This window comes from Rutidosis leptorrhynchoides, chromosome 1 (assembly GCF_046630445.1).
Source record: "Rutidosis leptorrhynchoides isolate AG116_Rl617_1_P2 chromosome 1, CSIRO_AGI_Rlap_v1, whole genome shotgun sequence".
NCBI lineage: Eukaryota > Viridiplantae > Streptophyta > Magnoliopsida > Asterales > Asteraceae > Rutidosis > Rutidosis leptorrhynchoides.
Window position 1 is genome coordinate 621,531,071 of NC_092333.1, and position 72,089 is coordinate 621,603,159.

A 72,089-nucleotide genomic window follows, 5' to 3' on the forward strand; every position below is an offset into this window, starting at 1 on the left:
CTCCTTCATCCACCAAATTGCCCTTTTCAACTTGAAGCGCTTACCGGCGAACCTGTTCGAGAAACCATTTTCTCTTCCCTTTTTCCGAGTATTTCATCACGATTACATACTATCCCATATTTTGAATCTTATTCATTCGCTCGCTTCAACCGTCAGTTATCCCGTAGTACTAGAAGAAGTTAACGAATTACGCGCTCGTGTGACGACTTTGAAGAACCTGGTGCGAAGGTTACGAACACCAGCAGCAGCACCAGCAGCATAATCAGTACCACCATCATCGACGCCGACAATACCCTTATCACCCCCAACCACAACCACGTCGTAAACCTCAACATCACAAACTGTATCTCGGATATCAACATCACATACCTCAAAAACCTCATCTGAACTTAGTATGATCTTCGTTCTATATATCATTCTACATCGATTATCATCGCTTTACAATTATGTAATCTCTAATGCTTTAGAAATTATGTAATCTAGTATTAACGATAAATCAAATGAGTTTAATATCTTATTGACTCATTAAATCCATGATTACATCTGAAGAAAATATATATGCAAGTATATTTTCATAAAGATTGTAATTAAAATTTCCTTCGTACCAAACTATTAATGATGAAAATATTTTTAACGGGTAGGTAGTACCCGAGGAATATTTAGAATTCACATTAATAAGTTACATTGTACATTCTTCGAATATGATTCAACGGTTATCTATTATCCTATTTACACTCACCGATATACGTATCCGTTCACCACAGAATAACCATTTCTGTTCAATATTCATATTTAGATTTTGACCTATCATAATCCAACGAGTGGCATAACGAAGAGTTCGTGGACAAAAATAAAAAGTGTTAGAAACAAACGAATTAATTAATTAATTGAAATTGTGATAGGATTTCACGCTAACTGTCCCAGCTAACTGTTCCCAGCTAACTGATTAACATTTAATTTATCGCAATTTACCTTCTCGCAATTTTAATTTCTGCACTGTACATACTGTCGGGACACATGTACAACAATACGTCGGATTAATTCTGAGACAACACGTTGTATAATGGGTCATGATATATATTTATTTATTTTACGCACTTTAAATAACGGGACACGTATACAAGGTTTTGACTTATCATATCGACCCATCTATATATATATATTTCGGAACAACCGTAGACACTCTATATGTGAAGGTGGGAGTTGGCTATACAGGGTCGGAGTTGATTCCAAAATATATATATACTTTGAGTTGTGATCGACACTGAGACCGGTACACGGGTCACGATACGTATTAATTATGTATATTAAATTATATATGTATATATTGAACTGTTGAACTATTGGACCATTGGACAATCGGACTAAAGACTGCTAACTATGGACAAGTAAATGAATTAAAATATTGATTATAACATATGAAACTAAACTAATCTTCAAGTTTGCCACTTGATTTTTATCTTAAATCTCATTCATATCTTGACGATTACAATTCGCATTCACAACTTTTCATGATTCTTGAAAACACCTCGATTGGAAAGATGAACCAACCGCACTTCATCTACGGAAGAAAAGATTTATGCACCTGAAAAACTCTCGAATCCAAATTCATAGTTTAACACATATCGTGTTGAATCCTTAGCAAAAACAACCCTACAATTACTTTTCAGGAAGCTAATTTTGTCACAGCTCCACTTCGACTTCTCAGTGAGACTACTCCTATTATAATCTCGATATTTATACCTTGTTCTTTCACCGTCGTTACCGGAGAACCTTTTATATTTCACAACATCATCAGCAGACTTACCAGCAACTCGTTATCACTTTGGCAAAATTCGCAATCAGTATTTTGAAAATCTCGTAGAAATTCTCCTAGTTATACCAAAAACGTCTATCCCTAAGAATTATATATTTCGAATGTGAAGTTTCTGAAAAACATCCTGGACTATGAAGTAGTTCTTGAAATGCTGACGAAGCAGCAAAAACCGTAAACGACCTTAATAGTCAAAAGTTTACGATGAAGTACAGTATGTTGGAAAAGCCCAGAAAAAGAGAAGTGTTGAAACAGAAAAACGGATTGAGCAAAGTATGAAGGAGGCCGTGGACAAATCATGAAAACTAAACCCGACTTCAAAGAATCCAAACGATTCAGTACCTGCTGAAGCCGTTAGTAAGAACCCTACTCCTTATTCTAAACCTTTTCGGATGATATTCTTCATCAACATTTTATCTTAGGGATTATAAGATATTTTCATATCTTCCGTTATGCATATTCTTCAAATTTCTGAAGATATTATTCCCATCTGAAATCATTTATCACTTCGTAACATCTGCGTTACAATATAAAAGAAACTGCATTAGTTTCTAAATTCTGAAACCTTCGAGTTTAAAATAGGAATGTTTTGAAGTAGTGCTGGGAACTGATGCATGAATTAGTATAATATAATGACACTTGATCAACGTCATTATATTACAGTAAGTCATGTTGAGTTTCTAATGAAACATGATGATTTTCAGTACCATTATCATATGCCATGTTACACGGCTCTTACATTCTATTCAATTTCTAAATATATCAAGAAAATATTTCTTGATGATTCGGTCTTTTCTAGGGTATTCTGGTAATTTAACAAATCAAGATCGTGCCATTATGATTTCATTCTTAAAACATTAACAATGTTCATTCCAAAGTCCATAAGTGTGAATTCTGAACCATTACAAGAGCTGCTTAATCGCAAGAAGAGGAAACGAAAGAATGAAGCTCCAAAATAGAAATTGAAGTATAAATCGCAGCAAATAGAAGAGAGTATTAACTGCGGATGACAATGATTATAGAAGAAAGAAGCAGGGACATCGGGGTATAAAGGAAGATATAAAACCCAATAACGATCTTGAAACTACAAACCGTGCATATCAATACGTATTGCAACGTAAAGACACAGGAGAATTAAAAACATTATAATTCCAAGGAAATAATAAAAGTGAATAGATTCTTCTGGCGGCAGATGCAAGAGAAGAATGAAAGATATGAAAGTTAGAAGTATAATAAGAATCAGGATTGGATGGAGCATATTAAGGAATGAGTAGAGGAAGAAAGAACAGAATGTGTGGAGAATAAGGAAATGAAGGGGTGAATTTATAGTGAAATATTCGACAGAGCAATCGAAACAAATTATTTCATTTAATCAAAGAAGATTTTGATTTCCTAAATCGCCGAAGAACCAAATCTTATTACGTAAGATTTTCTTTAAATCCCTTAAATTCCAGAAATTCACATTGACTAAGTCAAAAGTTAAATATTTATCTCAATCTCGTGTGGCAGCTTCATTCGTACGCTTCACATAATCGAATTGTTTTACCATTATTACTAAATGGGGATAAAACTCTAGTTATCAAATCATACTCGTCATAAAAACATTTTATTGTTAGTCATGACGATCTCGATCAAATTTCGGGGACGAAATTTCTTTAACGGGTGGATACTGTAACAACCCGGAAATTTTCGACTAAATTTAAACCTTAAACTCTATATGTCTCTGACACGATAAGCAAAACCTGTAATGTTGAGTCTAGAAAATTTGAAATCTATATTCGGATAATCAGTTACCCTTTGACCAAGCCTGACGACTCACGAACAATTTGTTGTAAATAAATAGGTAATTAAATATATATGATTTATATGTATAGGTATTATTAATACTAATATTATTATATTGGTATTATTTTAACCAATATTATTATTATTAATAATATGATTGTTTTAAATAAAATAATTGCTATTATAGTTATCATTAAAAAATAATATTATTATTACTATTATAAATTATTATTATCAATATTAGAAATATTATTATCTTTTAATGAATAAGAGTAATTATAATTATAATATAAATACAAATACATAATTACAGATAATTCATAAATATAGATAGAGATAGATAAATATGGATATTATAGATATATACACATACTAAGACTAATAATATAGAAACAGATATATGTTACTAGAATCTGCACGATTTTATTATTTAACTGTATTAGATTTTGTTTTTGTCTCTTAAATTGATTCCATCTGTTTTTTTTATCAGTACAATCCAAACTATAAAGTGAATTAATACAGCTAGCCATCCACTTCTCCTGTTATTTTCCCCTGTATTTGATTTAACACCATATCGATCTTAAATCCTTATTTAACCCCATCAATCCCAGCTATATTCGATCCAATCTAATTCACTCAAGAACTCAACACCACACTCATCTCATTCGGCACACCAACATCGAACCACCACCTTGTTTTCCCATAAACCCGTCACCTAACCATAGTGATTCATATCCACCTTGAGACCACCCAAAATCACCGAGGACCTTCACCTTTGGTAACCATCTCCATCAAGATTATCATAACCACCACCTACATCACCTTCCAATCGTCATCACTCAACCACCATAAACTCACCAACTCTATCACCACCTCTATCACTCTCTCTTATACCATAGATCACCACCTTCACCCTACATCACAAACCCACTTTGATCAAAACTATTACCATCGACTCGAATTTTTTGAAGCATACAACCATTGAACACCATAATGAATCTATTTCCAACACACATATTATCATCCTTCTCGTTGCTGTAGAGTATCCGAAAGCCACCATTCCTAATCATTGCTGCCGTTGTATTTTTTTTTCTTTTATTTCGAATGAGATCATCAAACTCACAATAGCCACTAACCTTCTCATACTCCTTCTCTTTCTCTCATTATATTTTGATTACACCCGTCATCACCATCCATTCAAGAATCACCACCGAAACAGTCCAAACACCACCACCACTACTGTTATTACTTGTATCCGTTTCTGTCGAGAAGAAACCTACAACCTGTTACTTGAACTGCAAATTTTCGATGCTATTATTGGTGTACTTCTGCTCGATCATCACAAACCCAAACGACACCACTTTTGAACACAACCATAAACCCCTCCACGAAAACTTGCTGCATCTTGTTACCGTTCCTGTTGAGAATCAAAACACAAATTTTGTTAAGATAAGTGATTGAGTTGAAGATATTAATCGTGAACGAATGAGGGTGATTTTATGTGACTAGCAACATAAAAATATGTTGGTAATAATTAAAGAACGTATGAAAATGTTGAACTAAACCCTACTTGATGAACTAATAATGGAAACCAGCTGTATATTGTCGGCCATCATTTTATTTAAGCCATAGAATACCGAAATCTTTAATTAAGGCAAAATGGGCTGTCTATGATGTATGATTGGGCCGAGGTTCCATTTAGGATTGTGATTAGGCTTGCTAATTGAAGAAGGAAAGATAGAAACAGAAATAAAGACGAAATAAAAGATATTGGGGTATAATATAATTCGGAAATGTAGGAATGGCTAAGTGGGTGGAGTCTTTGTTGGGTTTCGAGAGGTCTCAAGTTCGAGACTAGTTGTGGGCGCTTATTTTTTAAAAACCCAATCCTTTAGAGGTAGAATTCAGTTTATTATCATTATTATTATTATTATCATTATTATTATTATTATTATCATTAAAATTATCATCACTATTACTATCAATATTACTACTAATATTATTATCATTATAAGTATTATTATTTTTAGAATCATAATTATTATCATTATTAAGTATTAATATTATTATTATAAAATAATACAACCTTTTATTTATTATTAATAATATTATTTTATCAAATGATTTTTAGTTACATAACATTATAGTTAAAACATATAACATATCTATATTAACATTTTATAATAAATACTAATTATCTAGTTAAAATATATAAAATAGAAATATTTAAATTACTTATTTATAAAATATACAATTTAACAAAAATATTACTAATTACTAATAATATGTAAATTTAGTTGTTTGATTACAAATCTATGTGTTAATATATATAAATGTTATAGGTTCGTGAATCCGAGGCCAACCTTATACTTGACCAATGGTGTTATATGTATTTTTACTACAAAATACAGTATGGTGAGTATATAGTCCCTTTTTGAACTCTAAATATTTTTGGGCTGAGAATACATGCGCTGTTTTTATAAATGATTTACGTTATGTACACAAGTGACGAAAATATATATTCTACGTTGAGTTGTACCACTGGCATATTTCCCTGTAGCTTGGTAACTACAATTTACATGGGTATTGTAAACGCGAATCCTGTTGATAGATCTATCGGGCCTGACAACCCCAACCGGACTGGACGACCTTCTGTAACACCCCAGCTTAACATGACCACAATATTGTCCGCTTTGCCCGCAGGCGCACGGCTTTTTCTTGGCGACCACACACGAGAAGCACTTTCCCAGGAGGTCACCCATCCTGGTAGTGCTCTCACCCGAGCACGCTTAACCACAACGTACTCGCACTTCTACTCAGCCTGTGATCCCAAAACGCGTTGTGTCATTTAAGCGTGAGTATTACCTTATAATCCCATGATCACTCATGTTCGTGGGCGATGTGGGATTTGCCTAGGGTGTTACATTCACCCCCCTTAGGGACTCATCGTCCTCGATGAGGTTTGCCCCACCACCCCCAACGGCACATGAGTGGCTCTGATACCATTCTGTCACACTCCAGCTTAACATGACCACAATATTGTCCGCTTTGCCCGCAGGCGCACGGCTTTTTCTTGGCGACCACACACGAGAAGCACTTTCCCAGGAGGTCACCCATCCTGGTAGTGCTCTCGCCCGAGCACGCTTAACCACAACGTACTCGCACTTCTACTCAGCCTGTGATCCCAAAACGCGTTGTGTCATTTAAGCGTGAGTATTACCTTATAATCCCATGATCACTCATGTTCGTAGGCGATGTGGGATTTGCCTAGGGTGTTACATTGGCCAGAAATTCCCGGGTCGTCACAGTACCTACCCGTTAAAGAAATTTCATCCCGAAATTTGAGTGAGGTGGTCATGGCTAACATTAAAAATGTTTTCATGACGAATATGAGTTTGATAAGTAGAGTTTTATCATCATTGGCTAATATGGATAAAATGATTCGATTATGTGAAGCGTACGAGTGAAGCTGTTACAAAAGATTAAATAGAGATTTAACTTTTGACGTAGTCATGGTTGAATTTTTAGATAATAAGGTTCGTCTTAACTTTTGACGTTGTCTCGATTGAATTCCGGAATTTAAGGGATTTGAAAAAAATCTTTGAAATCCGAATAAGATATGATTTCTTCGGGATTAAGGAAATTAAGATCCTCTTTGCTTAAATGCGATATTCTGTTCGATTTCTCTGTTGGATAGTTCACTATAAATGATCTTCTTTCGTCCCATTACTTTCACAACTCTCATCTTATATACATCAATTCATGTTTTCAAAACATTTGTCAAATTATCAGAAGTCATCGGAAAAGATAAAATTATCAAGAAAATATGTTCTTGATTTATGTAGAGATTTGGTAGAATGTAAGAGTCGTGTAAAATAGCACATGATGACGTTAAGATCTGTGAATCATCACGTTCCATTAGAAACTCAGCATGACTTACTGTAATATAATCACGTTGGCCTGACGTCATTATATTATACTAATTCATGCTTCAATTTCCAACACTTCTCTAGGAAATCATTCATAATTTAAACTCGATTGTTACAGAATATAGAAACCAAAACAGTTTTTTTAATGATGTAATATAGATAGCACGAAGAGATAAATAATTTCGGACAAGGATATTTATGAAGGTATCTTCAGAAATATCGAAGATATTTATAACTAAAGATACGATGATATCTTAGAATTTAAAATATCTAAAATCAAAGGATGTTGCGAAACTTTTCCGCAAGGATTTAGAATAAATAAGGAGCAAGATATTCGCTAAAGATTTCGTTAGGTACTGAGTCGTCTGTTGGTAATATTGTAGAATATAAAAGGTTTCTCGGTAACAATAAAAGAGCATGCATATATATATATCAGGGTTATAATAAGGTTGTTTCAGACGAAAAGTCGAATTTGACTTGCTGAAGCTGTGACAAAACTGGCTAATTTGGAGTGGGCTTGCAAAGTGATTTTCGGTAGTAACATCGCCAAAGAAGCTAACGCAGATACATGTTAAACCTTTACTCGGGTTCCAAGAGTTTTTCAGGTGCATAATTATATGCATAAATCTTTCCTTCCGTAGATGAAGTGCGGTTGATTTATCTTCTCGATTGAGGTGTTTTCAAGAATCATGAAAGATATGAATACAGATTGGAATTGTCAAGATATAAATGAGGTTTAAGATGAAATCAAGTGGCAAACTTGAAGAATTATTTAGTTTCATATGTTATAATCAATATTTTAATTCATTTTAATTGTCCAATATTATTAGTCCACAGTCGATAGTCCACAGTTACAGTTCAACAATTCATATATAGTTTAATATATAATATTCGAATTAATTAATATGTACCATGACCCGTATACGTCTCAGACATGATCACAACTCAAACTATATATATTATTGTAGAATCAACCTCAACCCTGTATAGCTAACTCCCGCATTACTACATATAGAGTGTCTATGGTTATTCCAAATAATATATATAGATGCATCGATATCATATGTCAAAACCTTGTATACGTGTCCCGATATTTAAAGTGCGTAAAATAAATAACAGAAATTAAATGACGATAAATAAAGTGCGTAAAGTAAATAACAGAAATTAAATGATTATCGAATCTTTTTGATCAGGTTTCAAACTGTTAATGAGTGAAATAATTAAATATATTTATTCTAAAAGTTTGGGATTTTTAGGAACACTTTTATACGACAACTGTTTAGCAATGGACATGAAACAGTCATCCGGGATAAACTGTCGGTAGAGATTACTAATTGATGCATGTTTAAATTTCAATGAGAATTAATTATCATTATATTGCCAGTTGTTTAACATAACCACTTGTGATATTATTTTTAAATTATTATTATTATGATATAAGATATATAGCTATAGATGACAGATAGATAGATGAATATATATATGCAATTTTGATCAAACCCACTTCAAGCCATTTACATTTTTGCTTTGGTTTCACATTCGATCAAACTATCACCTAGCTTCATCATCATACCACGATCAAAATTGACAACCACATCGATCACCTTGTGAACAACAACATCACCTTCTCCCTCTTTTCAGTTTCTATTCGACTAAAATCGAAAGCAAACACCATCGCTACTACATGTCATGTGCTCTGCCCAAAATAACCAACCTTCACCATCATATACATGTTGCTTCGGTCTTGATATTTAAACCGAAACCACACCTTCACCCCACTATGAATAAAACGTCACCATTTGTTCCTATATCTATTGATACTGTTTTTGCCATTCCAAAACCTCACCATGAACCACCTTTAAGTAACCCTTCTTATTTTTTAAGGTATTATTATTTTTGTTATTCTTATCATTTTTAGTATCATTATTATTAATATTATTTTTATCATTTTATTATTATTATCAATATTATTATTATTATTATTATTATTATTATTATTATTATTATTATTATTATTATTATTATTATTATTATTAAATATCATTAATTTCAATGTTAGTATTAAAATTATTATTTTTATTATCAATTATAATATTTTTATCAGTATTATTACAAATTTTATCATTTTTAATATTATTACCATTATTTTAGTATCATTAGAATATTTATTTTATCCAACAAATGATATTTATATAGATATATATTTTTACATATAACGTAATTGTATTGATATTTTATAATAAATATTAAGTATTTATTTATAATATATAAATTTATTCGATTACAATTACGTGTGTTAATATAAGTACGAATGATATAGGTTCGTGAATCCGAGGCCAACCCTGCATTGTTCAATATCGTCATAAGTATTTTTACTACAAAATACAGTATTGTGAGTTTCATTTGCTCCCTTTTTAATTGCTTTTGCAATATATATTTTTGGGCTGAGAATACATGCGCTGCTTTTATAAATGTTTACAAAATAGACACAAGTACTTAAAAATATATTCTACGTTGAGTTGTACCACTGGCATACTTCCCTGTAGCTTGGTAACTACTATTTACATAGGTATTGTAAATGCGAATCCTGTTGATAGATCTATCGGGCCTGACAACCCCAACCGGACTGGATGACCAGTATTCAACGGTTGCACAGTACTTCGTTTTGGTGACTACACTTGGTACGGTGTAGTGAGATTTCATAATAAAGGGAATATGCGACGTTGATTAAATGTTAAGTATGGTTACCAAGTGCTCAACCACTTAGAATGCTTTACATACACTTGCGAGTGTATTATGTTTATGATTATGAAATCTTGTGGTCTATTGAAACTATTGATAACTGTTGTTACGATAAACCTATGAACTCACCAACCTTTTGGTTGACACTTTTAAGCATGTTTATTCTCAGGTACGAATTAAGTCTTCCGCTGTGCATTTGCTCATTTTAAGGACATTACTTGGAGTCGATCATCGCAATGGGACCAAATGTTGATGACTTCGTCCAGCTGGATAAGGACGGGTCCTCACATGAGACGACCCGTCCTTATCCCCCTGGACGAAATCTTCAACATTTGGTTCCATTGCGATAATCGACTCCAAGTAGTATCCTTAATATGAGCTAATGCACAGCGGAAGACTTAATTCGTACCTGAGAATAACATTCTTTAAAATGTCAACATAAAGTTGGTGAGATATATAGGTTTGATGCTAGCAGCGTTATAACTATGTACCACAAGATTTCATGTTTATACATAATACACTCCTCGTGTATGGAAAAGTCGTTGAGCACTTGGTAACCATACTTAACATTTAAATCACAGCAGCATATTCTTAAATAAATCCTACACCGTACCAAGTGTAGTAACGAAATGAAGTACTGTGCAACCGTTTAAAACTGGTCGTCCAGCCCAGTTGGGGTTGTCAGGCCCGATAGATCTATCAACATGATTCGCGTTTATGCTCCTCACGTAAATATTAGCTACCAAGTATAAAGAGATATGCCATGGTACAACTCAACGTAGAATTTATTTTTGATCACTTGTGTCCATAACGTAAATCATTTATAAAAACAGCGCATGTATTCTCAGCCCAAAAATATTTAGAGTTTAAAAGGGACTATATACTCACCATACTGTATTTTGTAGTAAAAATACATATAACATCATTGAACAATTGTAGGGTTGGCCTCGGATTCACGAACCTATATCATTGGTGTACATATTAATATACTTAATTGAAATCGAACAGGTTTATATAAATTATTAGTAGTTCACTTGTTATATTATATATTATCTAGATAAATTTATCATAAATATCCGTACACTAGCAAGTGTATAAAAGCATTCTATAAGTTGTAGGCACCCGGTAACAAGCCTTAACGTTCATGTTTTACCCTCTGAAGTACACCAGATCAGGTGTGTTTAAAATAACCTCGAAGTACTAAAGTATCCCATAGTCAGGATGGGGTTTGTCAGACCCAATAGATCTATCTTTAGGATTCGCGCCTACCGTACATAGACAAGTAGTTTAATGTTACCAAGCTAAGGGTATATTTCTGGTTTAAACCCACATAGAATTAGTTTTAGTACTTGTGCCTATTTCGTAAAACATTTATAAATCAGCGCATGTATTCTCAGCCAAAAAATATATATAAAAAGGGAGCAAATGAAACTCACCTTAAATAGCAGTTGAAGTATTCCACGCAAGAAAGGAAAGTAAAGCAAGTAAGTGACCGAGATATCAACTAGAAGTAGTTCTTTAAGAGAGAAATGAGAGATTAAGGTGTAAGTTTGAAATGAGAAATGTATGTGGTATTTATAGTTGAAAATGTTAGGTAAAAAAAATTAAAATAAAATAAGTAAATCTTAAAAGTTAAAATAAGAAAAATTATTTTGTATTTTTATTAAAAGTAAATCTTAAAAGTTAAAATAAGAAAAAGTAGTTTGTATTTTTATTAAAAGTAAAATCTTAAAAGTTAAAATAAGAAAAAGTAGTTTGTATTTTTATTAAAAGTAAAATCTTAAAAGTTAAAATAAAAAAAGTATTTTGTATTTTTATTAAAAGTAAATCTTAAAAGTTAAAATAAGAAAAAGTAGTTTGTATTTTTATTAAAAGTAAATCTTAAAAGTTAAAATAATAAAAAGTAGTTTGTATTTTTATTAAAAGTAAATCTTAAAAGTTAAAATAAGAAAAAGTAGTTTGTATTTTTATTAAAAGTAAATCTTAAAATAAAAGTAGTTTGTATTTTTATTAAAAGTAAATCTTAAAAGAAAAAGTAGTTTGTATTTTTGTATTTATTTATTAAAAGTAGATATAGTTTTGATTTTTTTTTTGTATAAAATTCTAAAAAAAAAATTTGTTTAATATATTTCTAAGAACATTTAACATTTTATTTTTATATTTGTTTAATTATTAAATACGAATTTTATATAAAAATTATTATTATATTTAGTTTTTATAAAAATTAAAATTTATGATTATTAATTTATAGTTTTTATTAGTTTTATAAATGTTATAATATTATGTATTATTTAGTTAATTATATATTCTATTAACTAAATAACAAAAGTAATATAAATATTATATATATATTCATTGATGTAATTATGTTATATTATATATCATAATCTTATTTATAATATTTATAATTATATTATTTATTTTAAGCGTACGTTTATTCGGTCAACGTTAAATTTATTCGTATATAACAACTCTAGGTATTTTAGTAAAATCGGAAGTCGAAAAGTGAGGGTTGTTATAGTACCTACCCGTTAAAAGAAATTTCGTCCCGAAATTTAGTTTTTGCCATCAATCAGCGTTGTTCGTACCTAAACGAGGATATTTACGTTTTATCTGGTCTTCACGTTCCCAGGTAGGTTCGGGGCCTTTCGTGAATTCCAACGGATAGAATATTGTTCTGTTTCATGCATTTAAATAATACGAACCCTAATTTCTTACAGTTCTTCTATAAAGTGCATTTTATCATTAATGCGGAGGTTATCTAAAGGATTAATAAGAGTGTCATTTGACTTGGTTATCCTCAAAAGGGATGATGGTGTTATACGAGCATTTTAGTAAACTGAACACATGAAATGTGTTATGAATAGTATTGAGCTTATTTAAAACTTTGAGTGTTTATGTCACAATATTAGGGTAGACAAAACAGAGAGTAGTTCATGAAAATTATAGTCATGAAGTTTGATAAAGATCATCATTGTTTACAACAAGAATATTGTAATGATGAATATAAGTTGAAAAAATAAAGTTTTATCACTACTGAATAATATGGATAAAACGATTTGATTATAGGAAGTGTATAAACGAAGCTATTGTAAAAGAGTGAATGAGAAATTAAATGTTCGCCTTAACTTTTGACGTAGTCACGATTGATTTTTGAAATTCAAGGGATTAAAGGAAATCTTCGTAATCCATAAGATTTGATTCTCCGGTAATTAAGGAATTTGAAATTTTCTTTGATTAAATGAGGTGAATTGCTTCAATTGCTGTGTTTGGAATTTTGCTATAAATTAGCTTCTTCCGTTTCATTATCTTCACCACTTCTATACTTTCTTCCTCAATTCATACTTCCAAAGATTGTGAGAATGCTCCATCCAGTTCTTATCCTGGATATTTTTCTGACTATCATTTCAGTCATTCTTCTTTTTCATTTACCACTAGAGGAATTTGTTTTCTTCTACTATTACCTTGAGGTTATAGTGTTTTTAATTCTCCCATGTCTTTACGTTGCAATACATATTGATATACACGGTTTGTAATTTCGGTATCGTTATCGGGCTACATATTTTCCCTTATATGTCGGAGCTCTTTGCCTTTTTATTCTCCTCTCGACTCTAAGTAAAGCGAGTAATGGTCCAGAATTTGTAGGTATGAAGTTTCGAATGGACCTACTGTTCTAAGCGTAATATCACGATATTTCACATTAATAAGTTACACTGTACATTCTTTGAATCTGATTCAACGGTCCTTTGCTATCCTACTTACAATCACCGATATACGTATCCGTTCACCACAGAATAACCATTTCCATTCAAATTTCATATTTGAATTTTGACCTATCATAATCCAACAAGTGGCATAATGAAGAAACATCGGACAAATTAAAATTTGTTAGAAACAAATGAATTAACTAATTGAAATATTGTTAAGATTCCACGCTAACTGTTCCGAGCTAACTGTTCCCAGCTGACTGATTAACATTTAATTTATCGCAATTTACATTCTCGCAATTTTATTTATTGTTATTTAATTTCCGCACTTTACATACCGTCGGGACACATGTACAACAATACGTCGGATTAATTCTGAGACAACACGTTGTATAATGGGTTATGATATATATTTATTTATTTTACACATTTTAAATAACGAGACACGTATGCAAGGTTTCGACTTATCATATTGACCCATCTATATATATATTTCGGAACAACCATAGACACTCTGTATGTGAAGGTGGGAGTTGGCTATACAGGGTCGAAGTTGATTCCAAAATATATATATACTTTGAGTTGTGATCGACACTGAGACCGGTACACGGGTAACGATACGTATTAATTAATTCGAATATTATATATTTAATTTATATATGAAATTATTGGACCATTGGACAATCGGACTATTGGACTGCTAACTTTGGACAATTAAATGAATTAAACTATTGATTATAACATATGAAACTAAACTAATCTTCAAGTTTGCCACTTGATTCTATCTTAAACCTCATTCGTATCTTGACGATTACAATTCACATTCACAACTTTTCATGATTCTTAAAAACACCTCGATCGAAAAGATGAACCAACCAAACTTCATCTACAGAAGAAAAGATTTATACACCTGAAAAACTTTTGAATCCAAATTCATAGTTTAACACATATCGTGTTGAATCCTTTGCCATTTATTAGCAAAAACAACCCTGCAATTTCTTTTCAGGAAGCTAATTTTGTCACAGCTCCACTTTGACTTATTATTAGGATTATAATTTAAAAATATAATTATTAATGTTACGATTTTAGGAATTATACTAACACTATTATCAAATAGTAATATTATTTAGGATTATTATTATTATTTATCAATTCTATTGAATAGAAATACAGTATTATTAATATTATTAAAAATAACACGATTGGTTTCATTAATATAGTTTATGATATTAACAATACTAGTACTACTATTAAATAGTATTGTTCTTAATATTATCAGTAGTATTATTATAAATATTACTAACACTGTCATTATTATTAAAATTGCCATTTTAAATATTATTATCATTATTATGAATATGATTAAATATTATTATTATAAAAATAATACAATTTTTATAAATATTAGTATTCTTATTATATTAGAACTATTATTAGTAACATAAGCACATTAATAATAATAGTATCATCATTTTTATAATTATAAATATTAATTTGGTATAATTAAAAATTACTGTCTAGATAAACAAATAATATGTATATATTTGTTCGATTTCAAAAATGTGTGTTAATATAAATACAACTGATATAGGTTTGTGAATCCGAGGCCAACCTTACACTTATTCAATGATGTTATATGTATTTTTACTACAAAATACAGTATGGTGAGTATATAGTCCCTTTTTAAACTCTAAATATTTTTGGGCTGAGAATACATGCGCTGTTTTTATAAATGATTTACGTTATGGATACAAGTGATCAAAAATAAAATCTACGTTGAGTTGTACCATGGCATATTTCTTTATACTTGGTAGCTAATATTTACGTGAGGAGCGTAAACGCGAATCCTGTTGATAGATCTATCGGGCCTGACAACCCCAACCGGGCTGGACGACCAGTTTTAAACGGTTGCACAGTACTTCGTTTCGTTACTACACTTGGTACAGTGTAGGGTTTATTTAAGAGTATGCTGTTTAAAAGGGACTATATACTCACCATACTGTATTTTGTAGTAAAAATACATATAACATCATTGAACACGTATAAGGTTGGCCTCGGATTCACGAACCTATATCAATTGTATATCTCGTAGAAATTCTCCCGTAATACCTACAAAGTCTATCCCTAAGAGTTACATATTTCGAATGTGAAGTTTCTGAAAAACACCCTGGACTATGAAGTAGTTCTTGAAATGCTGATGAAGCAGCAAAAACTATAAACGACTTTAACAGTCAAAAGTTTGACGATAAAAGCATAGTGTGTTGGTAAAGCTCAGAAAAGAGAAGGATTGGAACTGGAAAACGGATTGAGCAAAGAATGAAGGAGACCGTGAACAACCCATGAAAACTGAACCTGTCTTCAAAGGATCCAAATGATTCCGTACCTGTTGAAATCATTAGCAAACACCTTACTCCTCATTCTAAACCTTCGCAGACAAATCTTCCTCGTTATCCATCAATGATAGAAGATTTACGATATCATCGTGCCTTTCATTATAAATATTCTCAATATTTCTGAAGATATTTTCATAAGTATTCTTATCTGAGAATATTTATCTCTCCGTAATATCTGCGTTACAATATCAAAGAAACTGTATTAGTTTCTAAATTCTGAAACCTCTGAGTCTAAAATATGAATGTTTTGAAGTAGTGTTGGGAACTGATGCATGAATTAGTATAATATAATGAAACTTGATCAACTTCATTATATTACAGTAAGACATGTTAAGTTTCTAATGGAATGTGATGATTTACAGTACCATCATCATGTGCCATGTCACACGGCTCTTACATTCTATCCAATTCCGAAACGTATCAGGAACATATCATCTTGATAGTTCTATCTTTTCCAGGATATCCTGGTAAATTGACAAATCAAAATCGTGCTATTACCATTTCTTTCTCAGAACATTAGCTATGTTCATTCCAAATCCCATACCTGCGAATTCCGGACCATTACAAGAGACGCTTAAACGCAAGAAGAGGAAACGAAAGAATGAAGCTTCGAAATAGAAAATTTGGGGTATAGATCGCAGCAAATAGGAGAAAGCATTAACTGTGGATGACAATGATTATATAAGACAGAAGTAGGAACATCGAAGTATAAGGGAAGATATAAAATTCAATAACCACCCAGAAATCTCAAACTATGTATATCAATACAAATAGCAATATAGAGACACGGGAGAATTAGAAACGCTATAAACACAAGAGTATAGTAGAAGTAAATAGATTCTTCTGGTGGTAGATGAAAAAGAAGGATAACAGATGTGAAAATTAAGAATATATATTAAGGATTAGAATAGGATGGAGCATATTGGCAAATATCTTTAAGTAAGAATTAAGGAGAAAGAGTAGAAGATGTGGGATATGGAAATAAGGGAACGAAGGGGGTAGTTTTATAAGTGAAATATCCGACAAAGAAATCACAACAGATTTGCCGCATTAAATCAAAGAAGATCCTGATCGCCGACGAACCAAATCTTATTACGTAAGATTTTCTTTAAATTCCTTAAATTCCGAAAATCAAACCTAACCACGTCATCGGTTAAAATGATTCCATATTAGCTCATTTCATTCTATTGATGATAGCTTCACTTGTACGCATCATATGATAAAATCGTTTTATCAATATTACTCAATAATGATAAAACTTATATATTGCCTCATATTCGTCATAAAAACATTCATATTGTTATTTATGACAACCTCTATCAAATTTCGGGGACGAAATTTCTTTAACGGGTGGGTACTGTAACGACCCGGAAATTTCCGACCAAATCTAAACCTTAAACTCTATATATTTCCGACATGATAAGCAAAATCTTTATTGTTGAGTCTAGAAAGTCTGAAATCTATATTCAGGTTAATCAGTTACCCTTTGACCATGCCCGATGATTCACGAACAATTGTGTAAGATAGGTGGCATTTGTACGTAATTAATATATACATATAAATATATGAATGTTAATTATTTAATTGTGTTATTGTGTAAGATAAGTATTATATATTTAACAAAATATAAGGTTAATATATTAAATGTAATTACAAATAAAATTGTATTGTTGTTACTTTTAGTATTAATACTAATAATAATATAAAGATACGAATTTGATATATATAAATTATTATCATAATATTATTGCTAATATTATTAGTATCATTATAATTAATAGATAACATTGTTATATTATAATATTATTGTTATAAAATTTTATAAATTATTATTATTATTATTATCATTAAACTCATCATCTAAATATTTTTATTCATTATTAATATCATTAATAATATTATTTGTAAATATTAATTATTATTTTAGTTGTTTTTATTATTAGTATTTATGACTTTTGTTTATATAATATTTATTAATATACTTAATTAATAAAATAGATTATACATAAAATAGATACAGTGGATTATATAAAAAAAAAAGAAACAGATACGAATATATATAAGCCACGCGAATCATTTTTTTTTTAATCTATTTTGTTTTCTTCTTTGATTCTACTGCTAACCCGTGATTTTCTCTTTATAAAAAGATATTCAATTCATTCATTATCTTTGTCAGTTATCAATTCCAAGTAATCCCATGTCGAATTTAAAACAGGAACTGGGATTAAAAACAGACCCCGTCCCCTGTTCACGTTCACTTCAATCAAAACCCTGAATTCGATTCGATTTTCAAAATATGTTAATGAGGTATTGTTAGAAATCCTTTAATAAATATTTCTGTAAAGTTTCAAGAACCAATTCTTTCTATCGATTGTTAATTGCAAGGTCAAAGTTTTGATTTAAGAAGTTAACTTAAAGTTCTTCAATTAAATTCGCAATACTTGTTTTGATTCAAGTCAAATTACTGATATCATAAATTTCTATAAACAATTTGATGCCTTTTTCATGTTGTGTGTAGCATCTAAAAGTGTCCGGATTTTAAAAAAACGCAAAACGGGTTCTTGAGGTTCAAACGAACCTTATACAGAAATTTTGGTTGACATATATAATTGTTTCTGGTGTTTGTTAGTTATAAATCGAAAGTTTTAAGGTGTTTTAGTTACATAAATAAGCCTAAATTAAACTGACAGATTGTTGGGTGTTGTGTATGATTTGGATCGACTGGGTAAAGGAGAAAGAGGGTAACCGCATATATCGCCTTAGATATAAACTAGTTTTGATTATAAACAGAAAAATACAAACGGAGCATTGGTTGAGGGTGTTAGATTGTAAGCGGGAGGTCGTGGGTTCGAGTCCCGATTGGGATATTTTTTTAGAAAAGCTTTTGAAGGTAATTGTTAATACAAAAGTTATTATTATTATTATTATTATTATTATTATTATTATTATTATTATTATTATTATTATTATTATTATTATTATTATTATTATTATTATTATTATTATTATTATGTTAATTATTAGTATTACTATAATAATGTAACTACATAATATTATCATTAAAATGACTATTATTATCATAAGTATTATTATTATTATCATCATTAATTTTAATATTATTATTATTTTTACCACTAATATTATTATAAGTATTTTTATTTAAAATTATTATTATTATAAGATTTTAACATATAACATTATATATATATATATATAAATTAATATACATTTAATGTATAACATAATTATATCATTATTTTGACCAATAATAATATTTTTTATTTAAAAACATATGAATATATTTTATCAATTTACTAAATAAACATATAAATTATTAATAAAACAACTATATCATTAATAAAATATAATATTTGTTTGATTACGAATATGTATTAATAAATAAACAAATAATATAGGTTCGTGAATCCGAGGCCAACCTTATACTTGATCAATGGTGTTATATGTATTTTTACTACAAAATACAGTATGGTGAGTATATAGTTCCCTTTTAAACTCTAAATATTTTTGGGCTGAGAATACATGCGCTGTTTTTATAAATGATTTACGTTATGGACACAAGTGATCAAAAATGAACTTTACGTTGAGTTGTACCATAGCATATTTCTTTATACTTGGTAGCTAATATTTACGTGAGGAGCGTAAACGCGAATCCTGTTGATAGATCTATCGGGCCTGACAACCCCAACCGGGCTGGACGACCAGCATTTAACGGTTGCACAGTACTTCGTTTCGTTACTACACTTGGTACGGTGTAGGGTTTATTTAAGAATATGCTGCTGTGATTTAAATGTTAAGTATGGTTATCAAGTGCTCAACGTCTTTTCTATACACGAGGAGTGTATTATGTATAAACTTAAAATCTTGTGGTCCATTGTTATAACGCTGCTAGCATCAAACCTATATATCTCACCAACTTTATGTTGACATTTTAAAGCATGTTATTCTCAGGTACAAATTAAGTCTTCCGCTGTGCAATAACTCATACTAAAGACATTACTTGGAGTCGATCATCGCAATGGAACCAAATGTTGAAGACTTTGTCCAGGTGGATAAGGACGGGTCTTTACTAAAAGTCACAGCAGCATACTCTTAAATAAACCCTACACCGTACCAAGTGTAGTAACGAGAACGAAGTACTGTGCAACCGTTAAATGCTGGTCGTCCAGCCCGGTTGGGGATGTCAGCCCGATAGATCTATCAACAGGATTCGCGTTTACGCTCCTCACGTAATTAGCAGTTACCAAGTATAAAGAGATATGCCATGGTACAACTCAACGTAGAATTTATTTTTGATCACTTGTGTCCATAACGTAAATCATTTATAAAAACAGCGCATGTATTCTCAGCCCAAAAATATTTAGAGTTTAAAAGGGACTATATACTCACCATACTGTATTTTGTAGTAAAAATACATATAACATCATTGAATAAGTGTAAGGTTGGCCTCGGATTCACAAACCTATATCAGTTGTATTTATATTAACACACATTTTTGAAATCGAACAAATATATACATATTATTTGTTTATCTAGACAGTAATTTTTAATTATACCAAATTAATATTTATATTTATAAAAATGATGATACTATTATTATTAATGTGCTTATGTTACTAATAATAGTTCTAATATAATAAGAATACTAATATTTATAAAAATTGTATTATTTTTATAATAATAATATTTAATCATATTCATAATAATGATAATAATATTTAAAATGGCAATTTTAGTAATAATGACAGTGTTAGTAATATTTATAATAATACTACTGATAATATTAAGAACAATACTATTTAATAGTAGTACTAGTATTGTTAATATCATAAACTATATTAATGAAACCAATCGTGTTATTTTTAATAATATTAATAATACTGTATTTCTATTCAATAGAATTGATAAATAATAATAATAATCCTAAGTAATATTACTATTTGATAATAGTGTTAGTATAATTCCTAAAATCGTAACATTAATAATTATATTTTTAAATTATAATCCTAATAATAGATGTTAACTATTATTTATAATGATAATAACATAACAATAGGAATAACAATAATCTTAATAATAATACAAATAATTAATCACATAAATATAAAAGAAAGTAAGCTACCTCAAAAAGCTTTTCTAAAAAAATATGGCGGTTACAGGACTCGAACCCGGATCCCACGTAAACCCGTCAACACACTGGACCATTGGGCTGTTGCCCACTATTCGAAATTATCATAAACCCTTAGATATATAACCCGTGTTATTCTTCTCTCATGTTTTCTTCTTCACTATCGTAATTTGCTCAGAACCAAAAACCACTCCCTCAACGAATTAATTATCTGGTTTTAGGAATTTCAATTAAGGCATAAACGTTTATAGAACAGTGGTTGTGATTAATCAAAACAGAAAGAAAAAAATAATAATAAATAATTGTGATATTCACCGGATGAACACGATGAACTCATACAACGATTTCGAAATTGTGACTGTTATAGACCATAATTATTACTTGAAAAAGATTTTAAATCATCCCAAGAATATTTTTGAAACATCAATTGAATCTGAAACATCAACTAGTCTTCGAATTTCTCCAAAATCAAACCGTTTGTTTTTTTTTATAATTCTTTAACTCTAAAATTCAATCTTGTTGGAAAGATTTGAAGAAAGATCTTTTGCAGAAAGTTTATAATAATGAATCCTAACTAGACTACGTTATTACATTCTGCGTTTGATTTCGAATTTGGGTTTGAGCAATAAAGGCGAAGAACAGAACTTTATGAGTCTGTTAATGAAAAATTGAGGTAATTAATCATATAAATGGAAGTGACAGAGATTGTAACTGATATCTGAAAATTTGATGAACCGTTTGAACACCATGGTCTGATATCGTGATTAATCTGCTGAGTTATATATAAAAAATATCTCGACATACTCTCACGGGTTCACAGTGAGTAAAAGAAAATTTTAATATGCTGATAGTGATGGCTTATTATTGGTTATGCGTATTTTATCAGTATTTTCATCCTATATATCTGTATTTTATTTTTTTTATATTTTATATAACTACATTGTAGATATTAATCTTAATAGTTAATAACTATATTAATTAATAATATTAATACTTTTAATTTTATAAATTCTGATAAAATAACAATAATAAATTTTTATTATTATTAATGATACTTATGATAATAATTATAATAATAACAATAATACTAATAGATTACAATTACACATAATTATTTCCATGAAAGATTTTAAATATATATATATATATACATATCTTTTATAAATTACTTCTTTTTCAATATTCATATAAAACAAGTATTTCCTAAGTAATGTATTCAAAGTTTCTAAAATACCATAAATGTAACCATTACATAAAAATTCTATTACATAGATATATGGATTAAATATACCTATATATTGAAATTCATAAACTTAAAATGTAATATTATACATTAAATGTTTTGTTAATGTTTTTAATTTATCATATACATACACATGTTTATATAAATATTTATATATATATATATATATATATATATATATATATATATATATATATATATATATATATATATATATATATATATATATACATATTTATTGAGAAAAAGGTTATTCGTGAATCGTCGGTAATAGTAAAAGGGTAATTGATTACCTAAACATAGATTTCAAGCTTTCTAGACTCAATATTACAAATTTTACTTATCGTGTCGGAAACATATAAAGGTTAAGGTCTAAATTTAGTCGGAAATTTCCGGGTCATTACAGTACCTACCCGTTAAAGAAATTTCGTCCCCGAAATTTGATAGAGGTTGTCATGGATAACAGTAAGAATGTTTTCATGACGAATATGAGGTAATAATGGAGTTTTATCTTTATTGGGATATATAGATAAAACGATTCGATCATGTGAAGCGTACAAGTGAAGCTATTACAAAGGAGTGAAATGAGTAACTATGAAATTGTTTTAACCGATGACGTGGCTAGGATTGATTTTCCAGAATTTGCTAAATTTTAAAGAGAATCTTGCGTAATAAGATTGGATTCTTCGGCGATCAGGATCTTCGTTGATTTAATGCGGCAATCTATTTCGATTTCTTTGTCGGATATTTCACTATAATTTTACCCCTTCGTTTCCTTATTTTCCACAACTTATACCTTCTACTTTTTCTCCTTAATTCCTACTTTAAGACATTCGTCAATATGCTCCATCCCATTCTGATCCTTGATATACCTATTTCCATTATATCCGATCGGGATAGTAGATTTACATCAAAGTTCTGGCAATCACTACAGGAGGCCCTAGGAACTCGTTTGGATATGAGTACCGCATATCATCCGCAAACGGACGGGCAGAGTGAAAGAACAATTCAGACTCTTGAAGACATGCTCAGGGCATGTGTGATCGATTTTGGAAACGGATGGGATAAGTATCTACCATTAGCAGAATTCTCGTATAATAATAGTTATCATGCGAGCATTAAAGCTGCACCATTCGAAGCATTGTACGGAAGGAAGTGTAGATCGCCTATCTGTTGGAATGAAGTAGGAGATCGACAATTAACTTGAGATGACCCGTCCCAATCCATAAGGACGAATACAATAACATATGATTACATCGCGAGGTATTTGACCTCTATATGATACATTTTACAAACATTGCATTCGTTTTAAAAAAAAAGCTTTCATTTACATCGAAAGTTGACAGGCATGCATACCATTTCATAATATCCAAACTATAAATGACCTAATCTGTCATCTACTTAAATATAATCTTTAATGTACTTCAACGACTCGAATGCAACGTCTTTTGAAATATGTCATGAATGACTCCAAGTAATATCTTTAAAATCAGCTAATGCACAGCGGAAGATCTCTTTCAAACCTGAGAATAAACATGCTTTCAAGTGTCAACCAAAAGGTTGGTGAGTTCATTAGTTTATCATAATAATTTATTTTCATCATTTTTATAGACCACAAGAATTTCATTTCCAGTTCTCTTAAATATACGTCCCATGCATAGAGACAAAAAAATAATCATTCATATGGTGAACACCTGGTAACCGACATTAACTAGATACATATAAGAATATCCCCTATCATTCCGGGATCCTCCTTCGGACATGATATAATTTCGAAGTACTAAAGCATCCGGTACTTTGGATGGGGTTTGTTAGGCCCAATAGATCTATCTTTAGGATTCGCGTCAATTAGGGTGTCTGTTCCCTAATTCTTAGATTACCAGACTTTAATAAAAAGGGGCATATTCGATTTCGATAATTCAACCATATAATGTAGTTTTGATTACTTGTGTCTATTTCGTAAAACATTTATAAAAGTTGCGCATGTATTCTCAGCCCAAAAATATAAAGGGTAAAAAGGCAAATGAAACTCACCATACTGTATTTTGTAGTAAAAATACATATAACATCATCGAACAAGTGTAAGGTTGGCCTTGGATTCACGAACCTATATTAATTATATATATTTATATGACGGTCAATATTTGTCTAACAAATTAGGCCAAGTCATAGTGTACCACAATCTCAATGCTCGAGACTAATGTGCAAAAGTCAAAGGTTAAAGTAAAAACGAGGTCGCATGCAAAAATATAATAACTTATACAAAAATGATTTTTCGGTCAAACATGACTAAACGGCCACTTCAGCGATTTTTAGAAAAATTATCGGAACTCCGATTGATAAACGGCCAAAGATAAAAGTTACACATTACCAAAAAGGTTAAGCATAAATTTTTACAGAAGTAAACTAAACCTAGACAGCTCGTAGTTGCCAACGCGGTTTCGGCGTTTCAAAGTTAATTTTTCAGCTTTAATAAATTTTACAAAAGTGACCGAGTAACCTACTTTGGAGATTTTTAGAAAATTCCTCGAAACTCGGATTGACAAACGGTCAAAGCCTTTAAATTCCCGTTACAACAAAGATATAACATGATTTTTGGCAAAAGTAAACATACATTAGGCCGACCATGACAACTGATACAAAACTGACATTTTTAATAAAAAAGTTTCAGCTCTTTTTAGAATTTTAAAATGTGATCAAACAGTCAACTTTGATGATTTTTAGAAAAATCGTCGAGACTCGAATTGACAAACGGCCAGAGTCGTTTGTTAGACCTTACAGCAAAGAATTCAGTGGTATTTTTGTTTTAATCTGAAACAACGCAGATCAGCGAGAATTTCAGTTTCCGTATCGACGTTTTATCAAAATTTACAAAACTTCTTTTATCCATAACTTGACAACCGTTCAACGAAACGAGACGTGCTTTATATGAAAATTCATCTACTCGACGAGTAGAATCCAAATAACCACTTTTTATTACTCAGAAAATTAGTTCACTAATTATCATTAGCAATCTTAATTACGAAATTAATTGTTTAATTCATAACTTTCTAACCATTCATCGAATCCATTCGATATCTAAATGAAAAGTTCTTAATTTTTTTTTAGCTTTCCAACGACATGCATATCTTATATCTTATCTCATCCCTAGTATAACAACCTTTAAGATTCAACATAACCTATTTAGGGGCAATATCAAATATACAAGCATGCATAATTCTATTTTCTCGAGCACTAGTCAGGGATACACTATTGATAAATAAAAGTTAAGTTATGAGTGCTCACGTATCAATATTGAGGTTCAATATTGTAGGAAAGGTACGTAGACGCAACGGAGATGACAAACACTAAATTGACCTCACAGGCATACCCATGAACCATACCCATCACCTCCATAGCCATAACTCATAATTTCCTTAACCCTATCCTACTCATAAAACTTGTCTTGAATTTACACGAGCAGCACTCCGTCATAGTATTTTATGTATAATAATATTAATACTAACACTAATACAACTAATACTATTAAGATTAATAATAATAATCTTAATAATAATAACAATAATAATAATAATATAATTTATATGTGTGTCGAGAGAGATAGATGATTAGAAACTGGAACCAGAATCGTGAGCTTTATACAACTTTTTGGCCAACCACATATGCGATCCCATAATATCTTTTAATAGCTGGAATGCATTACATCTCATGCCGACACTCACATGTAAACATATAATACGTAATATAAGATTATTTATATATTAATTAATATATAATATATTTAATCTTTAGAATTAATTAAATATTATATTATATTTACGTTCATGGTAAAAATATAATTTTTACAAAAATGACACGGTCGTGGTCTCGCGACTCATGTACCACTTTCGGTTTTTCGGGCGCACTTTCGTACGTTTAGAAAACTAGCCTTTTACGTTACGCGACGTGTACCTTTATCAAAAATTTGACTTACTCATCAATAAATTACCTTATAAAAAATGTAACTTATAAAATTGAGCGTTGTGGTCATTTACTTTTATAAATCAGTGACTCGTTGTTTATCAAAATATTTTATTTTAAATTAAACGTTTTGTGACATGTACCTTTATTATTAACTAGACTTAAATTAATTAAAAACTAACCCACTCAAAGTGTAACTTAATCTTTTGAGTGTTTTGGTCATTTCCTTTTATAAATCGACGTCTCGTTATATAACAAAATATATATTTAATCTTATTAGTTTGAATCAAAACGTTTTATGACTAAAATAAAATATATGTACATTTAAAATTTATAAATTTATACATAATACTTATGTTTTGAAATATTTATCTAATAATATAATATTTCACTTTTCAAAATTAATTATATTTCAAAGACCAATATATATATATATATATATATATATATATATATATATATATATATATGTATATATATATATATATATATATATATATATATATATAACATTAAAGTCGTGTGAATACTAGATATTGTTATATCACCTAACGGTTATGCTCAAAAATTTAATCTGATATAACTTATTTATGCGCCAACATTTACTTTAATTTCTCAAACACTCTAGTTAATATATCTAATTATAATTCGAATCAATGAACAAGGGTTACTATCTTTTACCTAACTAATATATCTAATATACATAAACACGTTCTATATACGTTGCAAGTTATCAACCAAGTGTTATGAAATTCAATCCTCCACTAACTTTTGTCTAACTCCCAATAAGTGATACTTTGTTCTTACTTGTAAATCACTTTACCATTTATTCCGAATACCGTTAAAAGTAAGAGTTTCCTAATTCAAAGTGGACCTCATAACAGAGACTCATAATCATAGTTCAATGTATCCGATAATTCAATCATTTGATATTATCTTTTGATCTCGTCGATAAACTTACACCGAACAAATATGTTTATGTAACATATTATTCATTCAATACCTTGATAGCATTTCCAAGTTAAAAAAAAAATAGATCTCATAGCTTATATTCATATTAACTAATCCGTTCAATGTTTTATTAATATATCTCAATTTAATAAGCACACATGTATATGCATATATATTTATTTACACATAATTGTTCGTGAATCGTTAGGCATGGTCAAAGGGTATTTGATTAAATGAATGTAGTTTCAAAACTTTTGGGACTCAACATTACAGATTTTGCTTATCGTGTCGGATATATATAAAGATTAAAGTTTAAATTTGTTCAGAAATTTCCGGGTCATCACATTACCTACCCGTTAAAAGAAATTTCGTCCCGAAATTTGATAGAGATTGTCATGGCTAACAGTAAGAGTGTTTTCATGACGTATATGAACTGATAATTAGGGTTTTATCATCATTGATTAATATAGATAAAATGATTTGTTTTTGTGAAGAGCACGGATGAAGCTATCACTTAAGAGTGAAAATGAATAAAAGTAAGTTTGACTTAACCGGTGTCGTAGTCAAGATTGATTTCCGAAATTTAAGGAATTTAGAAGAAATCTTCATATTAAGATTTGATTCTTCGGTAATTAAGGAGATTCAGATCTTCTTTGATTAAACGCGATAATCTGCTTCGATTGCTCTGTCGAAAATTTTCCTATAAATCCACCCTCTCCATTTCCTTACAACTCACACCTTCTATTCTTTCTTTCTCAATTCCTACTTTAAAGTATTCGTTAATATGCTCCATCCCATCCTGATCCTTGATATCCTCTTAACTTGCATATCTGTCATTCTTCTTTTTAATCTGCCACCAGAAGAATCTATTTACTTCTACTATACTCTTGGGTTTATAGTGTTTCTAGTTCTCCCATGTCTTTACATTGCTATATGCATCGATATATACGGGTTGTAATTTCCGGGTTGTTGTTAGATTTTACACCTTCCTTTATATTTTGATGTCCCTGCTTCTGTCTTCTATAGTCATCGTCATCCATAGTTAATGCTCTCTTCTATTTGCTGCGGTTTATACCCCGAATTTCTATTTCGGAGCTTTGTCCTTTCGTTTCTTCTTCTTGCGATTAAATAGCTCTCGTAATGGTCCGGAATTCGTATGTATGGATTTCAGAAGGAATATAGTAATTGTTCTAAAAAGGAAAGGGCAATGGTAAATCCTGATTTGTTAAATTACCAGAATACCCTGAAAAAGACCGAATCATCAAGAAATATTTTCTTGATATATTTAAAGATTAGATAGAATGTAAGAGTCGTGTAAATGGCACATGATGACGGTATGTTCTTTGAATCATCACGTTCCATTAGAAACTCAGCATGAATTACTGTAATATAATGACGTTGATCAAGTGTCATTATATTATACTAACCCATGTATCAATTCCCAACACTACTTCAAAACATTCATATTTGATTTTTTTTTTTTTTTTCAGAATTTAGAAACTAACACAGTTTCTTTTATGTTGCAGATATTACGGAGAGATAAATGATCTCAGATAAGGATAGTGGTGAAGATATCTCCAGAAATATGGAGAATATGTATAATGGGAGATACGAAGATATCTTATAATATCTAAGGTAAGATGATGATGAAGAATATCTGTCTGTGAAGGTTTAGAATAAGGGGTAACGTGTTTGCTAACGTTTTCAGCAGACACTGAATCATTTGAATCCTTTGAAGGCAGATTTAGACCCTGTGATTTGTCCACGGCTTCCTTCATACTTTGCTCAATCCGTTTTCCAGTTCCAAATCCTTTCTTTTCCTGAGCTTTACCAACTCACTATCTTTTATCATCAAACTTTTGACCGTTTAGATCATCTATCATGCTTATGTTTCCTCTGCATTTAATGCTATAATATCTGAATCACTGGTTATCAATCCGAGGTGGGTTTAGAAGAATCTTGTTTTAGATGATTAAACGCTGGTGGTAATATGGTGGAATATGAAAGGTTCCCCAGTAACAATGACGAGTAGCAACGTATCTATCAGGGTTATAATAAGACTAATCCGACTGAAAAGTCGAAGTTGACTTGCTGGAGCTGTGACAAAATTGGCTATTCTGAAAGGAATCGTAAAGTTGTTTTTGCTAATAAATGATAAAGGATCAGACGTGGTTACATGTTAAACTATAATCTTGGTTTCGAGAGTTTTTCAGGTACAAGACTTTGGGTAACGTGCGGTTGGATCATCATCTCAATTGTTCAATGTTTGAAGTGTCTTCCAGAATTTCGAAGGGTTTTAAATGCAGATTGTCATAGTCAATATTCAAATGATGAAATCTTCCTGAATTTCGAATGATTTTCATATACTTCTGAGTGTTACAAATAAAAGTGATGTTCTTTCATAATTTTGAATTCAAAGTATGACTTTGATAGATGTAGGAATTCTAAGAGTGATGTCTTCTGTTAAATCTTGACTTGGATTTTGATTTGTCAAAATTAGAATATGTAATCAATTGGATGAGAATAGTTATTTTGATTTTTACAAAAGATTGTATATTGTTGAGAGAGTAGTGAATACAGTTGGTGATTACTGAATCAGATTCAAAGAATGTAACATATTAATTGTGAATTTAAATATCTCTCGGGTATTACCTACCCGTTAAAAAAAAATTCACAAATAATGTTCTGAACAAGAATTTTCATTACAGTCTTTATGAAAATATGCGTGAGTATATTTTCTTCAGATGTAATACAGGTTCAATGAGTTTAAATTCATATTAAGCTCATTTGACTTTCGGTCTGAATTAGAAATGAATAATCTCTAAAACATTAGAGATTACACAGTCTTCACGGAGTATTTCACTAATGTAATCAATGCTTCAATATTTATATGTATTTCCTTAGTGAATCATGCTGATGCTCATAGAACTCTTGCTAACTTCGCAAGATACGAATATTGTTTTCCAGTAAATTTCGGGTATACCGAAGATGAAAGTGTATAATCAAACATGTTATTGAATGATACACTTGATTTATTATGAACCGGAGTTCATTAGATTGAAACAGAGATTGTGGTTAACGATGATTAAGTTGTTAATGAAGGATGTACATCATAAGATATTAGTAATATGAATTTAAACGAGTAGTATCTACTCTTTTTCAATTCATACTTAATAGCTTAGTACAAAAAGATTTATTATAATTCCAGAATTCATATATATAAAATATATAATAATTCTTCAGAAGGAATGAGTTAATACTATATAACTCGTTGATACAACATATTCGTTGTTGATTGGTAACGATTTCCACAGTGATTCTTGAACTGATGGGATTTGTGATGTCATAGGTGTTGCTGATTCTGACGATGCTGACGTTACTGACTATACTGGTGATGCTAACGGTACTGTTGCTGCTGATGATACTTCCGGTAATTGCTAGTGATGCTTGTATAACAAGTAAATCGCGCACCATCCTTGTTAGGGTTTCGATTCTTCCTTGACTCATTTCGGTTCACTCATCTGATTTAGGGTTAGGGTGGAAATAGATAATCTCTAAGACTTTAGAGTTTACAAAATCGCCGTAGAATATTCCTCCGATGAAGTTATGAATCAATACTTCATCGTTTGTTGTTGTTGGTACTCCTTGGTATCTATGATGCGTGTGATGTTGATATCCGAGGTATAGATTATGATGTTGAGGTGTGTGAAGCAAATGTGATTGTTGATGATGGTAATGGTACTGTTGGTGTTAATTATGATGATACCATTGATGCCGGTGATGCTGCTGATGTCTAGAGTATTGAGGTTTGCGATGTTGATGATACTGGCAGTACTGATTATGCTGCTGGTGCTGCTGATGGTGTTTGTAATCCTTGCACCATAAGCTCCAAAGCCGTCACGCGTGCGCGAAGTTCGTTAACTTCTGCTAGTACACCGGGATGATTGTCGGTTGGGACGAGCGGATAAATAAAATCTAGGATTTGATGTAGGATATAATCGTGACGAGATACTCTGGAAATGAGGGAGAAAATGGTTTCACGAACAGGTTCGCCGGTAAGTGCTTCAGGTTCATCGCCAATAGGGCAATTTGGTGGATGGAAAGGATCACCTTCTTCTTGTCTCCAATAATTGAGGAGGCTACGAACCCATCCCCATATCATCCAGAATAGATGATGGCTGATTGGTTGATCCATTCCGGTAACACTGTTTTCGGAGCTTGAGTGGAATTCCATATCGGCATAACTGTCGGAATCTGAGGAGTTCGAACTAGTTGAGGGATCCATCTCGTATGATCAGAGAAAGAATTTTGGTATGAAATAGATTGTAGAATTTAGATTTGGTATTCCTCAATACATAATTTACATATGTATATATAATACCAAAATCCCATAGATTTCGGATAATCTTTGAAAGATGTTAGTCAAAGTTCACAGTGATAGATATGCTAAGACAAGAATTCTTCTATACACTATTATGTAATAAATGCAGGAAAACGCGTCTAAACTTAAGGATGATAAGCAAGTGATTTTTTTTTTTACACAAATGATAAGCAAAAACTTTTGACATGCAAACACGGTCGAAGTCCAGACTCACTAATGTATCCTAATGACTTATCAGTTAGACACACTAATGCAGACCTGGTTCGCTAAGACCACCGCTCTGATACCACATGAGATGACCCGTCCCAATCCATAAGGACGAATACAATAACATATGATTACATCGCGAGGTATTTGACCTCTATATGATACATTTTACAAACATTGCATTCGTTTTAAAAGAAAAGCTTTCATTTACATCGAAAGTTGACAGGCATGCATACCATTTCATAATATCCAAACTATAAATGACCTAATCTGTCATCTACTTAAATATAATCTTTAATGTACTTCAACGACTCGAATGCAACGTCTTTTGAAATATGTCATGAATGACTCCAAGTAATATCTTTAAAATCAGCTAATGCACAGCGGAAGATCTCTTTCAAACCTGAGAATAAACATGCTTTCAAGTGTCAACCAAAAGGTTGGTGAGTTCATTAGTTTATCATAATCATTTATTTTCATCATTTTTATAGACCACAAGAATTTCATTTCCAGTTCTCTTAAATATACGTCCCATGCATAGAGACAAAAAAATAATCATTCATATGGTGAACACCTGGTAACCGACATTAACTAGATACATATAAGAATATCCCCTATCATTCCGGGATCCTCCTTCGGACATGATATAATTTCGAAGTACTAAAGCATCCGGTACTTTGGATGGGGTTTGTTAGGCCCAATAGATCTATCTTTAGGATTCGCGTCAATTAGGGTGTCTGTTCCCTAATTCTTAGATTACCAGACTTTAATAAAAAGGGGCATATTCGATTTCGATAATTCAACCACATAATGTAGTTTTGATTACTTGTGTCTATTTCGTAAAACATTTATAAAAGTTGCGCATGTATTCTCAGCCCAAAAATATAAAGGGTAAAAAGGCAAATGAAACTCACCATACTGTATTTTGTAGTAAAAATACATATAACATCATCGAACAAGTGTAAGGTTGGCCTTGGATTCACGAACCTATATTAATTATATATATTTATATGACGGTCAATATTTGTCTAACAAATTAGGCCAAGTCATAGTGTACCACAATCTCAATGCTCGAGACTAATGTGCAAAAGTCAAAGGTTAAAGTAAAAACGAGGTCGCATGCAAAAATATAATAACTTATACAAAAATGATTTTTCGGTCAAACATGACTAAACGGCCACTTCAGCGATTTTTAGAAAAATTATCGGAACTCCGATTGATAAACGGCCAAAGATAAAAGTTACACATTACCAAAAAGGTTAAGCATAAATTTTTACAGAAGTAAACTAAACCTAGACAGCTCGTAGTTGCCAACGCGGTTTCGGCGTTTCAAAGTTAATTTTTCAGCTTTAATAAATTTTACAAAAGTGACCGAGTAACCTACTTTGGAGATTTTTAGAAAATTCCTCGAAACTCGGATTGACAAACGGTCAAAGCCTTTAAATTCCCGTTACAACAAAGATATAACATGATTTTTGGCAAAAGTAAACATACATTAGGCCGACCATGACAACTGATACAAAACTGACATTTTTAATAAAAAAGTTTCAGCTCTTTTTAGAATTTTAAAATGTGATCAAACAGTCAACTTTGATGATTTTTAGAAAAATCGTCGAGACTCGAATTGACAAACGGCCAGAGTCGTTTGTTAGACCTTACAGCAAAGAATTCAGTGGTATTTTTGTTTTAATCTGAAACAACGCAGATCAGCGAGAATTTCAGTTTCCGTATCGACGTTTTATCAAAATTTACAAAACTTCTTTTATCCATAACTTGACAACCGTTCAACGAAACGAGACGTGCTTTATATGAAAATTCATCTACTCGACGAGTAGAATCCAAATAACCACTTTTTATTACTCAGAAAATTAGTTCACTAATTATCATTAGCAATCTTAATTACGAAATTAATTGTTTAATTCATAACTTTCTAACCATTCATCGAATCCATTCGATATCTAAATGAAAAGTTCTTAATTTTTTTTTAGCTTTCCAACGACATGCATATCTTATATCTTATCTCATCCCTAGTATAACAACCTTTAAGATTCAACATAACCTATTTAGGGGCAATATCAAATATACAAGCATGCATAATTCTATTTTCTCGAGCACTAGTCAGGGATACACTATTGATAAATAAAAGTTAAGTTATGAGTGCTCACGTATCAATATTGAGGTTCAATATTGTAGGAAAGGTACGTAGACGCAACGGAGATGACAAACACTAAATTGACCTCACAGGCATACCCATGAACCATACCCATCACCTCCATAGCCATAACTCATAATTTCCTTAACCCTATCCTACTCATAAAACTTGTCTTGAATTTACACGAGCAGCACTCCGTCATAGTATTTTATGTATAATAATATTAATACTAACACTAATACAACTAATACTATTAAGATTAATAATAATAATCTTAATAATAATAACAATAATAATAATAATATAATTTATATGTGTGTCGAGAGAGATAGATGATTAGAAACTGGAACTAGAATCGTGAGCTTTATACAACTTTTTGGCCAACCACATATGCGATCCCATAATATCTTTTAATAGCTGGAATGCATTACATCTCATGCCGACACTCACATGTAAACATATAATACGTAATATAAGATTATTTATATATTAATTAATATATAATATATTTAATCTTTAGAATTAATTAAATATTATATTATATTTACGTTCATGGTAAAAATATAATTTTTACAAAAATGACACGGTCGTGGTCTCGCGACTCATGTACCACTTTCGGTTTTTCGGGCGCACTTTCGTACGTTTAGAAAACTAGCCTTTTACGTTACGCGACGTGTACCTTTATCAAAAATTTGACTTACTCATCAATAAATTACCTTATAAAAAATGTAACTTATAAAATTGAGCGTTGTGGTCATTTACTTTTATAAATCAGTGACTCGTTGTTTATCAAAATATTTTATTTTAAATTAAACGTTTTGTGACATGTACCTTTATTATTAACTAGACTTAAATTAATTAAAAACTAACCCACTCAAAGTGTAACTTAATCTTTTGAGTGTTTTGGTCATTTCCTTTTATAAATCGACGTCTCGTTATATAACAAAATATATATTTAATCTTATTAGTTTGAATCAAAACGTTTTATGACTAAAATAAAATATATGTACATTTAAAATTTATAAATTTATACATAATACTTATGTTTTGAAATATTTATCTAATAATATAATATTTCACTTTTCAAAATTAATTATATTTCAAAGACTAATATATATATATATATATATATATATATATATATATATATATATATATATATATATATATATATATATATATATATATATATATATATATATAACATTAAAGTCGTGTGAATACTAGATATTGTTATATCACCTAACGGTTATGCTCAAAAACTTAATCTGATATAACTTATTTATGCGCCAACATTTACTTTAATTTCTCAAACACTCTAGTTAATATATCTAATTATAATTCGAATCAATGAACAAGGGTTACTATCTTTTACCTAACTAATATATCTAATATACATAAACACGTTCTATATACGTTGCAAGTTATCAACCAAGTGTTATGAAATTCAATCCTCCACTAACTTTTGTCTAACTCCCAATAAGTGATACTTTGTTCTTACTTGTAAATCACTTTACCATTTATTCCGAATAACGTTAAAAGTAAGGGTTTCCTAATTCAAAGTGGACCTCATAACAGAGACTCATAATCATAGTTCAATGTATCCGATAATTCAATCATTTGATATTATCTTTTGATCTCGTCGATAAACTTACACCGAACAAATATGTTTATGTAACATATTATTCATTCAATACCTTGATAGCATTTCCAAGTTAAAAAAAAAAAATAGATCTCATAGCTTATATTCATATTAACTAATCCGTTCAATGTTTTATTAATATATCTCAATTTAATAAGCACACATGTATATGCATATATATTTATTTACACATAATTGTTCGTGAATCGTTAGGCATGGTCAAAGGGTATTTGATTAAATGAATGTAGTTTCAAAACTTTTGGGACTCAACATTACAGATTTTGCTTATCGTGTCGGATATATATAAAGATTAAAGTTTAAATTTGTTCGGAAATTTCCGGGTCATCACATAACTGGTCCCGAGATCATACATGAAACTACTGAAAAGATAGTACAAATCAAGGAGAGATTGAAAACAGCCCGTAGTCGCCAAAAGAGCTACGCCGATGTCCGAAGGAAACCATTAGAGTTTCAGATCGGTGACATGGTTATGTTAAAGGTGTCACCATGGAAAGGTGTAATACATTTTGGAAAAAGGGGTAAACTGAACCCAAGATATGTAGGCCCGTTCAAGATCGTGGAACGCATTGGACCGGTAGCTTATCGACTCGAGTTACCGCAACAACTCGCCGGAGTACATAATACCTTTCACGTCTCAAACCTTAAGAAGTGTCTTGCAAAGGAAGATCTCACCATTCCTCTTGAAGAAATCCATGTCGACGAGAAACTACAATTCGTCGAAGAACCAATCGAAATCATGGACCGTGAAGTTAAACAGCTCAAGCAGAGCAACATACCGATCGTTAAGGTTCGTTGGAATGCTCGAAGGGGTCCCGAGTTTACTTGGGAACGAGAGAATCAGATGAAACAAAAGTATCCACACTTGTTTCTCGATGATGCAAAATAGGACTTACAAACTTTACATGTGATGATAACAATACGATTTCTAGCATATTTTACATTACAATTCCTCGGATATGCAGTTTTATTTTTGACACAAATATGCATACTCAAGATCTTGCTTAAATTCAACATGTTGCAGCGGAAGCTTTTAGTTATCACCTGAGAATAAACATGCTTAAAATGTCAACATAAAGTTGGTGAGATATAGGTTTAATGCCGGCAGCGATATAAATATATAGACCCCAAGATTTCATATATAAATATTTTAATAAAAATATTCTAAGTGGTTGAGCACTTGATAACCATACTTAACATTTAATCACGTCGCATATTCCCTTTATTATGAAATCTTACTACACTGTACCAAGTGTAGTTACGAAACGAAGTACTGTGCAACCGTTGAATACTGGTCGTCCAGTCCGGTTGGGGTTGTCAGGCCCGATAGATCTATCAACAGGATTCGCGTTTACAATACCGCTGTAAATAGTAGTTACCAAGCTACAGGGAAGTATGCCAGTGGTACAACTCAACGTAGAATATATTTTTCAGTTACTTGTGTCCATAACGTAAAACATAAAATACATGTATTCTCATCCCGAAATACTTAGAGTTTAAAAGTGGGACTATATACTCACTTTCGTCTTGAAGATATGTAATTTTGACTTGGTCTCCGATTGATATCACGAACCTATCCATATATAATATATCAATACCTTTTCTTTTTAAACAAACGTCACATATATATACTTATAATACTTTTAATACTTTTAATAATTCCTTAGTCCGTAGTTAGCAGTCCGATGTTAGTAATTCAATTTTAATGGTTCATTTTTAGGTGTTTAATAAACCCCCAATGAAATAAATAAAAACCCCCATCGTATATGTATTGGTCGAGATTAATCTTGACCCACGGTACCGGTGTTGTCAAATGACGTGTTGCGTACATAAAGTACCGGTGTTGTCAAATGACGTGTTGCGTACAATCATGGGATCTTATGATTAATCTTCTCGTATTGTTTACGGGTGGTCCTGAAATATATAAAATTAAATTATGAGTACATATACCAAAGACTGCCTGGGGATATGATACCATTTGGGTGATTGTTGATCGTCTCACCAAGTCTGCACATTTCTTGCCTATAAAGGAAACGGATAGGATGGAGAAACTATTACGATTGTATATAAAGGAAATTGTTTCAAGGCATGGAATACCTATTTCCATTATATCTGATCGTGATAGTAGATTTACCTCAAAGTTCTGGCAATCACTACAGGAGGCACTAGGAACTCGTTTGGATATGAGTACCGTATATCATCCGCAAACGGACGGGCAGAGTGAAAGAACAATTCAGACTCTTGAAGACATGCTCAGGGCATGTGTGATCGATTTTGGAAATGGATGGGATAAGTATCTACCATTAGCAGAATTCTCGTATAATAATAGTTATCATGCGAGCATTAAAGCTGCACCATTCGAAGCATTGTACGGAAGGAAGTGTAGATCTCCTATCTGTTGGAATGAAGTAGGAGATAGACAATTAACTGGTCCCGAGATCATACATGAAACTACTGAAAAGAAAGTACAAATCAAGGAGAGATTGAAAACAGCCCGTAGTCGCCAAAAGAGCTACGCCGATGTCCGAAGGAAACCATTAGAGTTTCAGATCGGTGACATGGTTATGTTAAAGGTGTCACCATGGAAAGGTGTAATACGTTTTAGAAAAAGGGGTAAACTGAACCCAAGATATGTAGGCCCGTTCAAAATCATCGAACGCATTGGACCGGTAGCTTATCGACTCGAGTTACCGCAACAACTCGCCGGAGTACATAATACCTTTCACGTCTCAAACCTTAAGAAGTGTCTTGCAAAGGAAGATTTCACCATTCCTCTTGAAGAAATCCATGTCGACGAGAAACTACAATTCGTCGAAGAACCAATCGAAATCATGGACCGTGAAGTTAAACAGCTCAAGCAGAGCAACATACCGATCGTTAAGGTTCGTTGGAATGCTCGAAGGGGTCCCGAGTTTACTTGGGAACGAGAGGATCAGATGAAACAAAAGTATCCACACTTGTTTCTCGATGACGCAAAATAGGTACAATTTTAAAATTTCGGGACGAAATTTATTTAACGGGTAGGTACTGTAATGACCCGCACTTTTTTGATCGTTCTATACTTATAAGATTAATATTTACATAAATTAAACCTTACCAACATGATAAGCAATCCAAATTGTTGAGACTTATGTTTTTGAAATGAGTTTTACACAACGTTTGACCGTCTAGTTTGACCGATGATATCACGAACTATATAACATATGATAATTATACGTTTGTGTATATATATGTATATATACATATTTAACATGATCTAAGGATGTTTTAATATCTCATTTTGTATTAATAACAATAAGTTATAAGTATATTTTGAAACTACTAACTTAAGTTTTCAAAACGATAACCATACGTAACGTTATTTGACATAAATACTTATAACATATAATGTTTATACATATATCGTATATGTAATGTATTTAATCACTTTTAAAGACTTAAATACATAAAACAATATAAGTATATTCACAAAAGATAGCTATATTTGAATTCTCATTCCATTTTTCACAAGATTTTCTATACGTATATCTAGAGTATATGTACTCGTATCATACCTAGCTTCTATACGTATTTACTATTGGTATATACACATCAAATCACCACCAACCAGCCCTTGTTCATGCCTTATGTATAAGGTAACTCTCTTGTTCATGCCTTATGTATAAGGTAACTACTTTTGATGTTTAGTATGACTAATTACATAAAAATACAACATGAAATTTTGTCCATGTTTTTCCATTAATCATGTTTTTATGGCCTTAAATACATCTTCCATTTTCAAATTTTATTACCTCATTTCTTTAACCAAAAACACACTCTTAAGAAACTCCATAACCATTCAGCTAGTATCCATGAAGATCTAGCCATAAAAACATCACTTAAACACCATAAGAAAAACCTTACAAAAACACTTCAAGAATCCTTTCAAGAACACAAGTTTACTTCCAATCTTTCATCCAACTCCATCACTCTTTTGGTTCTAGATTTTTACTTCTCTTTTACATCAATCTTGTCCAAGTAACTTGAGGTAGTAACTTTGTTCATAACCTTATTCGATTCATATATATATAGCTATCTTATTTTGTGGTATAAAATTTTAACAACAAGAACATAGTTTGAATGTTTTCAAACTTGTTTGCAAACTAAATAGATCCTTCTAACTTAACTTTTAAAATACTTCAAGACCTGTAATATATCATAAATATATGCTAATTTAACAAGGTATAACTTGGTTTTTCAAAGAACACCTTAAAAACTGAATTTACGACGTCGGAGTGCAACCGGGGGCTGTTTTGGGTTGGATAATTAAAAACCATCTTAAACTTTGAATTGGAGGTTTATTTTCTGGAAAAATGATTTTTACTATGAATATGATAACACATAAAAATTTCATGATTTAACTCAAAGTATAAGTATTTTTAGAAAAATAATCATTTAAGGTTGTTTACATGATGGAAAATGATTAACTTCATAAGTTTCACTAAAGTTTGACCTATGACCTGTGATTTCGAATACAAACTAAGGTATTTACAGTTCATAGTCTTAAAGAGGGACTCGATCCAAGGAAGTGGCAAGTTGAATCAACGAAAACGGAGTTGTAACGAAGAAACTATGACCAAAACGAGATCGGATATCTAAGACTAGTTTAGCTACGAAAATAATTGGAGAAAATTAAATAAATCACATCTTTTTAAAATAACATGATATTTTATATATATGTACTCATAATTTAATTTAAATGTATCGACCCATCTATATATATATTTCGGAACAACCATAGACACTCTATATGTGAATGTTGGAGTTGGCTATACAGGGTCGGAGTTGATTCCAAAATATATATATACTTTGAGTTGTGATCGACACTGAGACCGGTACACGGGTCACGATATGTATTAATTATGTATATTAAATTATATATGAATATGTTGAACTGTTGAACTACTGGACCATTGGACAATCGGACTAATAGACTGCTAACTATGGACAAGTAAATGAGTTAAAATGATGATTATAACATATGAAACTAAACAATTCTTCAAGCTTGCCACTTGATTTCATTCTAAACCTCATTTGTACCTCGACAATTACAATTCGTGTTCAAACCTTTCATAATTCTTGAAAACATTTCGATCGAGAGAATGAACCAACCGCACCTCATCTCTGGAAGAAAAGATTCTTGCATATAGTTATGCACTCAAAAACTCTCGGAGACTGAGTCAACGTTTAACACGCAGCAGTGTTAATTTCTTTAGTATTATTATTACCCAAAATAACTTTGCAATCCTTTTCCAAATTAGCCAATTTTGTCACAGCTCCAGCAAGTTAACCTCGACTTCTCAGAAAGGTTAGTCTCGATATATATATACGTTATTCTTTCGTCGTCGTTACCGGAGAACCTTTTATATTCCACCACATCACCATCAGCGTTTAATCATCTAAAAATACAATTCTCCTAAAACCACCTCAGTTTGATAACCGATGACCCAGATCCGTTAACTTTGAAAAGGATGACAAAGCAGCATGTAGTAAATGGTCTTAATGGCCAAAAGTAAAGAATAGAGTGTTGGGAACGCTCGATAGAAAATTTGGTACTGAAAAACGGATTGAGCAAACTGTGAAGGAAACAAAGAACAAATACAAGGACTGAACCTGCCTTCAAAGAATCCAAATGATTCAGTACCTGCTAAAACCGTTAGTAAGAACTCTACTCCTTATTCTAAACCTTTCCAGATGATATTCTTCATCATCATCTTATCTTAGATATTATAAGATATCTTCGCATCTTCCGTTATACATATCCTCCATATTTCCAGAGATATTTTCACAACCATTCTTATCTGAGATCATTTATCTCTCCGTGATATCTGCGTTACAACATAAAAGAAACTGTGTCAGTTTCTAAATTCTGAAACCTCCAAGTATAAAATAGGAATGTTCTGAAGCAGTGTTGGGAACTGATGCCTGAATTAGTATAATATAATGAAACTTGATCAACTTCATTACATTACAGTAAGTCATGTTGAGTTTCTAATGGAATGTGATGATTCACAGTACCATCATCATGTGCCATGTTACACGGCTCTTACATTCTATCCAATTTCCAAACATATTAGGAACATATCATCTTGATAGTTCTATCTTTTCCAGGATATTCTGGAAATTTAACAAATCAAAATCGTGCCATTACCATTTTTATCTTAGAGCATTAGCTATGTTCATTCTGAATCTCATACTTACGAATCTCGGACCATTGTTCGCTTAACTCGAGGACGGGAAAATTAATAACACTATAATCCCAAGAAAATAGTGGAAGTAAATAAGATCTTCCGGTGGTAGATGAAAAAGAAAAAAATGACAGAAGTGAAGATTAAAAGTATATCAAGAATCAGAATGGGATGGAGCATATTGGTATACCACATGTCATAACCCGCCCTTAACCATAAGAACGAGTTAGATAACGTATGATTTTATTGCGAGGTATTGACCTCTATATGCGACATTTTTAAAAGAACAACTGCATTTATTTTACATTACAAATCATAACTCTTATTTTAATACAAGCTTTAGACAATAAAAAAGATGACTATCGTTTAGCGATAATCTTAGACTTACAAACTTTACATGTGATGATAACAATACGATTTCTAGCATATTTTACATTACAAATCCTCCGATATGCAGTTTTATTTTTGACACAAATATGCATACTCAAGATCTTGTTTAAATTCAACATGTTGCAGCGGAAGCTTTTAGTTATCACCTGAGAATAGACATGTTTAAAACGTCAACATAAAGTTGGTGAGATATAGGTTTAATGCCGGCAGCAATATATATATAGACCACAAGATTTCACATATAAACATTTTAATAAAAATATTCTAAGTGGTTGAGCACTTGGTAACCATACTTAACATTTAATCACGTCGCATATTCCCTTTATTATGAAATCTTACTACACCGTACCAAGTGTAGTCACGAAACGAAGTACTGTGCAACCGTTGAATACTGGTCGTCCAGTCCGGTTGGGGTTGTCAGGCCCGATAGATCTATCAACAGGATTCGCGTTTACAATACCGCTGTAAATAACAGTTACCAAGCTACAGGGAAGTATGCCAGTGGTACAACTCAACGTAGAATATATTTTTCAGTTACTTGTGTCCATAACGTAAAACATAAAATACATGTATTCTCATCCCGAAATACTTAGAGTTTAAAAGTGGGACTATATACTCACTTTCGTCTTGAAGATATGTAATTTTGACTTGGTCTCAGATTGATATCACGAACCTATCCATATATAATATATCAATACCTTTTCTTTTTAAAACAATCGTCACATATATATACTTATTATACTTTTAATACTTTTAATAATTTCTTAGTCCGTAGTTAGCAGTCCGATGTTAGTAATTCAATTTTAATGGTTCATTTTTAGGTGTTTAATAAACCCCCAATGAAATAAATAAAACCCCCATCGTATATGTATTGGTCGAGATTAATCTTGACCCATGGTACCGGTGTTGTCAAATGACGTGTTGCGTACATAAAGTACCGGTGTTGTCAAATGACGTGTTGCGTACAATCATGGGATCTTATGATTAATCTTCTCGTATTGTTTACGGGTGATCCTGAACCATATAAAATTAAATTATGAGTACATATATATAAAATATCATGTTATTTTAAAAAGATGTGATTTATTTAATTTTCTCCAATTATTTTCGTAGCTAAACTAGTCTTAGATATCCGATCTCGTTTTGGTCATAGTTTCTTCGTTACAACTCCGTTTTCGTTGATTCAACTTGCCACTTCCTTGGATCGAGTCCCTCTTTAAGACTATGAACTGTAAATACCTTATTTTGTATTCGAAATCACAGGTCATAGGTCAAACTTTAGTGAAACTTATGAAGTTAATCATTTTCCATCATGTAAACAACCTTAAATGATTATTTTTCTAAAAATACTTATACTTTGAGTTAAATCATGAAATTTTTATGTGTTATCATATTCATAGTAAAAATCATTTTTCCAGAAAATAAACCTCCAATTCAAAGTTTAAGATGGTTTTTAATTATCCAACCCAAAACAGCCCCCGGTTGCACTCCGACGTCGTAAATTCAGTTTTTAAGGTGTTCTTTGAAAAACCAAGTTATACCTTGTTAAATTAGCATATATTTATGATATATTACAGGTCTTGAAGTATTTTAAAAGTTAAGTTAGAAGGATCTATTTAGTTTGCAAACAAGTTTGAAAACATTCAAACTATGTTCTTGTTGTTAAAATTTTATACCACAAAATAAGATAGCTATATATATATGAATCGAATAAGGTTATGAACAAAGTTACTACCTCAAGTTACTTGGACAAGATTGCTGTAAAAGAGAAGTAAAAATCTAGAACCAAAAGAGTGATGGAGTTGGATGAAAGATTGGAAGTAAACTTGTGTTCTTGAAAGGATTCTTGAAGTGTTTTTGTAAGGTTTTTCTTATGGTGTTTAAGTGATGTTTTTATGGCTAGATCTTCATGGATACTAGCTGAATGGTTATGGAGTTTCTTAAGAGTGTGTTTTTGGTTAAAGAAATGAGGTAATAAAATTTGAAAATGGAAGATGTATTTAAGGCCATAAAAACATGATTAATGGAAAAACATGGACAAAATTTCATGTTGTATTTTTATGTAATTAGTCATACTAAACATCAAAAGTAGTTACCTTATACATAAGGCATGAACAAGAGAGTTACCTTATACATAAGGCATGAACAAGGTCTGGTTGGTGGTGATTTGATGTGTATATACCAATAGTAAATACGTATAGAAGCTAGGTATGATACGAGTACATATACTCTAGATATACGTATAGAAAATCTTGTGAAAAATGGAATGAGAATTCAAATATAGCTATCTTTTGTGAATATACTTATATTGTTTTATGTATTTAAGTCTTTAAAAGTGATTAAATACATTACATATACGATATATGTATAAACATTATATGTTATAAGTATTTATGTCAAATAACGTTACGTATGGTTATCGTTTTGAAAACTTAAGTTAGTAGTTTCAAAATATACTTATAACTTATTGTTATTAATACAAAATGAGATATTAAAACATCCTTAGATCATGTTAAATATGTATATATACATATATATACACAAACGTATAATTATCATATGTTATATAGTTCGTGATATCATCGGTCAAACTAGACGGTCAAACGTTGTGTAAAACTCATTTCAAAAACATAAGTCTCAACAATTTAGATTGCTTATCATGTTGGTAAGGTTTAATTTATGTAAATATTAATCTTATAAGTATAGAACGATCGAAAAAGTGCGGGTCATTACAGTACCTACCCGTTAAATAAATTTCGTCCCGAAATTTTAAAATTGTACCTATTTTGCGTCATCGAGAAACAAGTGTGGATACTTTTGTTTCATCTGATCCTCTCGTTCCCAAGTAAACTCGGGACCCCTTCGAGCATTCCAACGAACCTTAACGATCGGTATGTTGCTCTGCTTGAGCTGTTTAACTTCACGGTCCATGATTTCGATTGGTTCTTCGATGAATTGTAGTTTCTCGTCGACATGGATTTCTTCAAGAGGAATGGTGAAATCTTCCTTTGCAAGACACTTCTTAAGGTTTGAGACGTGAAAGGTATTATGTACTTCGGCGAGTTGTTGCGGTAACTCGAGTCGATAAGCTACCGGTCCAATGCGTTCGATGATCTTGAACGGGCCTACATATCTTGGGTTCAGTTTACCCCTTTTTCCATATAACACCATTGATCAAGTATAAGGTTTGCCTCGGATTCACGATCTTATATTATTTGTATATTTATTAATACATATTCGTAATCAAACAAATATTATATTTTATTAATGATATAGTTGTTTTATTAATAATTTATATGTTTATTTAGTAAATTGATAAAATATATTCATATGTTTTTAAATAAAAAATATTATTATTGGTCAGAATAATGATATAATTATGTTATACATTAAATATATATTAATTTATATATATATATAATGTTATATGTTAAAATCTTATAATAATAATAATTTTAAATAAAAATACTTATAATAATATTAGTGGTAAAAATAATAATAATATTAAAATTAATGATGATAATAATAATAATACTTATGATAATAATAGTCATTTTAATGATAATATTATGTAGTTACATTATTATAGTAATACTAATAATTAACATAATAATAATAATAATAATAATAATAATAATAATAATAATAATAATAATAATAATAATAATAATAATAATAATAATAATAATAATAATAATAATAATAATAATAATAACTTTTGTATTAACAATTACCTTCAAAAGCTTTTCTAAAAAAATATCCCAATCGGGACTCGAACCCACGACCTCCCGCTTACAATCTAACACCCTCAACCAATGCTCCGTTTGTGTTTTTCTGTTTATAATCAAAACTAGTTTATATCTAAGGCGATATATGCGGTTACCCTCTTTCTCCTTTACCCAGTCGATCCAAATCATACACAACACCCAACAATCTGTCAGTTTAATTTAGGCTTATTTATGTAACTGAAACACCTTAAAACTTTCGATTTATAACTAACAGACACCAGAAACAATTATATATGTCAACCAAAATTCTGTATAAGGTTCGTTTGAACCTCAAGAACCCGTTTTGCGTTTTTTTAAAATCCGGACACTTTTAGATGCTACACACAACATGAAAAAGGCATCAAAATTGTTTATAGAAATTTATGATATCAGTAATTTGACTTGAATCAAAACAAGTATTGCGAATTTAATTGAAGAACTTTAAGTTAACTTCTTAAATCAAAACTTTGACCTTGCAATTAACAATCGATAGAAAGAATTGGTTCTTGAAACTTTACAGAAATATTTATTAAAGGATTTCTAACAATACCTCATTAACATATTTTGAAAATCGAATCGAATTCAGGGTTTTGATTGAAGTGAACGTGAACAGGGGACGGGGTCTGTTTTTAATCCCAGTTCCTGTTTTAAATTCGACATGGGATTACTTGGAATTGATAACTGACAATGATAATGAATGAATTGAATATCTTTTTATAAAGAGAAAATCACGGGTTAGCAGTAGAATCAAAGAAGAAAACAAAATAGATTAAAAAAATGATTCGCGTGGCTTATATATATTCGTATCTGTTTCTTTTTTTTATATAATCCACTGTATCTATTTTATGTATAATCTATTTTATTAATTAAGTATATTAATAAATATTATATAAACAAAAGTCATAAATACTAATAATAAAAACAACTAAAATAATAATTAATATTTACAAATAATATTATTAATGATATTAATAATGAATAAAAATATTTAGATGATGAGTTTAATGATAATAATAATAATAATAATTTATAAAATTTTATAACAATAATATTATAATATAACAATGTTATCTATTAATTATAATGATACTAATAATATTAGCAATAATATTATGATAATAATTTATATATATCAAATTCGTATCTTTATATTATTATTAGTATTAATACTAAAAGTAACAACAATACAATTTTATTTGTAATTACATTTAATATATTAACCTTATATTTTGTTAAATATATAATACTTATCTTACACAATAACACAATTAAATAATTAACATTCATATATTTATATGTATATATTAATTACGTACAAATGCCACCTATCTTACACAATTGTTCGTGAATCATCGGGCATGGTCAAAGGGTAACTGATTAACCTGAATATAGATTTCAGACTTTCTAGACTCAACAATAAAGATTTTGCTTATCATGTCGGAAATATATAGAGTTTAAGGTTTAGATTTGGTCAGAAATTTCCGGGTCGTTACAGTACCCACCCGTTAAAGAAATTTCGTCCCCGAAATTTGATAGAGGTTGTCATAAATAACAATAGGAATGTTTTTATGACGAATATGAGGCAATATATAAGTTTTATCATTATTGAGTAATATTGATAAAACGATTTGATCATATGATGCGTACAAGTGAAGCTATCATCAATAGAATGAAATGAGCTAATATGGAATCATTTTAACCGATGACGTGGTTAGGTTTGATTTCCGGAATTTAAGGAATTTAAAGAAAATCTTACGTAATAAGATTTGGTTCGTCGGCGATCAGGATCTTCTTTGATTTAATGCGGCAAATCTGTTGTGATTTCTTTGTCGGATATTTCACTTATAAAACTACCCCCTTCGTTCCCTTATTTCCATATCCCACATCTTCTACTCTTTCTCCTTAATTCTTACTTAAAGATATTTGCCAATATGCTCCATCCTATTCTAATCCTTAATATATATTCTTAATTTTCACATCTGTCATCCTTCTTTTTCATCTACCACCAGAAGAATCTTTTTACTTCTACTATACTCTTGTGTTTATAGCGTTTCTAATTCTCCCGTGTCTCTATATTGCTATTTGTATTGATATACATAGTTTGAGATTTCTGGGTGGTTATTGAATTTTATATCTTCCCTTATACTTCGATGTTCGTACTCCTTTCTTCTGTAATCATTGTCATCCACAGTTAATGCCTTCTCCTATTTGCTGCGGTTTATACTCTAATTTCTGTTTTGGAGCTTTATTCTTTCGTTTCCTCTTCCCGTCCTCAAGCCAAGCGAATAATGATCCGGAATTTGTAAACATGGAATTTGGAATGAACATAGCTAATGCTCTTTAGAAAAAAAAAATGGTAATAACACGAGTTTGGTTTGTCAAATTACCAGGATATCCAGAAAAATAGAACTATTAAGATGATTTGTTATTAATACGTTTCGGAATTGGATAGAATGTAAGAGCCGTGTAGCATGGCACATGATGACGGTACTGTGAATCATCACATTCCATTAGAAACTTAACATGGCTTACTATAATATAATGAAGTTGATCAAGTTTCATTATATTATACTAATTCATGCATCAGTTCCCAACACTGCTTCAGAACATTCCCATTTTAAACTCGATGGATTTAGAAACTAACACAGTTTCCTTTATATTGTAACGCAGATATTACAGAGAGATGAATGATTTTAGATAAAGATAGTGGTGAAAATATCTTTAGAAATATTGAGGATATTTATAATGAAAGATATGATAATATCCTGGAATTTTTAATGTCGAAGGATGATGATGAAGATTGACCCGTAAGGGTTTAGATTCAGAAGTAAGGTGTTTGCTACAGAATCGTCATAATTCTTTATGTACAAGTTTAGTCCTTGTAACTTGTTCAGAGTCTCCTTCACGATTTGCTCAATCCGGTTTTCAGTACCAAATTTTCTATCGAGCGTTCCTAACACTTCCTTCTTTTATCATCAACTTTTGGTCATTAAGACCATCTACAACATGCTGCTTCGTCAGCATTTTCAAAGTTATCAGATCTGGGTCATTGGTTATCAAACCAAGATGGTTTCAGGAAAATTGTATTTTTAGATGATTAAACGCTGATGGTAATATGATGGGATATAAAAGGTTCTCCAGTAACGATGGCGAAAGAAAAAAGAGAAGTGCATCAACGACGTGCCTGTGGCAAGAGATTTTCCTGAAGTTTTTCCGGAAGAGTTGCCGGGATTACCTCCATTTAGATCTGTAGAATTTCAAATAGATTTAGTACCAGGAGCTGCACCAGTTTCCCGTGCTCCATATAGACTTGCACCGTCCGAGTTAAAAGAACTTCAGAGTCAGTTAAAAGAATTACTGGATCGTGGATTCATACGACCAAGTACTTCACCGTGGGGAGCTCCAATTTTATTCGTCAAGAAGAAAGACGGATCTTTCCGAATGTGTATAGATTATCGTGAATTAAATAAGTTAACTATCAAGAATCGGTATCCACTACCGAGAATTGACGACTTATTTGATCAACTCCAAGGATCATGTGTTTATTCGAAAATCGACCTAAGATCGGGTTATCATCAATTACGTGTCAAAGAAGAGGACATTCCGAAAACTGCTTTTCGGACACGTTACGGTCATTACGAATTTTTGGTCATGCCGTTTGGATTGACGAATGCGCCAGCTGTATTCATGGACCTCATGAATCGAGTTTGTAGTCCATATTTAGATAAGTTTGTTATTGTTTTCATTGATGACATTCTTATCTATTCCAAGAGTGAGCAAGAGCATGAGCAGCATTTAAGTTTAATATTAGAGTTGTTGAGAAAAGAACAGCTATATGCTAAATTTTCTAAGTGTGCTTTTTGGTTGAAAGAAGTACAATTTCTTGGCCACGTTGTTAGTAGCAAAGGAATTCAGGTTGATCCAGCAAAAATTGAAGCCATTAAAAAATGGGAGACTCCTAAGACACCAATGCAGATACGCCAATTTTTGGGTTTAGCCGGTTATTACAGAAGGTTTATTCAAGATTTTTCCCGAATAGTTAAGCCGTTGACAGCGTTAACGCAAAAAGGGAAGAAATATGAATGGACTTCTGAGCACATGAGACGACCCGTCCTTATCCCCCTGGATGAAATCTTCAACATTTGGTTCCATTGCGATAATCGACTCCAAGTAGTATCCTTAATATGAGCTAATGCACAGCGGAAGACTTAATTCGTACCTGAGAATAACATGCTTTAAAATGTCAACATAAAGTTGGTGAGATATATAGATTTGATGCTAGCAGCGTTATAACTATGTACCACAAGATTTCATGTTTATACATAATACACTCCTTGTGTATGGAAAAGTCGTTGAGCACTTGGTAACCATACTTAACATTTAAATCACAGCAGTATATTCTTAAATAAACCCTACACCGTACCAAGTGTAGTAACGAAACGAAGTACTGTGCAACCATTTAAAACTGGTCGTCCAGCCCGGTTGGGGTTGTCAGGCCCGATAGATCTATCAACAGGATTCGCGTTTACGCTCCTCACGTAAATATTAGCATATTTTACATTACAATTCCTCGGATATGCAGTTTTATTTTTGACACAAATATGCATACTCAAGATCTTGCTTAAATTCAACATGTTGCAGCGGAAGCTTTTAGTTATCACCTGAGAATAGACATGTTTAAAACGTCAACATAAAGTTGGTGAGATATAGGTTTAATGCCGGCAGCGATATAAATATATAGACCACAAGATTTCATATATAAATATTTTAATAAAAATATTCTAAGTGGTTGAGCACTTGATAACCATACTTAACATTTAATCACGTCGCATATTCCCTTTATTATGAAATCTTACTACACCGTACCAAGTGTAGTTACGAAACGAAGTACTGTGCAACCGTTGAATACTGGTCGTCCAGTCCGGTTGGGGTTGTCAGGCCCGATAGATCTATCAACAGGATTCGCGTTTACAATACCGCTGTAAATAGTAGTTACCAAGCTACAGGGAAGTATGCCAGTGGTACAACTCAACGTAGAATATATTTTTCAGTTACTTGTGTCCATAACGTAAAACATAAAATACATGTATTCTCATCCCGAAATACTTAGAGTTTAAAAGTGGGACTATATACTCACTTTTGTCTTGAAGATATGTAATTTCGACTTGGTCTCCGATTGATATCACGAACCTATCCATATATAATATATCAATACTTTTCTTTTTAAAAAAATCGTCACATATATATACTTGTTATACTTTTAATACTTTTAATAATTCCTTAGTCCGTAGTTAGCAGCTCGATGTTAGTAATTCAATTTTAATGGTTCATTTTTAGGTGTTTAATAAACCCCCAATGAAATAAATAAAACCCCCATCGAATATGTATTGGTCGAGATTAATCTTGACCCACGGTACCGGTGTTGTCAAATGACGTGTTGCGTACATAAAGTACCGGTGTTGTCAAATGACGTGTTGCGTACAATCATGGGATCTTATGATTAATCTTCTCGTATTGTTTACGGGTGATCCTGAACCATATAAAATTAAATTATGAGTACATATATATAAAATATCATGTTATTTTAAAAAGATGTGATTTATTTAATTTTCTCCAATTATTTTCGTAGCTAAACTAGTCTTAGATATCCGATCTCGTTTTGGTCATAGTTTCTTCGTTACAACTCCGTTTTCGTTGATTCAACTTGCCACTTCCTTGGATCGAGTCCCTGTTTAAGACTATGAACTGTAAATACCTTAGTTTGTATTCGAAATCACAGGTCATAGGTCAAACTTTAGTGAAACTTATGAAGTTAATCATTTTCCATCATGTAAACAACCTTAAATGATTATTTTTCTAAAAATACTTATACTTTGAGTTAAATCATGAAATTTTTATGTGTTATCATATTCATAGTAAAAATCATTTTTCCAGAAAATAAACCTCCAATTCAAAGTTTAAGATGGTTTTTAATTATCCAACCCAAAACAGCCCCCGGTTGCACTCCGACGTCGTAAATTCAGTTTTTAAGGTGTTCTTTGAAAAACTAAGTTATACCTTGTTAAATTAGCATATATTTATGATATATTACAGGTCTTGAAGTATTTTAAAAGTTAAGTAAGAAGGATCTATTTAGTTTGCAAACAAGTTTGAAAACATTCAAACTATGTTCTTGTTGTTAAAATTTTATACCACAAAATAAGATAGCTATATATATATATGAATTGAATAAGGTTATGAACAAAGTTACTACCTTAAGTTACTTGGACAAGATTGCTGTAAAAGAGGAGTAAGAACCTAGAACCAAAAGAGTGATGGAATTGGATGAAAGATTGGAAGTAAACTTGTGTTCTTGGAAGGATTCTTGAAGTGTTTTTGTAAGAGTTTTCTTATGGTGATTAAGTGATGTTTTTATGGCTAGATCTTCATGGATTTTAGCTGAATGGTTATGGAGTTTCTTAAGAGTGTGTTTTTGGTTAAAGAAATGAGGTAGTAAAATTTGAAAATGGAAGATGTATTTAAGGCCATAAAAACATGATTAATGGAAAAACATGGACAAAATTTCATGTTGTATTTTTATGTAATTAGTCATACTAAACATCAAAAGTAGTTATCTTATACATAAGGCATGAACAAGGGCTGGTTGGTGGTGATTTGATGTGTATATACCAATAGTAAATACGTATAGAAGCTAGGTATGATACGAGTACATGTACTCTAGATATACGTATAGAAATTTTGTGAAAAATGGAATGAGAATTCAAATATAGCTATCTTTTGTGAATATACTTATATTGTTTTATGTATTTAAGTCTTTAAAAAGTGATTAAATACATTATATATACGATATATGTATAAACATTATAGGTTATAAGTATTTATATCAAATAACGTTACGTATGGTTATTGTTTTGAAAACTTAAGTTAGTAGTTTCAAAATATACTTATAACTTATTGTTATTAATACAAAATGAGATATTAAAACATCCTTAGATCATGTTAAATATGTATATATACATATATATACACAAATGTATAATTATCATATATTATATAGTTCGTGATATCATCGGTCAAACTAGACGGTCAAACGTTGTGTAAAACTCATTTCAAAAACATAAGTCTCAACAATTTGGATTGCTTATCATGTTGGTAAGGTTTAATTTATGTAAATATTAATCTTATAAGTATAGAACGATCGAAAAAGTGCAGGTCATTACAGTACCTACCCGTTAAATAAATTTCGTCCCGAAATTTTAAAATTGTACCTATTTTGCGTCATCGAGAAACAAGTGTGGATACTTTTGTTTCATCTGATCCTCTCGTTCCCAAGTAAACTCGGGACCCCTTCGAGCATTCCAACGAACCTTAACGATCGGTATGTTGCCTACATATCTTGGGTTCAGTTTACCCCTTTTTCCGAAACGTATTACACCTTTCCATGGTGACACCTTTAAACAATGTGGTTCCATGACGGGTGTCATGGATAAGAGTGGTCTTATAGAGATTAGGGTTATTGATGTAACTAGTCCTGGTCGGCCCGCGCGGTTTGCATATTCATATTCAATGTAGCGTTATGTATTTTCAGAAACAAAAACGGCCGATGCATTGCTTCGCGAAATGATTTCGTTCAATAACTAAAATATTGTTTTAGTAGTATAGATGACCATCGCGTTGCAACATGTTTAGTTTTAACGTCTTATAAAGTAATGTCGAGCGAGAACTAATATTGACATGATATAATTAATTTGGGTAGTTTATTGTATGTGTATATATATGTATGAAAGGTATGAGAATTTATAAACATTAAAACCTTGACAAATTTACTTTCTGTTCTTCTACTATGTTCATATATAGACGCAACATGTTGGATTATATGCATTAGCAGGTAATTCTTCTTTCATCCTCAATATTTTAAACATTAAAACCTTAACAAATTTACTTTCTGTTCTTCTACTATGTTCATATATAGACGCAACATGTTTTACATCAAAATTGGTTGATTTTTTTCTTAATTTGATTGTTAACATCCTTTAAGTTTTTGTTCCTTAGAGTTTTTGTTGACTTTAGATCTAGACTCTTGATCTAAATGTTGAATCGGTCAGCATTCAATGAGTTTGATTTGCACCTCTGAATGAGTGTTAGTTCTAAACAAGAAAAAATACACTCTGAACCATTCCTCTTCCAAAAGCTCTCTGCATCATTCAGAACCACTCATTTCCCCTTCTACCCTTTTATTTCTCTTTTTGTATCCCATTTCCTTCTCTTTGATTCATAAGAAATTCAACCAATTAGCAGGCAATTCTTCTTTCATCCTCAATATTTTAAACATTAAAACCTTAACAAATATACTTTCTGTTCTTCTACTATGTTCATATAGAGACGCAAATACTCTTTACATCAAAATTGGTTGATTTTTTTTTTCTTAATTTGATTGTTAACATCCTTTAAGTTTTTGTTCCTTGGAGTTTTTGTTGACTTTAGATCTTGCCTCTTAATCTGAATGTTGAATCAGTCAGCATTCAGTGTGTTTGATTTGCACCTCTGAATGAGTGTTAATTCTGAGCGAGAAAATAATACACTCTGAACCATTCCCCTTTCAAAAGCTCTCTGCATCATTCAGATTCACTCATTTCCCTTCTACCCTTTTATTTCTCTTTTTGTATCCCCTTTTGTGACGACCCGAAAATTTCCGACCAAATTTAAACTTAATCTTTGTATAAATAATGTTTCCGAATATATATATATATATATATATATATATATATATATATATATATATATATATATATATATATATATATATATATATATATATTCAATTACCCTTTGAATACTCTAGACGATTCACAAACAATTATATGTAAATTGATATGTATATGTATATATATATATATATATATATATATATATATATATATATATATATATATATATATATATATATATATATATATATCATAAGATGTACAAATTAATATATTTCTAAACGAAAATATATGTATATTTTACAATGTTATAAAATATAATGTTAACTTAGATATAAAACGTCTTGATTTAAAAATATTATTAATTATATTGTAGTAAATAACGAGAAGACGATTTAAAGAAGCAAATGACCAAAATATTAAAATGTATAAGTTACATTTCAAATAAGATAATTTATTGGTAAATAAATCTAATTATTAATAAAGGTACTTATCGCGAACCGTAAAATACAAGATATTAAAGCGTACGAAAAGACGTTCGAGAAATCGGAACCGAGACATAACCGGGCGTAAATGTACAAGACAACAGAGCTAAAATTACAATTCAACTATGCACAAGAATATAATATAACATATATAATTATATAAATTATATATATATATTATATATAATAATTAATTATGTCGACAAGCTAGTGAACAAAAATCTCTGAGCTGGAAATGCTCACCTTCGCGATCGCGGAGCTGTAAGCCATAAACGCTTCGCGATTGCGGAGACGTCTTTTTCACAAGTGGCCTATAAAAGCTCGATCATTTCTGTTTCTGATTCATTCACTCACACACTTGTACAAACATAAATATATATATATATATATATATATATATATATATATATATATATATATATATATATATATATATATATATATATATATATATATATATATATATATATATATTATAATTAAGATTAATATTATTATTAATCTTATAGTTAGGAGTATTATTATTAGTATTATTATACATAAAATATTACGACGAGGTTATGCCGAACGATTTCAAAACAAGCTTTTCAAAACAAACTTTTCCTGACATCTTCCGAAGATTCCTCCGTAATTTATGGGATTTTGGTATTATATATACATATGTAAATTATGTATTGAAGAATACCAAATATAAGTCATATAATCTATTTCACATCAAAAATCATTTCCCTGATTACATAAGATGGATCCCGTATCTAGTTCGAATTCCTTAGATTCTGACAGCTATTCCGATATGGATTTTCACTCGAGCTCCGAAAGCAGTGTGACCGGAATGGATCAACCAATTAGCCATCATCTATTCTGGATGAATTGGGGATGGGTTTGTAGCCTACTTAATCATTGGAGACAAGAAGAAGGTGATCCCTTCCATCCACCACATTCCCCTCTTGGCGAAGAACCTGAAGCACTTACCGGCGAACCAGTCCGAAACACCATTTTCTCTATCATTTCCCGAGTATCTCATCACGATTATATACTATCTCAAATTCTAGATCTTATTCGTCTGCTCGTCCGAACCGACAATTATCCCAGTGTAATAGAAGAAGTCAATGAGCTTCGCGCTCGAGTAGTGGCTTTGGAGAATATGGTGCAAAGGTTACAAGCACCATGTCTAGTGCTCGAGTATATATGTTTATTCATGCTTGTATGCTTTAATTTTGTCGTTAGATAGTTTATAATGAATCACGAATTTGATACATATGCTACTGATATAAAGTATATGATATGCATGTCGTTGGAAAGCTATCAAAAAATTAATAACTTTTCATTTAGAAATCGCGTGATTTAGATGAACGAATTAAAAGTTATGGTCAACTGAATTATGATTGATGTTAATTGAAATTGCTTTTGAATCTACAATTAATATTTAAACAACTTGTTTATAAGATTAATAAATAGGATTTTTGAATACTACTAGTCGAGTAAATGAATTCTAATATAAGACACGTCTCATTTTGTTAAACAATTGTCAAGGTTGACTTTTTGATGACTTTTGTTAACTTTTGCATGTCGGTCTCGAGCATTAGAATTTGTGATACACTATGACCTGACCTAGCTTGTTATATGTTTTAATATATATATATATATATATATATATATATATATATATATATATATATATATATATATATATATATATATATATATATATATATATATATATATATATATAGGTTCGTGAATCTGAGGCCAACCCTGCACTTGTTCAGCGACGTCATATGAATAATTGCTACGAAATACAGTATTGTGAGTTTCACTTACTCCCTTTTTAATTGCTTTTGCAATCTATATTTTTGGGCTGAGAATACATGCACTTTATTTTAAACACAATGGCTACAAGTACATACTTAATTCTACACCGAGTTTGAACAGAAAATCCCTTAGCTTTGGTAACTAGTAACTACCGGTTATAAGAACTGGTGGGCGTGAGTAGTTATATATGGATCCATAGGGCTTGATATCCCCGTATGTTCCAGGTATAGAAACCCTAGCCTGAACTATAAAACAGACGTATGCTATTTGAGTTTAGTACACGTTGGTTTGTGTGTATTGTACATGTTAGTTGCATGTATGTTAAAACATGGGTACTTATTATATATATGTTAAAGTTTAGTTACCAGGGTGCTCAATTTTGTAGAATATTTTGATAAACGTTTTGGATGAAACAACTGAAATCTTGTGATCCACCTTCATATATAGATTATGCGCAACATTAAAACTATGAACTCACCAACCTTTGTGTTGACATATTTAAGCATGTTTATTCTCAGGTTCCTAGAAGTCTTCTGCTGTTTGCTTATACGTTATACAAGCTATGTGCATGGAGTCATACATGATTTATTCGAGAAAACTTTGCATTCATAAAATCATCACCATGTATCTTATTTTGACTGCATTGTCAACAGATGTAGTATTGTAAAATATTATTTACAGTGATTTTCTATATGTAGAAATCATCAGATGTCAAAAACCTTGGAATTTGATATTCATTTATGTTGTGCCTTTTCAAAAGAATGCAATGTTTACAAAACGTATCATGTAGAGGTCAGTATCTCACTGTAAAATCGATGAATGATGCACTCGTCCAAATGGATTTGGACGGGTCATCACAGTTGGTATCAGAGCTTGAGGTCATAGGAAACCAGAATTTGCATTAGTGTGTTTAACTGGTAATTGTTAGGATGCATTAGTGAGTCTGGACAATGACCGTATCTATTTTTACCGAGTTTTGCTTATCATTTCTTGTCAGAAATTACTTACTTATCATTCTTAAGTCTAGACACGTTTTCCTGCATTTATTGCATAGATAGTTGTGACAACTCGGAAATTTCCGATCAAATTTAAACTTAATCTTTATATGAATTCGACATGATAAGCAAAGTCTGTTAAGTTGGGTCTCAAAATTTTTGAACTGTTTTAATATATTAATTTAACCATTAACTACTCTCGACGATTCACGAACTATTGTCTGTAAATAAATATGTAAATATATAAATATAAATATAAATATAAGAACATATATAATATTTTGAATAAATAAGTTACACTTTAATTTATTAGAATTAAAAATGTAAAATAATAAACAGAGTAATTTAGTGCAATTAAAAAGAATATATATACAAACATACACATGATATTATTATAAATCTATATGTATATATATGATTTCAATAAATAATATATACAATAAATATTCAATATAAAATAAATGTTATCATAGGATATATAATACAATTATTAAAAATTACATAGCTAATAAGATATAATATTAAACTTACTTGCAAATAAAAATATAATTGATATATATTATTATTACTTTCAATATTTAAAGTAATATCAGTATTATTGATATTATTATATATAGCATATAGATATGAAATTTGATATGTAAAAATTGTTATATCATTTTAATATAATTATTATCATTAATAATATTAATATTATTATAATTAGTATTATTATTAGTACTATTAATAACATTATTATTATTGTCATTTTTATTATTATTGATTATTATTAAATTTATTGAAATTATCATTGTTATTATTAATATCATCATATTATTTTTATTATTATTATTATTATTATTATTATTATTATTATTATTATTATTATTATTATTATTATTATTATTATTAACATTATCATTATTTTTAAATGTGTTATTAGTATTATCTCATAAATAATATTATGATTATTATTATTAACACAATTATTATTAATTAGTATTATTACTAAAAATTATTATCTTCATTTAAAGTTATCATTATCATGATTTTATTATTTTTATCATTATTATTAATATTAATAGTATTATTTTATTAATATTATTATTATAAATTTTACAAGGATATTAAAAGTATTATTATTATTATTATTTATATAATTATATTTAATAATTATTAATATTAATTATATATTATATATATATAAAGTCAAGAAAGCTTGTACGATTCAGTTTGATGTAGCTCTCATTCTGTATTTAAACTTTGTTTCTGTCCCTAATCTCGATCTAAATTGACACAAAATAACAAGGATCAGTTTCATGTCATTCTCAGCTTTTTATTTTTTTTATTTTTCTTCCTGGCCAGCTTGATCTTTTCTGTCGAGAATCAGTCCTTTATATACGAATGAATTATTTCATATTGTTAATCAATTCATTCAATTATCCACTCTCATTATCAGTTATACACTCTTTTAACCTTCATTAATCGATAATAAAAAAAGAAAGAAAATTGATAAACAGACGCAGCAGGTACCCAGTTCGTGTCCATTTTTATTAATAGCCCAATTTCGAATCAATTTCAAAAATGTAAAAACGCAGATGTATTATGAATCTTTTAGTGAATCTGTATGCAAAGTTTCAGCTTTCAATTATTCGAATTGAGTTCGAATTCAAGAGTCAAAGTTCTAGTTCGAAAAGTCAAAGAAATTGTTTATCGTAAAATTCGTTTTTGTTTTGATGCTTTATGTTAAATTGTTGAATTGGAAAGTTTATATGAGTGAAATACAACCTATTTCATTTTGTAAAAATTGTCCAAAACGTTTTTAAAATCAAAATCAAGTTTATGGTTTTGTTGTGTTCGTGAACTGATACAACATGCTATTTTTTATTTTTTTTATTTTGATTGTTTAATTTAATAAAAGTATCCTAGTTAGGTCAGTTATACATCAATTTCAAGTCTAAGATTCGAATTTATAAACTTTTGGTTTTGGTTTAGTCGATTGAATCAAAGAAGAAGGAAGAATAAGAAACTGGAAATAACGGGTTAATTATAGTTGGTATGGGATATATTCAGAAAAACAGAAATAGACGGATGGTTTAGAGTGTTGACGGGTAACGAGAAGTCAGGGGTTCAAGCCCGGGCGTGGGCAGCTGTTTTTTTGAAAATCTTTGTGAGGTGGCTTCCTATTTGTTGTTATTATTATTATTATTATTATTATTATTATTATTATTATTATTATTATTATTATTATTATATTATTATTATTATTATTATTATTATTATTAGCTATTGTTAATATTACTAGTATTATAATTAGTATTAGTATTACAGTTAGTATTATTAATATAGTTATAGGTATTATAACCATTATTATTATTATTATAAGTATTATTAACGTTATTATTATTATTAATTTAACATTTTAGTATTATTATCACCATTATGATTATTATTATTATTATTATTATTATTATTATTATGAAAGTAATAAAAATTTGTTATTATTATCATTAATATTAAAGTTTGTATCATTTTTTAATCATTAGTATTATTATTATTATTATTATTATTATTATTATTATTATTAATAACATAAGTATTATTATTAATGTTATCATTATTATTAAAATAATTATTAGTATTGTTATTATTAAGATTATTATCATTATTAACATTTTCACAAAACTATTATTTTGTCATCATTAAAACTATTATTATTATTATTAAGCAATATCTATAATAATAGTATTAAAATAATTATAATTATGAAAATAAAAATTTAAAAGACATGGTCAAAATTAAAAGTATAAAAACTGAAGGTTATATAAAGATATATTTAATATACGTAACTTAACTATATTAATATCTCATAAACAAATAATGAAACTTATAAATTAATAAATTAAGAAATAAAACAATTACATCATTAATAATATATATATATATATATATATATATATATATATATATATATATATATATATATATATATATATATATATATATATATATTCAAGTACATGAATATGTTTTAATACATATATGAATGATATAGGTTCGTGAATCCGAGGCCAACCCCACACTTGTTCATTGTCGTCATATGTATTTTTACTACAAAATACAGTATTGTGAGTTTCATTTGCTCCCTTTTTAAATGCTTTTGTAATATATATTTTTGGGACTGAGAATACATGCGCTGCTTTTATAAATGTTTTACGAAATAGACACAAGTAATCGAAACTACATTCTATGGTTGGATTATCGAATAGAATATCACCTTTTTAGTCTGGTAATCTAAGAATTAGGGAACAGACACCCTAATTAACGCGAATCCTAAAGATATACCTATTGGGCCTAACAAACCCCATCCGGGTTACAGACGCTTTAGTACTTCGATTTTATCATGTCCGATTAGAGTCCCGGAATGATGGGGAAATTCTAGATGCGTTTTGTTAATGTCGATTACCAGGTGTTCATCATATGAATGATTTTTATCTCTATACTGTTTGTGCGAAATGCCTGATATGAGATGATGTTTATGAAAAAGGAAAATAGAAATCTCGTGGTCTATTATATTATTGGAAATGATTGATTATGATGAACTAATGAAATCACCAACCTTTTGGTTGACACTTTTAAGCATGTTTATTCTCAGGTTTGAAAGAAATCTTCCGTTGTGCATTTGCTCATATTAGAGATATTACTTGGAGTCATTTATGACATATTTCAAAAGATGTTGCATTCGAGTCGTTGAGTTCAACAAGATTATTATTAAGTCAATTATAGATTGGATATATTATGAAATGGTATGCATGCCTGTCAAATTTCGGTGTGATGAAAGTTTGTCTTTTAAAAACGAATGCAATGTTTGTAAAATGTATCATATAGAGGTCAGAACCTCGCGATGTAATCAACTATTGTGAATCATTTATAATCGATATGAACGGGTCCTTTCAGTTGGTATCAGAGCGGTGGTCTTAGCGAACCAGGTCTTGCATTAGTGTGTCTAACTGATAGTTGTTTAGATGCATTAGTAAGTCTGGACTTCGACCGCGTCTGCATGTCAAAAGTTTTACTTATCATTTCGTGTCAAAAATTACTTGCTTCTCATTCTTAGTCTAGACACATCTTACTGCATTTAGTGCATCGATAGTGTGTAGACATGTAACATCCCAACCCGTATTAAAACCGGCCCGTAAAAATTTTTCCTTTTAATACGCGTTAAATAATACTTTAGGTCCCAATTGTGTTTCCATAAACATCTTTAATACAATAGAAGGTTTAATAAACCTTAAAACATTTAATACATTGATTAATTGTCCAAACGGACATACACGACCCGACTAGCTTAGTTTCCAACCAAAATCGAGCATGGTGATTTGGGACTACGCTACCCAAATCCTAATCGAATACAAAAGCAAGATCTTCTTAGCAACCTAGCCAAGATATCTAATCCCCAAGTTTACCCGAGCCGCCAAGCATGCGATCCTATAAAAATAGCAACAACGAGAGAGTAAGCTAACGCTTAGTGAATGATAATATACTACATACATATATATGTATAAAATGGACACGCCACACAAATATCAATTACCGCATACTGAAGCATCCATGAATAAGGCAACTACACTAAGCATACCGTACGATCTCTAAGCAACAAGCTAAAGATATCAACAAAGTAAGTTCGCAAACAACGTGTGAACAATGCCAACAAGCTACAACCAGAAGATTAGCTACATCACGTCAATACAACATTATACGTATACAATATATATATATATATATATATATATATATATATATATATATATATATATTTATAACAACGCGTAAAACACCCAAGGTTAACCATAACGCTATGGTGCTACCGGCTCGTGGTTCACACCATACGCATTTGAGTCATACTCTTTTATAGTGCTACCGGCTCGTGGTTCACACTCGATGCTACCGGTACGTGGTTCACATCAATTATTTTATAGTGCTACCGACACGTGGTTCACACTCGATGCTACCGGCACGTGGTTCACATCAATTATTTTATAGTGCTACCGGCTCGTGGTTCACACTCGATGCTACCGGCACGTGGTTCACATCAATTATTTTATAGTGCTACCGGCTCGTGGTTCACACTCGATGCTACCGGTACGTGGTTCACATCCTATCACACACACACATTATGGCACTACCGGCTTGATGGTTCATACCATAACATTCACAAATAAATACGCCATATACACATACGTATAATTATTCCACTCACCATATTAACCCTTCGCCAATGGGGTTATATAATCCACATCACACGCCCATGTGATAACGTACACACAAGGTGTACACCTCGTCAAAGGTGGTCAACCACAATGCACAACCGTACCAATTGGACCTATACACAAGTCCATCAATCCACCTATATGTGAAGTGAGCTCTATAACCGAGAACCACTTCACCCGACCCGCACCCATCCTACACATATATATGCACATAGGATATTAACACTCACCTGTCGCCTTGAAGAAATGCTTCCAAGTAATCCGCAACTCGTCAATGGAAAGTACCTAATCCATTATCACAAATTCAACAACACACTTAGATTGGATCTAGAAACCAACCCAATTCGACACTTAGTGCAATTTCGACCCAAATGCACTTCCAAGGACAAACCGCGCCCAAACTAACCAATAATCACTAACACAAGTGATAATGGTCCTAGTATGCCAATTAAACCCGAACACAAGTGTTAAACACTTATCGTTCTCAACATCGCCCATAAACCCTAATTTTGACCCATAAGGTCCAAATCTCACCATTTACAAGTTTTGACACCAAAACATGTTTAACTCGATTTTATAATTCAACTTAATCCATTTTAAGTTTACAAACCGCATCGAATCGACTTTCGGGTTATAATCCTCAACAAACCCTAATTTTGACTCTAGTCAAAATTAGTCAACCACGAAAACCCTAAAAGTCTCCAAAACACCAATAATCACTAATGCTAGTGATTGTACACCATTTACAAGTCTTAAACATGGTTAAATCATTAACCAACCCAAAACTCGCCTTTAACAACAATAAGCCCGAATATTAGTGTTAATCTCCAAATAACAACTAAATGGGTTTCACCTATGATTCGTACCATCAAAAGCCCCAAATTTGAATGATGAACACGAAAATGAAATTCGGAGTTAGAGCTTATCACTAGTATCACCGTGTAGCCAAGAACGAGGAGAACAACCTAGTCAACTACGCCAAAGATCAAAACCCGCTTCTTCCTTTCCAAAATCTCACTTGAATCACTTGGGTGTTTGAGTTTTCTTGAGAGAAAATGAAAAGAAAAGATAAAAGAAAATAAGAAAATCAATGAGTGGATGAGGTTAAAACCCCAAATCTGGCTCAAACGTGAAAAGACTAAAATGCCCTTGCTCCTCATTTAAAATTACACAAAATCGGTGCTAGTCTGCCCGTATTGCCGCGCCGCGGCCTAATTCGTCGCGCAGCGACGATTGCCTCGAACTGGTGACCTTGTTTACAAGCTTTCTGATCCTGATTCTAGTGTAATGCCACGCCGCGGCCTTCTGTGTCGCGCCGCGACCCAAGGCGTGACCTATCATAACTTCTCGCACCCAAAGCTTTAATACTATAAAACGCCCCGAACCTTTCTTACACTATTCGTACATACCCAATTTACCTATAAATCATATACGGGGAAAATGGGGTGTTACAACTCTCCCCCACTTAAATTCGATTACGTCCTCGTGATCCTAGTCACAAACCCAAACGGACCCACACTCAATGGTCCTCAAACATGCATTTCAAACCGACTTCTACCACAAATTCGCTAACCCGATGGTTAATCCAATGACAAATTACACACTTGATCGCATCCCGAGACGTACAATACACGCAACAACCGAAGTCTACAACGATTCCTTAGACAATTCTTCTCAAAGAGTTACCCTTAACATCTAAATCGTCACCCGCGATTTATCAAATTCCGTAATTCCGAGCACTAGCACTAACTCAATCCCTCACATCGGGAAAACTCAACCAAACTCGTATCGAGATACCAATTCCTTAGCATACCCTTACCGAGTACGATGCTAAAAACAACCAATTCTCAACCTAAGGTCAACACCCGAAGCGATGAAGACCGAACCAAACGAATCCTTACGGATAACACCAATCACTATACATCCCTTGTAGTGCGCAATACGACCAATACGCAACTACCGTAACATCATAACAAACTGTTAAGATCGATAACGCCCAAAACGACTATGGTAACGTAAATCCCAAGGTGTACAAAATCGACTGTTGTCACACCCGTAACATCATGTGAGCAAAGCACAGTTATCGCATCACTAATCATACAACATGGTCCTCACGACCCTACCATCGGCGTATAAAACAACCGATAGATCACAACACAACATGGCCGAAACAACCCGAAATATTGTGAATACAACAACCCGATATTCACGTCCCATAACACAACTCATGAATGGTACTCTCATTTCCCACCGGTACTCGCATTTCCCGATAATGTTATGCCATGACGACGTAACACTACTCCCATGATGAAGTCAGGGGACCCCGAAGGTCATGCTCCACCAATCTCAACACCGGATGAAGTCAGCGGACCCCGAAAGTCATGCTTCACCGATATAACACTACGCCCATGATGAAGTCAGCGGACCCCGAAGGTCATCTTCATCAATCACCATTACCATGATGAAGTCAGCGGACTCCGAAAGTCATGCTTCATCAATCAACGCCCTTTTGGCCTCGAACGACGAGTAGCGTAACATCGCGCTCTGCTACGCCATAGTGAATCCTAACAGATACCAATAACCATTCACGCACTCGAGCAAGAACCACCTATATCGAACATAGGCACAAAACAATAATTCTCTATAAGAGAATCCACCGCGCACATCCCTTAACTGAGGGATTCTACCTTGCTTGCCATACCCGTCCATTATCTCTCAACGAGATTTATCACATTACCACCTTGGTGATAATTCAAATCCAAAATCATAGGTACAATTTTACCGAAATTGTACTCCACTACAAATCGACCAAATCTAGGTCCCGACACAAATTTCGGATCTACCATAAGCATTGTCCGAAATCTCACACTAAAACCTCCTCGTGCGGGAGTGTAACTCCCCCACTTGGAATTACGTTCCATAACCGCATCTCGTACACCCGTACAATGCTACCAAAGGTAGACTTTACCAACAATTGGGTTCACACGACCCATCACTACATCACGCTCCAATCTTCGGCACATGAAGGATTTCAACCAATCCTTAACACTTCGAACGAAAAGTGTACCGCAAATTACACAGCTCTACTCTCGCAATCATCTGCTATAGCTTGTCAAACTTTACCCAGTCACTCATGTAACTAAGGGTTTCACTTCGGTACCCTAAGTACAATGTAACCGCAACATAATCGGAGTCGAACACCACGCTAGTAGGTATAAAAGAGGCACCTAATGTCGCGTCACGTAGACTCCTTTACTAACATACATCGAGATCCAAAACACTCGATTTCTCGGGTTTCTTCCCACCCGTCGAACCTCATGGTTCATCAACTTCAACACGAGAGCGAACACGCTCTAACATCTGAACACCAAAACTCATTTCCATGGCTTGGTAGAAACATTTCCCAAATACCAAGGAATGCTTGGTTACGCCAAGTCTTACGCCCTTCGCCCAGCAATCAAAACGTCACCATAGGGTACTTCCATTAGGAACGTCACCCATATCAATAACATGCACAACACCATGCATTTAACCAACTCAAACTCAACGACACACAATAAATAATCAAAGGACATATTTATTAAAATGAAACGTACCTTAACGTCTCCTTGCCGCACCCGTCCCCGCTAACTTGGGACATTCCGACTTACGATGTCCTTCTTCTTGGCAATTGAAGCACACCATGCCATCACTCTTTGGTACCGAACATTCCCACTACTTGTGACCCCTCACGCCACAATTGTAATATCTAGTCGCACTAGAATCTGATATATTCGTCCGTGCACCACCCGTGCTCACACTCGGGCCCTTAGTCCTCTTACTTGGAGCACCATACGAAGCAACCCTTCTCTCACTTGAAGGTTCACCAACTTCGATCGCGAATAAGACTCGAAACCTCTAGCCAAGGCGAATAACTCCGCAAATGATTTCGCTTGACCCTGGCTAATTTTACTCTTCAAGTCATCATTCAAGGTCCGATAGAAATCCCCCATCAACAAACGATCATTCCCCAAATACTCCGGGCAAAAACGAACCTTCGCCATAACGGTCGTCTTGAGAGTATTCAAATCCATAGAACCCTGTTGCAAATTTCGCAACTCATTACGCAATTCCGACAAGTCGGCCGAAGTCCGGAACTCCTCGAAGAATTCCTTCCTAAACTGGTCCCACGATAACGCCATAAATGCTTCACCGCCGACAAGATCAATCTTACCATCCAACCAATCCTTCGCCCTACCCCACAACAAACTAGTAGTGAGTCTCGTCTTTTTCTCGGGAGGGCATTCAATAGTACGAAAACACCCTTCAACATCCGAAATCCATGTGGTGCTAACCAAAGGATCCGGCTTCCCGTCATACATCGGAGGTTTAGTTCTCATGAAGCTCTTAAGACAATGCTCCATTTCACCACTATTTCGAAATTCGGAATACCTCCTATCCATTTCTTCTCGAAATGCACTCATTTGCTCCGCAACGGCGGCCGCAACTCTAGAGTTAAACTCCGCATCATTCGTCTCGATCCCATTTCCCGTCGCCATTCTGAGGAATGCAAAGCGATTATATCACGAACGTATAAAGCACACACAAAACACCGCCCCATCTTGCTAAACACTCATCGTACATCACTTGTTAGACACGATTTGCATAAGTAATAAGGTTTGCAAGTCCTTATTACGCACACACATCGTATCCCCTCGTTAGTACGACCATCTTGCTCGATGATATTCGCAACGCAACATAAACACAAACATAACACAATCGTATATTAATAATATCCACGTATTAATATACACGTTAGTCCACCTATCAATTAAGGCACTAACCAAATTCCCATTCCGACCCGTAATCCTACAAGTCCCGCAACAAATAAGCACACACAAAAGTCTAAGTCTAGGCACCTATCTCAAGTCACCTAAATCCCTTAGACCATGCTCTGATACCACTTGTAACGTCCCAACCCGTATTAAAACCAGCCCGTAAAATTTTTTCCTTTTAATACGCGTTAAATAATACTTTAGGTCCCAATTGTGTTTCCATAAACATCTTTAATACAATAGAAGGTTTAATAAACCTTAAAATATTTAATACATTGATTAATTGTCCAAACAGACATACACGACCCGACTAGTTTAGTTTCCAACCAAAACCGAGCATGGTGATTTGGGACTACGCTACCCAAATCCTAATCGAATATAAAAGCACGATCTTCTTAGCAACCTAGCCAAGATCTCTAATCCCCAAGTTTACCCGAGCCGCCAAGCATGCGATCCTATAAAAATAGCAACAACGAGAGGGTAAGCTAACGCTTAGTGAATGATAATATACTACATACATATATATGTATAAAATGGACACGCCACACAAATATCAATTACCGCATACCGAAGCATCCATGAATAAGGTAACTACACTAAGCATACCGTACGATCTCTAAGCAACAAGCTAAAGATATCAACAAAGTAAGTTCGCAAACAACGTGTGAACAATGCCAACAAGCTACAACCAGAAGATTAGCTACATCATGTCAATACAACATTATACGTATACAATATATATATATATATATATATATATATATATATATATATATATATATATATATATATATATATATATATATATATATATATATATATATATATATTTATAACAACGCGTAAAACACCCAAGGTTAACCATAACGCTATGGTGCTACCTGCTCGTGGTTCACACCATACGCATTTGAGTCATACTCTTTTATAGTGCTACCGGCTCGTGGTTCACACTCGATGCTACCGGCACGTGGTTCACATCAATTATTTTATAGTGCTACCGACACGTGGTTCACACTCGATGCTACCGGCACGTGGTTCACATCAATTATTTTATAGTGCTACCGGCTCGTGGTTCACACTAGATGCTACAGGCACGTGGTTCACATCAATTATTTTATAGTGCTACCGGCTCGTGGTTCACACTCGATGCTACCGGTACGTGGTTCACATCCTATCACACACACACATTATGGCACTACCGGCTCGATGGTTCATATCATAACATTCACAAATAAATACGCCATATACACATACATATAATTATTCCACTCACAATATTAACCCTTCGCCATTGGGGTTATATAATCCACATCACACGCCCATGTGATAACGTACACACAAGGTGTACACCTCGTCAAAGGTGGTCAACCACAACGCACAACCGTGACAATTGGACCTATACACAAGTCCATTAATCCACCTATATGTGAAGTGAGCTCTATAACCGAGAACCACTTCACCCGACCCGCACCCATCCTACACATACATATGCACATAGAATATTAACACTCACCTTTCGCCTTGAAGAAATGCTTCCAAGTAATCCACAACTCGTCAATGGAAAGTACCTAATCCATTATCACAAATTCAACAACACACTTAGATTGGATCTACAAACCAACCCAATTCGACACTTAGTGCAATTTCGACCCAAATGCACTTTCAAAGACAAACCGCGCCCAAACTAACCAATAATCACTAACACAAGTGATAATGGTCCTAGTACGCCAATTAAACCCGAACATAAGTGTTAAACACTTATCGTTCTCAAAATCGCCCATAAACCCTAATTTTGACCCATAAGGTCAAAATCTCACCATTTACAAGTTTTGACACCAAAACATGTTTAACTCGGTTTTATACTTCAACTTAATCCATTTTAAGCTTACAAACCGCATCGAATCGACATTCGGGTCATAATCCTCAACAAACCCTAATTTTGACTCTAGTCAAAATTAGTCAACCACGAAAACTCTAAAAGTCTCCAAAACACCAATAATCACTAATGCTAGTGATTGTACACCATTTACAAGTCTTAAACATGGTTAAATTATTAACCAACCCAAAACCCGCCTTTAACAACAATAAGCCCGAATATTGGTGTTAATCTCCAAATAACAACTAAATGGGTTTCACCTATGACTCGTACCATCAAAAGCCCCAAATTTGAATGATGAACACGAAAATGAAATTCGGAGTTAGAGTTTACCACTAGTATCACCGTGTAGCCAATAACGAGGAGAACAACCTAGTCAACTACGCCAAAGATCAAAACCCGCTTCTTCCTTTCCAAAATCCCACTTGAATCACTTGGGTGTTTGAGTTTTCTTGAGAGAAAATGAAAAGAAAAGATAAAAGAAAATAAGAAAATGAATGAGTGGATGAGGTTAAAACCCCAAATCTGGCTCAAATGTGAAAAGACTAAAATGCCCTTACTCCTCATTTAAAATTACACAAAATCGGTGCCAGTCTGCCCGTATTGCCGCGCCGCGGCCTAATTCGTCGCGCCGCGACGATTGCCTCGAACTGGTGACCTTGTTTACAAGCTTTCTGACCCTGATTCTAGTGTAATGCCGCGCCGCAGCCTTCTGTGTCGCGCCGCGACCCAAGGCGTGACCTATCATAACTTCTCGCACCCAAAGCTTTAATACTAGAAAATGCCCCGAACCTTTCATACACTATTCGTACATACCCAATTTACCTATAAATCATATACGGGGAAAACGGGGTGTTACAAGACAAATTCATATCCTAGCATCTCTGTTACTGTAAACTTGGCCTGACAGCTTCCGAAGATTCCTCCATAACTTATGGGATTTTGGAATTATATATATATATATATATATATATATATATATATATATATATATATATATATATATATATATATATATATATATATATATATATATATATATATATATATATATGAAAATTATGTATTATAGAATACCAATCAAAGTCCTATAATCTGTCTCATATCGAAAAATCAATTCCCTGATCGTACGATATGGATCCCTCAACCAGTTCGAGTCCCTCAGATTCCGATAACTACTCCGATAGTTATTCCGACAACTATTTCGATATGAATATTCACCTGAGCTCCGAAAGCAGTATAACTGGAATGGATCAACCACTCAGCCATCATCAATTCTGGATGAATGGGATGGGTTCGTAGTCAACTTAATCAATGGAGACATGAATAAGGTGATCCTTTCCACCAACCAAATTCACCTCTTGACGAAGAACCCGAAGCACTTACCGGTGAACCAGTCCGAAACACCATTTTCACCCTCATTTCCCGAATATCTCGACACGATTATATTCTATCCACAATTCTAAACCTTATTCATCCACTCGTTCCGACTGACAATCATCCCGAAATAATGGAAGAAGTCAACGAGCTTTACGCTCGAGTAATCAATTTGGAAAACATGGTGCAAAACCTACCAGCTTCAACAACCACACCGGCAACACCAGTACCACCAACAACCCAAGTTTCAACATCACATGCCTCAACATCGCAATCTATACCTCGAGCATAATCTTCGTTCTACATCTTGTACTACATCA